The sequence below is a fragment of the Cololabis saira genome, chromosome 5 (genome assembly GCF_033807715.1).
Source record: "Cololabis saira isolate AMF1-May2022 chromosome 5, fColSai1.1, whole genome shotgun sequence".
Taxonomy (NCBI): Eukaryota; Metazoa; Chordata; class Actinopteri; order Beloniformes; family Belonidae; genus Cololabis; species Cololabis saira.
In genome coordinates, this window is record NC_084591.1 from 39,946,159 (window position 1) to 40,018,247 (window position 72,089).

The 72,089-nt window shown below is 41.0% G+C and overlaps 1 protein-coding gene across 1 annotated transcript; it reads left to right on the forward strand.

Moving 5' to 3' along the window:
* Window positions 1–15,477: 15,477 nt before the first annotated feature.
* Window positions 15,478–42,106, forward strand: si:dkey-234i14.6 (uncharacterized). Its single transcript, XM_061722031.1, has 6 exons — window positions 15,478–15,563; window positions 15,682–16,204; window positions 20,691–20,867; window positions 34,771–34,980; window positions 39,798–40,011; window positions 41,115–42,106. Exons 2-6 carry the CDS (start codon window positions 15,713–15,715, stop codon window positions 41,291–41,293), a joined length of 1,272 nt encoding a protein of 423 aa, XP_061578015.1. The 5' UTR covers window positions 15,478–15,563; window positions 15,682–15,712; the 3' UTR covers window positions 41,294–42,106.
* Window positions 42,107–72,089: the final 29,983 nt, after the last annotated feature.

Sequence of the window (72,089 nt, forward strand, 5' to 3'; positions counted from 1 at the left end):
TAGTGCAGAACCCTTTTCTTGAACCGCAGAATCATCCAGGACACACGTGCACAAGCACCACGACCAGCAGCAGCTTCCTTGTCCCCCTTGCAGCTTCTCTGTCTCTCCCTTTATAAGGCTGGCAGGGTGGAGAGACATTTCTGTGGTCTGCTACTGAAGACCTGTTCTGGCCACACTTGTGTCCCGTCAGCCTGAGTGGCTGCAGCTCCTCCACCTTGCCACAGTTTTCAGTCCTCAGCCACAAGGATTTATGTAAAGATCTCGTCACCAAACTCAGGTGTTGGTTTTATTAGCAGAACTTTTTCTCAGACGTTATTAGAAGAGCCTCAAGGTCAGAACATTGGTTAAAATGGCAAGGCTTATAATGAATGTTGTGCATTAACGTCACTCGGCAGGAGCAGATGAACAGTCATGTAGGATGTGAGGCAGTATTTGGTTTGAAGGTTGTTGTTTTCTTTGTGTTTTGCTTTTTTCCTTGGTGATAAAAGTAGTTGTCTGAAATTGAAATTACAAGGAGAAAAGTTATGAATGCAGAAGTTACTTCTGCATCACCGTACCAGTTCTGTCTCCATCAGCCAGAACAGGTCTTAAGTAGCAGACCACAGAAATGTCTCTTTATTTTAAATTTGCCCCAGTATTTTGAAATGAATATTTTTATTTTGTAGAAGCAGTGATTAGAAAAAGGAAGGAGACAGTTGAAATGAACACAGCATCAGAAGTAGATGGTACTTGACCCCGTCTTTTAAGTGATCAAATGAAATTGAAACATGACGTAAGGTTCCCAACCTTTCTAACTCATCATTTTTCACCCTCAAATACCACAGCATTCTTGGAACACACCCTTTTAAATCACTCACTTGTGTTTAGACTTATGTTTAGACTTATGTTTGACTGGTCCTGATTTTATCACACCTGTCTACAGGAAACATTGATTATGGCAAATAGTATAAATCACCTTTTTAAGAGAAGAAATTAAAATTAAGCTCAGTCCTCCATCTGAAGTCTAGGAAACATCTATTGAACTATTTGATCATAAAAGTCATTAAACTCAATAGTGTTTCTTATGGAAAAGGGAAAGACTTTGACAAGTAATTACTGTATGAAATAAAAGTAGTGATATGAGATCGGTTCTTCACTTCTTTTCCTTACTCATGGTGCTACTAATACACCCAGAATGTGGTTTGACACTGATTTTCCATTATCTGAGGCTCTGAAAGTCTCAGTTATCAGTTGAATCATTGTAATCATAAAAAATGCCAAAAGAAAATTGAGTTTAAAAACTCAAACGTTTTACAAAATAGCCTTCATTAGTTGTGTTGTCATGGCAATGAAGGGATGTGAGGAATAAGTCTGCCATCTTACAGTGTGTCTGTTACAGGTGTAAAGATTTATACTGAAAACAACACAACTTCCCTTCATAATGAAAGATTCATTCTTGTTTGCAGACATTTAGTGTATAAATACTAAAATAAGTTGATCAAGTGATCTGTTTAAAAAAAAAAAAAAATTGAGATGTATCAGCAACATTATAAAACCATAATTCATAAGTTACTTTAACGGCTGTATTGTGTATGAAATGTGGACAAGGGAAAAGTATGAAGGTAGATTAGTGTCTTTATTATTTGATTAAAAAAAATGTTTCTTCAATCAAAGAAAATATGTTCAATAATAAAAGCCTTCACACTGTTTTTGATTGAAAATATGTTTTTGATTGAATAATAAAGACACAATTCTACCTTCATAGGAAAGAAGCATTTTAGGTTTAAAATCCAATTTTTTCCAAAATTATATTTAAATTTTTTCTGGGACTAAACAAACTTTGGACTGTAAGTTGTGGTTTTATTTTTTAGTGCATAAATTGTTTTAGTACAATTTGGTGGACAGAAAATGGCTTCATATTCTTGAATGGCATTTGTGTTGTGATGTTTTCATCTGCTCTTATGTTCTGGTGCTCCTGTGACACATGCATTATTCCTCTGGAGTCGGGAGACGGGGGAGGGGGAGGGAGGGGATCATTCTGCAACGACCCAGCTTGCAGCTGAGAGCAGAGAGCGTGCATGGGGCAGATTGCTGCTGGTCAGGCTGTGTGCATGGACGCAAAACCCATTTCTGGCTCACAAGTAATCCCTGCAGCGTGAAGTTTTCCTTTGGGATTTGAAGTAGACTTGGATAACATGGAGGGTTGCTGGCACAACGAGCATTTCTTCAGGATTCAGAAGTACCTGCTGAGCAGAAGAAGCAGAGGTTGGAAGTCACAGTCCAGCTGGGAACCAAGGTAGCGTTTCTTGGTTTTAGGTTGTTCTACAAACGATATGATCTTTCAACAAAGATGCGTTTCAGAGGCATCGCTGTGCTTCCCACTGTTCTGTAGATTATGTCTGATGACTGTAGAGAGGAGAGAGACTCAACAATTTTCACATTTCATTATCTTGCATTGATTATACCTTTTTTGGTTGTTAGAATATGCTTCCACTCCTGCAGGAGTCTATCAGCATTGATGTTGACATGGACATCTGTCCCTGTGCAAGCTGTGTCTCCTCAGGCTCTTGGGTGAACAAAGTCGGTACGTTGTTCAGATTTTAATAATATTCTCATCATGATGCATTGACTTAAAGTACAGTGAATCACAGGGAGCATATATCTTTCATCAAAGAAAATCTGTATTTGTCAGTATGAGTTGGGCTCACATTTGTCGCTATAGCTACAAGTATCAGTTTGCTCCAAATCTTCTCATCACATAACACCACAAGGCCAAACTGAAGGCAGCTGCTCAGTTGAAATAACCTGTTACATAAACTGACCTCAAATCTGAAGAGAATCCTTTCGGTCACTGGAAATGAAAGGAATTTCCGTAAATAAATCCCGACCCAAAGTTATTACAGCATCACACTAAAACTGGTTTTAATGTAATCCTATTTTGATTCCAAAGGGTTTATTTTTTAAATGTGTTCTGGCACATGATGTTATAACACTGCACAGCTACATCACAATCTTGATTAGTTTGTGATGATAAAACAACAAATGTTATCCTTGTACAATTATAAAGGGTGTTATGTTATTATAATAGCCTCCACCGTGTGCTTCATAACAACCCCTGTGGCCTCCAGCTGGACCTCAACTGAGGACAATGAAACAAGCTATTGGGAAGAAAAGCTTAGAACTATTTCTGAGAGACCGTCAGTGTCCAGACTGTTAACAACGATTACATGTTCAGTGAATATCTGTGTCATGGGTGGAAACTTGGGACTTTCTTTTATCAGAATCAGAATCAGAATCAGAAAGGGGGTTTATTGCCAAGTTCTTAACACACACAAGGAATTTGTTGTGGTGATTGGTGCAATACAGTAAAAATAAAAATAAAAAATACAAATATAAAAGCAAACAAATATATGGAGATAAACTAAGAGATAGAATAAAGTAAAATGTATAACAGAAATAAACAGAAATGTACAATATGAGGATTAAAAAGTGCCCGATATGAATCTTTACAAAAAGTGACGTAGGATGACAGATGACAGGTAAAATGTATAAACAGAAATGAACAGTATAGGCAGAAATGTAGAATATGGGGTTTTTAAAGTGTCGGATGTGAGTCTGTACAAATGTTACGAATGTTATTACTGTTCTGCTGGGTGTACTTATAGGTCTCTCTGGATTTTCTCTTCTACTTTCCAACTACTTACTAAACACAGAAAAATAAACTTAATGAAACGTGTGTCTTAGATTATACTGTTCCCTGGCTTTGGCCAGCAGCTTTTCTTTCCTCCTAGCTGTTGCCCTCCCTGCTGTCCAATGACTCATCAACCTTTGTAAAACAGAAGAAAAGGTCAGCAGTGTCTTTGATTCGTTTTTTATTTAGTCTCTGTCAAGCTTGTCATTTCGTCTTCATCAGACAAGACAGTGGGCTTGATGATGGATGCTTTTAACGTCTAGACAATATTTCAAAGGTCTGAGAATGTTGAAGGGTTCTTTTAAATTACCTCTTCTATTTGATCTAAATGGATTAGACTTATTAAGCACATACCTCCCGATGTAGCCTTAATAGTCCCTGTACAAGCCTTTTTATTCTCTCTCAGTCTGCACGAATGTGTCCCAACTTGATCTGGTTGGCTTTCTCGTCCTCTGCACCAACAAGAAGCTGATGAGAAGCAGCAGTGCTGCATTCACTGCAGCAAAGCAACACATCTCTCAGAGAGATGTTGTGTTGCTAAGGGAAACAAAACCAATAGAGGTTGTTTAAAGGGATTATATTGATAGATGGATAAAGAGAAAATTGTAATGGCTGTAAATAAGACTGCTTTAAACACCACTTTATCTTTTTGTTTATAGTTTAAAGAGTAATACCTGCACCTGACTCCACACAATGATCGGCCATGTGAGATCATGGTGACGCCGGGTCATCCGGGGTGACTCCTGCTCTACTACAGGAATCATCTTGAAGGTTCTGGAGATCCTGTTTGGTGGTTTCTCTGGGACAATACACACTATTTAACATCTCCGCCGTGATGCCAGTGTTAACCGAAAGCCGCCAGAGTTTAAAGCACAACAACACAATGTAAGATGATACTACTTAACAGAGGTGGACAGAGTACTCGACCCCTGTACTTGAGTAAGAGTACAAATACTACTGGTCAAAATTTACTCCGTTACAAGTAAAAGTAGCTCAGTCAAAATATTACTCGAGTAAGAGTAGAAAAGTACTTGCTTTTAAAGGTACTTAAGTATCCAAAAGTAAATGCTTTTAAATTTACTTTAAGTAAAACTAAGAGTAAGAGTAAATTTCTTATTTTCCACATCAGTAAATTACTATATTTTTTAATTTTAATTTAATTTTAATTTAATTTAATTTTTTAATTTTGTCTTTGGTTTGTCTGTGCCCTCGTTTTTTACTCGGTCGAACTCAAACATTGAGTTGATATACGGCCAAGGATTTTGTGAAAGTCCCTGCTCCGAGTCCGGCTCATTATCAGACTCAGACGACTCAGCGGATTGTCTTTCTTCTCCTGACGCAGGCGTAGCCATTGTTGCGGCTATGTTTTGATTTGTTGCGGCTCTGTCTTGACAAACGCAGGCTACTTTGGCGGTATCGTTTTGAGGAGGCTTGACGTATTTCCGCTTTACGTACATCCCAGTGGAGAGCGTGCACTGTGATAGGTCTCCTCCTTTGACAAAAACAGCTTGTGTCCAATAGGATTTTAGGGAAGAAGAAAAAAGAGCAGACCTGAAAGTAACGAGTACTTTTCAGCCTTCCTAGAAATTTACTCGAGTAAAAGTAAAAATATTTGTCTTGGAAATGTATTCAAGTAAGAGTAATAAGTACAAAAGAAATCTAATACTCAAGTAAAGTACAAATCCTCTGGATATGTACTTAAGTACAGTACTCAAGTAAATTTACTCCGTTACTGTCCACCACTGCTACTTAATGCTAATACAGGAGAAATCAGGCAAAATGGGTATTGGCGTAACATACATCAAGTAGCATGCAAAGACAAATGTGTAGAAATCTGCATTATAGTCATTAAGAAGACATGTGCACACATGATCACAAAGCATTTTGTCACAAACTGAGTCACATGCCATCAGTACTGTTTGTGTAAAGACTTAAGGATATTGCAGTGAAAGTGTCTTTATTTGCCTCATATACAGCAGATCATTTAAGCAAACAATAAAACAGGCTTTCATCAAGCAGCTGGACAGACTGAGTCGTGTAAACAAGCAGATTTAATTTGAATGCTGCTTCTCATCAGCGTCAGTGTTGGCACCTGTTTCATTTTAGTCATTGAATTTGATAAGGGCATCTGCTCTTCTGATGGAGGCAGGTGATACCAGTGGTAAAGCTTAAGATTAATTATACCCCCCTGGACAGACTCGTAAGCTAGTTCCATCTTATTTAATATGAATGAATATATTGGTGCATCACCTACAGTGTGTTTCACATGGTGGCTGTGGTTACTTCCCATTAAATGAGCAGATGGTTCCTTGAAATATGACTCATGCATGTCGCCAAGATTAAAAATGATGGAACGCTTCCACTGGGTAATCATTTGTGAAAATGTACTAATGTGTTTTTACTTCTATTATATCAACATATGGTAAAAGACCAGACAGGATGAAATTAGCCAGGGGTTGTAGATGTTTTGTGCAGACAGTCCAGCATCAAACGCCTCCATCCTGCTGGTCAACTGAGGTGAAGATATTACAAATCATCCAGTGCAGGTTGTCAGACATTAACCAGTGCTGCTGACTGTGTCAGGGTGGCTCATGTGGATCATGCTCTTTATATTAGATCACATTTAATGATAGACTTAATTTGGTGGAGGAAATAAACAGGTTGAGGTGAAAGGCCTCCAGGCTAATATCTGACTAATATGTGAGCAGAGGCTCAGGCTGTCCTGTTGTTTTATGTCACCATAACCATTCATCTCACGTCCTCGTTGGTGGCAGTGTGGCTGCCTTTTATTGGCCACTGTTGTGTCTGGCTCTTCCTGTAGTGATTGAATTTTCCTCCCAGGATGCGACCTGGTCCTTCCTACTGTCCCCACTACTGCCTGCTGTTCGGCTCCCTCACTATTGTCCTTGGCTGCATGAAATCCTGGTTGATCTGCTTTGGCTGCTTTTTGTCACTCAACATAGTATTGATCAGTTCTATCTTGAAGGAAAATTGTTAGTAACGGCAGTTGAACCTCTGATTAAAAATCTCACCTCGAGTCACATCACCTGCAGACTGTGATTGTGGCTTCTGTGTTTTCACACACACATCAAGAACGATATTTACAGAGTGATTTATTTTCAATGGCCACATGATGGTGCAATGTATAACAATCACATTATTTGGACTTCATGTTCAGTCCAAAATAATTCACTGTAATCACCCCTTTTCCCTACCTGAGATTTGTGCACACAGCTCAGACTTTGGTCTGTTTAGTTTTGGACTGGGGCCGAACTGAGAGCACAGAAATCAAATAATGAAATCTGGTTCCCACCTGAAAATCTTTGGCATCTTTAGCAGAGTAGAACAGGGCAGCACGGTGGCTTAGTGGTTAGCACTGTTGCCTCACAGCAAGAAGGTCCCCAGTTCGACTCCCAGGCCCTGGTGACCTGTCCAGGGTGTAACCCCTGCCTTTCACCTGAAAACAGCTGGGATAGGCTCCAGCAGACCCCCGTGACCCTGGCCTGCAAAGGATAAAGCAGATAATGGGATGGATCTTTAGAACCACGATGTGGCTCTCCCGTTTCTCGCTTCTGACTCCAAGTTGGTTGCTCTCCATGACACCCTGCAAACTCCTTTGTGAGTTCTGGCCTTTGTGCCCTAATTAAGCTTGATAATAATTTGAGCTTGTACCTCATATGTTAATTTTTTACAAACTATTTGAGAGTTCATAGTTGCAAATCACAATTTGTGACCCTGTGAAATACAAAAGTGAGCTTTGTATTTCAAGTTTTGTCTTTTTTTTTTTTTTTTTTACAAAATTTTTACCAATGCCAAATTCTTTCAACATTCATTGTACTCTGCAATACATGTAATTCTCATTCTGACTTATATGGAGGATATCTCACAGAATTGAAAAAACAAAGAGTGAAATTTATTTTCTGAATAACTATAAAGCAGGACCGTTCATGGAGCTTTTGTCGCTATATGGATGACCATTAAAACACTGTTTCTTGGTAACAGTTGACTGTATAAGTATGGATCAAAGTTGTGTTGAACAGTGAGAAAAACAGGCCTGTCATTCAACAACTGCAGACAGTGGAGATGATTCAAAGCATAGAGATGTTAAGGGTACTCATTCTTTTCCATTTTTCTTGCTTCAGCAGAAATAAAATGTTACACCTTACCTGTGATGATTAAAGGCTATGGATTAAATAAGGCAATATAACTTATTTTAAGAACATGACCTTGACTTTGCCATAGCATAAACACGTTTAAGCTTGTGTGTAACTTTATGGCAACAAATCATGAATACAGCACTACTAATTACTCTCCTAAGCGTTTTTTCTCGATTATAGATTGTAATTATGATTAAGGTCAAACTAACTTTATTAATTTACCAAAAATAATAATAATTATAATCCATTTCCAAAAAACAAAGAAAAAAACAAAATGGTATGCTGAGTATAATGTAAATGGAAAAAATAATTTTGTCATTTGCATTTATACATCTGATGCTCACGTATTGCAAGGGTCTGTGGGGAACGTCTGGCTGAGCCTCTGTCAGGGACTCTGTCTCATGCCTCTGCCAAAGCTTTGCTTTGTTTAGTGTGCATCGTATGGTACTTGTTGAAACAATTACACCAGACTGCTCCAGGTTGGTCTTCAGATCTTTAGATGTTTGACGTGATGTTTTTTCCACCATTCGCACCAACTTTCGAAGACTTCCGTCATCGATTTTTCTCTCCCCCTCTTCTCCTGAAATACCACTACCTATTATACAAACTGTCCAAAGTGTGTGGGTGTGTGTACAGTGTCTATATATATGTATATAAAACATAAATGAAAATATCAAAGTAAAATAAAAGCTACATGTGTAAAAAGATTTTGACCTTTTAAAAACTACATGCTACCTAACCACAAGAGACTTCGTCCAAATGGCCTCCTCAAGACTTTGCTCACAGATGAGAAGAACCTTGTCAGGGCGCTAGGGTGCTTTTTTTAACACGTGCTCTTTAAAAGCATTAACGATGATTGTGTCAGGCCATTCATTCTCCAAATCCACAGCCATCCCTATGATAACATTTGGACCGCTTCCAGCTGTGCAAAGTTTTTTTGTAGATGATCTTATGGAAGTTCCTGAATTTTACTAGAGGAAAGTTAAAATCTTGCTTTTTCATCTCTTCCCACAGTTTTTTGTATAGCTTGTCTATTACATCACTATAGTCTTCTGGGGAACATTTTATGTTTGTTTTTTGAAAGAGATGTGAAAACAGTTGGGTAAGCAGTATATCAAGAAACAATTTGTAGCTTTCTTCCTTTTCCTTTTGTTTGACGTCATGTTTGGGATCAGACTTTAACACATCCTCTGAAGTAGTTTTCAGAGTCTCTCTGACCTCACAGATGGTAAACTCTGACACTTGGTCCTGTGATGCTAACTTATTGATGGGAGGAACCTCCAGTACCGGGCTGTTATCCACCAAGTCCTCCACAGGGTTAGACTCTGCAGTTCTGTCCTGAAGAGCTGTCTCATCCTCAATAATGCTTTTTAATGTGTGCCGTTGACATTTTTGAAGTTTTTGAACTTTCTGATGTCTAAGAAACCTGTGGTACATGTTTCTCTCATGTGCCAAGTTTTTTTTGAACATATTGACAATTATCTTGACTAATAATGGCTGCTGTATGTCTAGGCATGCTAGTGACACAACACCTGCAAGGCCTGTACCATTACAAATCTCCTTGTAAATAATTTTGTCAAAATTTACAAACTTTGCACTGGCAATGGTCAAATAAATGTCTTCAACTTCAAACCAGATTGCCTGATACAACGGCTCCGTGAGAAAAATCAAACCTTTGTTGCGAACATGTCATGTTGGCTTTTAGAACTATTCGGAAAATCAGATCTTCCGCCAGTTTTTTCACCAAAGCTTTGCAACGGTTTTCTGACAGTTGGTCGTAAGAATGATTAGGTGCATTATTGTCCAGGCCACCTGACAGTCTTGCCGGGCCCCGGACAAAATAACCTGCGCCCGGATCTCTCCTTCTCCCTCTTCCTCTCCTCTCCCTCTGCTCTTCAGGTTTTTATACAAGCTAATGGACGTTAACATTAGAGATAGCCAGTTAGGTTAAGTTACAAGGTTGGTAAACTGTTTCTTACCTTGCTCTACCCTGACTTCCAGCTTCACCGTCACCCCCTTTTTAAAATATTGGTGTAGAGAATCTCTGAGGCCTCTATTTTCTTTTTTAATATTTTTTTATCCCTGATTTTTTACCCATTTCATCACCCAGTGCTCATACCTAAGTAACAGTCCTGGGCATTGCTCTCCTCTGCCAACCCAGGGAGGGCCCTACACTGAGCTCAGGTCTCCTTATCCTGAGGAGTGACGGACCGCTTCTTTTCACCAGACAGGGTGGGGATTCTCTGACCGGACGTAGCGCGTGGAAGGATCACGTTATTCCGGCCAGATCCTCACCACCCCATCTGGCGCCCCGGTTGGCCAGAGGGGGCATGTATAGCCCAGGACTGTTGCATGTTTTTGTGAGGGTAACTCACATTAGCTACCCAAGGGAACACGGGGAGAACATGCAAACTCCACACAGAAAGGACCTTTCGCCAACCCCACCCAGGGTGTGGGAACTGAAGTCACTTAAGCGCCCACAGCATCGAACCCAGGACCTTCTAGCTGTGAGACGGCTGCACTACCTGCTGCGCCACCGTGCCCCCCGCCTCGGACTTGTGCTGACCAGACATTTTGACCATTCTAATGGTTGAATTAAATGATAACATCAAATTTAATCAGCGGCCAAACCATTTTTGTGTTGGGGGTTCTTGACCACAAGGACAATTAGGAAGAAAACAAATAACAAGCTTTTATGTAACTCAAATACTACATATTCTTTCCACAAATAGGCATATTTTGAAACATTTTGAAAAAATGATTCCATACTTTAATAAGAAAAACAAAATGTTTTTTTTTTTTCAGTTCTGGCACGTGTCTGTGTTTCAGTTTCTGTCTAGACGTCCCTGGTTCCCATCTGCCCTGATTGTCTGCACCTGTGTCTCGTCAACCCTTCTGTGTTTATCTGGTCTTGTCTTTTCCTTGCTCCCTGCTGGTCCGTACTGTTTCCACCCTCTGTGTGTCCTGTAAAGGTTTTTGGATTTTTGCTCTTTGTGTTTTTGGAGGAATAAAACATGTTTTTTTGGAACTCCTGCGTCTCTCCTGCGTTTGGGTCTTCCTCTACCCACTCGTGACAGAACGGACCAGCCAGCATGGACCTAGCAGGAGAGACTTTTGCTTTGTGGGAGTTCTTTTACCAGGAGGCGTAAAAGACAAGGCCCTGTTGGCAGGAGCATGATTCACCCTTCCTGGGGAACGCGGCTGGCTCTAGGTGGGCTCTAGGTGGGCCCAAGAGCCTTCAGGCTCAGTTCAGGCAAAGATGGGTTCAGGGTGTCAGGGTATTACTGTCAGAGAAATGGGGTGAGCTGGGTGAGTTAAGCTCAACTTGCCAATAGTCCACAAAGTTGAGTAGAATCAGCCTTGTTGACTACTAGCCAAAAATTACAAAGTCATTAGTAGTCAGAAATCTTCAGGATAGCTGCAAACATAAAAGAATGCTATTAGAGATAGTTTAATCACATATACTAAACTTTTCTGATATATAAAAAGATCTTTCTTAAGCACTCCAAAGATTTTTAGTGTAATGTTCTTGCTTTGGTAAGCACAGCCTCACTAAATAAGGAAAGAGGAAGTATTACACTTGAAATATTACACATGAAAATTGAGCGTACAGTAGTATTTTGATGCTAGCTGTCAGATTAAGTTTTTTGCAGTGTAAACCACTAATTTTCCCTTCTGAGATCAATTGTGTTCTATAATTGCTGAGATTTTCACTGGACAGCTGAATGAGACTATATTTAGTCAGCAAAGCTTGCTTGGTCATTATATAAAAAATGGATGTCTGCAAGGACGGTAATGGATTCGCATCACAGCATGCTTCAGTAAATGTTTTATTGGCTGCTTTGCTGCCTGAAAATTCATGAGTAATATATTAATAAGATGAAAGTAGATTATTAAGAAATCAGTATCCAGCTTTACAGTATGACCTTATTACACTGAGTAACCATGGTGATCTAATCTGCTCTGTGAGGTGATAGCGTGTTCCTGTTGCCCACGTCACTACAGTTTCAGTCTGCTGGCTCTAAACGCGTCATTATTTGGAACATCTTGTCAGGTTGGCACTACAAGGATACTTAAAACATGCTGGATTTTCTGGCTTTCAGGAGCTAATCTGGAATCTAAACCACAGCAGAGCCAAGAATTTCCTTTAACCAGCTGCAGGAGAGTTGCATTGAACATAAGTGCACAACCTTGTAGAAGTCAGTACGTTTATCCATTCCCAGAGGCATTAACCAACACATCCTTGTGTTAGAGTGAGCTAAATATTTTGGCATTTGTCCAGTCTAATCTGATGCGTCACCTTCAGGAGGGATGTTTGCCAAGGCTTTGAAATAATGGTCCAATAGAAAGTGTTTGCAGTTCACTGTAAAGTAGGAAGAGAATTCTGTGTTGTTTCATACCCCAGGGGTGTTGTGAATTGTATAACAGTGGGGAAGTTGTACACGACAGTTGCTAAGACATTTGTATAAATGGAAACAGAATTAAATTTTGACTGTCTATATAAATGTTTAAAACAAATTCCCTACTTGACAACCTATGATATTGCTACATACTGACCTTTGACGGCGTAAACCAAAAACCTGTGTATCAGAATATCTGTGTTTCTGGTGAATTTTGTCATGTATCAAATTATTTTCCCTTAATGTTATAACATTGTTACAGTATAGGGGAGAAAAGAACAGCTGACTAGATGGTCTCGTCAGAAGAGACTAACAAAGAGAGTTTGTGTCCATTATATGCAGCCACATTACTGGCTATAAGATGTGGGAAACCTGCAGTAAAAGAAACAACCTCTTTTTGTTTAAATGTAACACTCGTCATGCGTCAGAGATACCCTCGGTGCAATTAGTGCATTCAAAACCCCAGTAACTGTGGAAGGATTATTTACCACATTTCCTGTGTAGATGCATATATTTGCATGCTAATGTGAAAATCAAAGCAAAACTGTTTTTGTTAGTATTATTCTGTGAAACATATGTGGCTGAAAGTACATCAAGGTGACTTAAGCAAGTGTATAGGAAGTACTTCACCAAATACACATTTAGATAAGTATATGTCTCTTATGTCTTATCTCTTACATTGCATTCAGTTAAAGGCAATTGTTTAGTTCAATAAAGGGAACATTAGCATATTAAGTTACATTGCAGGTCATCATTTAATTTCCAGGCCATCACTTTAATTTCATTGGAAATATTTAGGGTTTTATTTTATAAAGCTGTAATCCGAGCTTCATTTGTTTTCTCGTCAACTGGCTCCTGGAACCTGAGTAAAGGTGGAAACCAAGATGCTGGAGGTATAATGTGTCACACCAGCGTGTCTCTCCTCCTCCCCCTGTGCATGTTTGTCCATTGCCTTTCTCCCTTCAGTTTATATTTGGATCATTGGCATTGTAAATTCATTTAAATATATACAAGCACTGCCTTTTCTGTCATTTTTCTTAAAAACAGATTCAAATATACCACAGTAAAGCTTTTCTTATTTTCACAGTGACTTGAATAATCTATTCTCAATACTATCCTCAAGTGTAGACTTTATAAGCAGAGCTTAAAGGTCAGCGCATTAGTTAAAATGAGTGTAATGAATGTGGTGCACTGAGGTCACTCAGCAGGAGCAGATCGAAGCAAAATGATGCAGAAAGTGAGACCAAATTCCATTCATTTGAAAATGAACCATTATTTTCTCTCAAAATGTATTCATTGCTTACATTATCCTCAGTAAGGTTTGTGTGAAGAGATCTGAAGGGGTCTTCTTGAATAGTCTTTTGCCTGTGGGGGGAAAATAATCTAAAATAACAGGAGAAAAGTAATGGTTAAAGAAAATCCTTCTGCCACATAATTTTAGTAGAGAAATGCAACCTCACACACACAACAGTGTATAAATATTTCAATTGAGACTACATTTATTTAAGAAAACTTAAGCTAAAAAGAAATAAAACAATGGGCAGCCTCTTACCCAGCATTCCATTCACTTCCATTAGATTGAAGAGGGAAAATTACAGCCAGGTGCTGTTAATCATTAGTCCTTGATGAATTGATCTTCAGCAGGTAAGCAGGTCAAACAAGCCTTTTTGACAGTTTGCAGATCTGGAGCATTCAGCTGTGTAAGAGGCAAAGACATAAGCAGTGATCTAAGAAGTAATTTGTTGCTAGATCTCATTTTGGTAAAGAATATCCAACCATTTCAAATAATTTGAAGTTCACCATTACACAGTTAGTAAAACTGTTCTAAGTGGAAAGCATTTAAATTAGTTACCAGTCTTCCCTAGCAAAGTCAACCCAGATTAGACCATGCCATGCTCAGAAAAATGCAACAACAAACAAAGCTGAAGCACCACATTTCAGACCCAACAGGCCTTGCTGAGTTTGGAAAATATCCAAGTTCATTACAACACAATTAGAAAAACAAGTTTGCTCGGAAGAGTTGCCAAGAGAAAGCTGCATAAAGGGACATAGAAACATGACTGAGGTTCACAAAACTGCATCTGGAAAAAAACAAACAAACATTCATTTGTTAAATGCCCAGTGATATGTTTGGAGAAAACACAGCATTTCAGCAGACACACATCATACCTACTTTGGGGTAAACTTAAATTTTTCCTTAACAGAGTGAGACTTATTAATTTGGACTGGAAACAGCCCTTTCAAGCGCCTACACATGCACCCCCCACGACCCCACCTCACCATTGGCTTTACTTTTGTAAAATAAATATTGGCAAGCTGAAAAATACATGTTACTGCAAAATATATGGATTTGTACATTTTAAAAATATATTTTAAATAAGAGGTAATAATATTGTTTGTTCAGGACTGCGTGTCAAACCCTGAGTTTCTAAATGTAGTTGTGATAGAGGAGACAGATGGAACTCTGGCCTTTTAGCACCAGCAGATAAATGTCCTCTGGTGAAAACAATTGTGTTCATTGGATTTTAGAAACGAGCTCAAAGGACGTTTGTTTCCAAATGTTATTAAAAAATAGGCAAATGACTGATTCATAATCATTTTATGTATTATACAGTGTATACGTGTTAAACTATTCGTTTTTTTATTCACTGTCCCTAGACCAGTGGTTCCCAAACTGTGTGCCGCGGCACACTGGTGTGCCTTGAGGCAAGTCCAAGTGTGCCGTGGGATTTTGTGACAACCATAGCCTACTGCCATATAGTATACAACTAGACAAAAATAATAATTTTAATTTACTATATACTACTTTGAATGCACTCATTCCATAATACAGAGGCAAACTCTTTATCTAAAAACTATTTTAAAAAATCCTCCTGAAATGGGTGTGTTTGATGAAGCCCAATTTGATAAAGTTTAAATATTTTTGTGAAGTATTTTGTTAATAAATATTTCATGAGTAGAATAGTTGTCTTTGTCATATCTTATTTGGCATTAGTAAATAATAAACAGATGATATTAGTGATAACACGTGTTATAAGGCTATTTTGCACAATAGGTGTGCCTTGAAATTTTTATTTGTCCGTTGGTGTGCCTTGGGCACAGAAAGTTTGGGAACCACTGCCCTAGACCATATCTTAAGGCTGATTTATGATTCCGCGTTACACCAACGCAGCGCCTACGCCGTACGCTACGGCGTAGGCGCTGCGTCGATTTAACGCAGAACCATAATTCAGGCTTTATTCCCTTCCAGAGGGAGGGAAGGAGGGAGCCAGTCTTTCTGCAACGACTCAACTCGCAGCTGGGAGCAGAGAGGACGCGTGTGGCAAGTCGCTGCAGGTCAGGCATGTGTGCACGGATGCAAAGCCTCTTTTTTTTTTAAAATAAAATGTGTCAATGATGAGAGAACGATTGGATAAATAACGACGACGGATCCGGCTGCCCCTGCCACCGGCAGGTGCGCACTTCCTAACCCTCGCACCGCAGCGATGGAAGCGCTGCAGCCGGGCGGAGCTGGAGCTAGAGTTGGAGGGATGCAGGAAGACGCGGAGGAAAAGTATCCCGCTCTCGCCTACGACACCGCTGTCAGCACGCTGGTGGCCGTGGCCCTGTACGTGCTGGTGAAGGTGAGCCTGGACGGCTTCAGGCAGTGGCGGGCCAGCATGTCGGTGCTGGTGGTGGGCTCGGGTCCGGCGGGGCTGGCGGCCGCGCTGGTCGCTGTCCGCTCGGGGAAGGTGCTGAAGCTGACGCTGCTGGACGAGAGGAGCCGAGCCGCGCTGCTCTGCCGGCCCCAGCAGATCAGCCTGGACCCCCGCAGCGTCAGGTTCCTGCTGGGACTCGGAGTGGACTTTGATAACATGGAGGGCTGCTGGCACAACGAGCATTTCTTCACCAGGATCGGCGTCTTTCAGGAGTACCTGCTGAGCATACTCGAGCAGAAGAAACACAGGGTGGACGTCCAAGTGCGGCTGGGGACCAAGGTGAGTCCTGGGTTAAAAGTTATGTAACCCTTGTCACGAAGTAGCAACAGAGCACAGGTAAATAATGATCAATTTAAATAACTGGACCAGTATCAGAAGACACGAAGTTTTTAAGAGTCAGTATGTTGAACAGGGGCGAAAATCCCGTTTCATAGTTGGGGGGGACAATAAACAGTAACATTTTAGAGAATAAATCCAGTGGGGGACAAGGAATAAAAGTTTTAGCCTTCCTTTAATACAGCATTTTGACATTTTCATCTCTATCTCGCAAACAGGCAGAAGACCTTTCTTAGAGTAATACAAAACAATGGTATTAGGTGGAAGGTGGCAATAATACTGCACATCTGACATAATACACTGCAAAAACCCAAAATCTTAACAAGAATATTTGTCTTATTTCTAGTTAAAATGTCTCATTTTTAGTTAAAAAAAATCTCATTACACTTAAAACAAGACTCTTCACTGGAAAAAAACAACAATTTTCACCTGTTTCAAGTAGATTTTCACTTAAAATAAGTAGAAAAATCTGCCAGTGGAACAAGATTGTTTTGCTTATAAGATAAATCTTGTCGCACTGGCAGATTTTTCTACTTATTTCAAGTTAAAATGTACTTGAAACAGGTGAAAATTGTCAAATAACAAGTTATTTTTCTGGTGATGACTCTTGTTTTAAGTGTAATGAGATTTTACTGTTTATTATTATTTTCGATTTCGGTTTCGGCCACAAATTTTCATTTTGGTGCATCACTACTAAATACTACTGCATTGTTCCAAAATTATTAATTCTGTGTCAAATTATTCTAGGGGGGGACAGCTTTACTAATGGGGGGGACTTGTCCCCCCTGTCCCCCCCGGGATTTTCGCCCCTGATGTTGAACATCAATAATGACAGACAACAATGTTTTTTGTGGCCACTTATTATTTCAGGTTGACAGGACAGTAAACAATACAATAACTTGTTAGAAAAACAATGTATGGAAAATAACAACAAAAATAAACCAAAAATAAAGCAAAATTAAACCCTTGTACCCAAAGTGAATCCTCCTGGCATTGGGGCCCTTCTCTGATCGGGGTCAGTGTATTCTGTGTCTACCTTTTTGTCCTACCACACGCTCTGTGAGGAAGGGGGGGGGGTCAAGAATTCTTCAGAGTTCAGCATCAATAGGTTGGTCTGGCTCGCCACCCAGTTCACACTGGGAATTTCCTGATCTTGGGATCTGAAGTCTTGGACCCGGTCTGGCAGGAACGGCTCCAGTTGATGGATTCTTATGGTATCAGCCAACAAAAAAACAAAAAGAAAACTGACCTATGGACAGGCCAGATATGATCTTATTACATTCATACGCTGTCTGCATAAATGTTAAATTTTCTAATTCCCTATGACTTATTACCAATCAATTACACTGTTATATTAAATCATATATCAAATCATGTTCTCAAAAAGGTTTAGTTGTACAAAAAAAAAAAAAAAAAATCTTCAGGTTCAAGTGTTACAGTTGTGAAACTATGCGTTCAAAGTGCTTCTTATAATAAAGGGCTTCTTATAATCATGTTGAATTACTCAACATCAATTCAACATTAATAACTAATTTCAAAATCCTCAAATGAGAAAAGTGCAAAGTTACATTAGCCACTATAATCATTGTTGCAAATTCTCAGAAGAAGAAAAAAAATTAAGGCATTTCAGTATTTATTTACAGCCTATAATTTTGGACAGCTAGACATTTAAAATGATCTTGGTAGCAGACTTTGGCAAAATATGCAAGAAATCCAATGTTATGCCACTTCAGTTTCCTCGTTCTCACAGCTCAATACAAAGGCACCACTGTTCTGTAAATAATATGCACGACTTTATAGAAAGAAGAGAGAGACCCACGCTACATTATCTGGTATTGATTGTACCTTTTTGGCAGTCAGAACATGATCCTCCCACGGTGACGGTGGCCAGAGAAAAGACAGGGGTCTGTGCTTCCACTCCAACAGGAATCTATCAGCAGTAATGCTGACATAGACTTCTGTCCCCATGCAAGCTTTGTCTCCTCGGGCTCTTGAGTGAGTCTGGACAAAGTCAATGCTATTGCTCGGATTTTCATGACACTCTCATCATGATCCATTAACTGGAAGTACAGTACCCTGAATCACAGGGAACATGCTTTTCTCACCAAAGAAAATTGTAAATGTCAGTAGGTTGGAGGTTTTTAGCCTCGTATTTGTTAAAAGGTTACATGAATCAGTTTGTTCAGTCTCACTCTAAAGACACTCCTCTATGAAGCTTCCAAATCTTCTCATCACATAACACAACAAGGCCAAACTGAAAGCAGCTGTTCAGTTGAAACAACCTGTTACATAAACTGACCTCAAATCTGAAGAGAATCCCTTCTACAGTTTTTAGGTCATTGGAAAGTAAAAGACAGAATTACAGTAAATAAATCCCCACCCAAACATATTACAGCATCAAACTAAAACTGGTTTTAATGTAATCCTATTTTGATTTCAAAGGATTTATTTTTCCTCACAGAATTACTCATTTGAGGATCCCCGTGCCAAATGCTACAATGTGTTTTGGCACATGATGTTATAACTCTGCACAGCTACATCACAATCTTGATTAGTTTGTGATGATAAAACAACACATGTTATCCTTGTACAATTATAAAGGGTGTTATGTTATTATAATAGCCTCCACCGTGTGCTTCATAACAACCCCTGTGGCCTCCAGCTGGACCTCAACTGAGGACAATGAAACAAGCTATTGGGAAGAAAAGCTTAGAACTATTTCTGAGAGACCGTCAGTGTCCAGACTGTTAACAACGATTAAATGTTCAGTGAATATCTGTGTCATGGGTGGAAACTTGGGACTTTGTTTTATTACTGTTCTGCTGGGTTTCATTATAGTTTTAAAGGTCTCTCTTCTACGTTCTTACTAAACTTAACTTAAACTTAAAATTAACTTAATGAAACGTGTGTCTTAGATTATACTGTTCCCTGGCTTTGGCCAGCAGCTTTTCTTTCCTCCTAGCTGTTGTCCTCCCTGCTGTCCAATGACTCATCAACCTTTGTAAAACAGAAGAAAAGGTCAGCAGTGTCTTTGATTACAGCAAAGTTCTGTTTTATTTCGTCTGAGTCAAGTTTGTTATGTTGTTTCTATTAAACATATTAAACACAGTTATAGGATCTGGCAGCCTTTCCTGAACTTTGTGGAGGGTATGGATGATGATAATATAATGTAGGAGTCTTCATTCATATTCATTTGTGTTGGCCCTGTGTCTGATGGTTATCTGGCAATATGTTATTTAATTTCTTTTTTTTTTTGTCTGGTTTTTGGGGGTTATTTTTCTTGTTTTTGTTTCTCTTTTCTGTTTGACTGTACAGTCCTGTTTTAATGATAAAAAACTAATAAAAAGACTTTGATAAAAAAAAAAAATATTAAACACAGGACTTAATACTTACTTGATACTTTCACACTCCAAGCCTGGCAATAGGCAATATCAGGCAATATCAGAGGTCTGATAATGCAAATGATTCTTCAAAATTACCCAGTCTATGTTATCTACATGGATAAGAGCCATATCTCTTGATATAACCCATACTAATCCCTGTACAAGCCTTTTGTTCCCTCTCCCAGCCTGCCAGGCTGTCTCCCAACTTGATCTGGTTGGCTTTCTTCTGCACAGGCAAGAAGCTGATGAGAAGCAACAGCGTTGCATTCAACGCAGCAAAGTAATAAATCTCTCCGAGAGATGTTGAGTTGTGAAGACAGACAAAACCAGTAGAAGTTATATATAGGTTATACTGGTATATTAGATTACACTCCACCCACTGTAGACTAATATGTGGTTGGAGAAGTAACATCATATCTGCTGGGCCAGTACAGCAAACAGCAAAATTAAACTAAATCGGGTAAGTGTAACTATTTATTTTTGAGATGGAAATATCATCAGTTGTATTTTAATCAAGATATTTAAACTCCACCTGGAGAGCTTGTGCAATATTTTGCATAGTTAATAAAAAGAAAATGAGTCAATCATTACCTCAGTATGTTAATAGTTCACCGTCTTCTTTTGTTCTCCCACCCATACCATATATTATCTCGTTTCAGCTTCTAATACATGACTATTTGCTATTTTACACATCTTAACATGAAAGTGTCAACTACCAGGAAAAAGAGACATCTTTTTTTTTTTAACTCTGGAAAAATTATGAGACAAGTAGAAAATGACAAGAAAACTATTTAAAAAGTTGACCATTGCAGTTTCAGCAACTGGCAAATTGTTTAACTAGCTTTCATTTGTTAGCATAAATAGATATGGTAGTGCTTAATAAGAAACATTTTTAATTAACTAATTAAATTAACCTGTTTAATTAAACTACATTTTAAAGAATATGCCAGTGGATCCTCAACTCGAATAAAGTGAGAAATGTATACATTTTCCAAACTAGCTGTGAACTAAATTCTTTTAAACTCTACTTTCTCTTTTTGGTTTAGTTTACAGAGGAATACCTGCATCGGATTCCACACAGCGACTGGCCACGTGTGATTGTGGTGGCTGATGGGTCATGTGGTGACTCCTGCTCTGTTTTGGGAATCAGCTCCGACTATACTGTGGAGTCCTGCCACGCCTACGGCGCTAACGCCACCATAGAGAGATTAGACCAGAGACAGGTCAGGAAACACACGCACTGTTTCTATATGTGTTTGTCCATCGGGGGTTAAAGGGGACTTGAGCACTTCATTTCATTTATTTATTTATTCAAACAAGTTAAAACAAAAACAAAATAATCAGAATACATAAAATGTATATACCAAAAAAACAAAACAAAGAACAACAAAGAAAACCATAAGCAAAACAAAGCAAATTAAAGAGACAAATCTATATGTAAATAAATATTTCCTGTTTGAAAGGGTGTAGGATGAAGTTTCAAAAAACTTTTCTAGTCCTACCCCTTCTAATGTTCTGTTTTTACCATTTCTTCATTTCACACAACTTCAAAAAGAAAAGCATAAAAGAAAAGAAAAAGTGGTTCAGCTGAGCAAGGCACTTTGGTCACTGGCTGTCAGTTCATGTGTCCATTTTCGTTTTGTATCCATACAGAGTAGTGTTTTTAAAGAATTGTTTAAACTTACTTAGTGATTTGCATGATTTCATTTCATCTTTACAGTTGTTCCACAATTTGACTCCCTTCACTGATACACAATGGGTTTTGATGTTTGTTCGTACATGTTGTTATTTAAAATTACATATTCCCCTGGGATTATGTTTATTTTCTTTTATTTGAAACAACTTCTGGATGTCTTGTGGCAACTGATGATGATTTGCTTTGTGCATGATTTGTAAAGTTTTGAAGTCGACCAGATCCTTAAATTTGAGTGTTCTCAGTTTGATGAAGAGTGGGTTTGTTGATTCTCTAAAGGCCGCATTATTTACAATCTTATTGCTCTTTTTTGAAGTTTGAATATTGTATCCGTGTTTGTAAAGGGGACTTGAGCACTTATGTGGGTAGGGGTGGTATTACCTGGGGGGGTCATGATTTGGGTAAAAGGCTTCTCCTGTCTGAATTCAAGTGGTGTTCTCTTGGCAGAATTCTGTGCTAGTTACATTCGGTTCATGATGAACAAAAGATTACCCCTAAGTGCAATTGGCATCAGGATACCCTAGCCCACGGGTTGTATGCTCTGGACACTCAGGTGAAGAGAAGAGCTGAATTGTCATCTGATCCCCACTTGGTGGTGAGTGTGATCACATGCCAGGGAAAGTTACCATAGAGATCTGAAGGTTGGCTGGGAGCGTCTGGCAGGAGAACCTGTGAGAAAGATCTTCAGATCTCACTTCTGACAGAATTTCAGCTGCCTCCAGGGGGGCAGGGGGCCGCCGTGTGAATGGGCCATGTTCTGCGCCTCCATTGTAGAGGTGGCGTTTGGTAGTCATGGCTGCAAGGTGGTCAGGACCTGCCACAACAGCAATTCTTAAACAGCCCGTGAGTAATGTTTTAAAGCTGAAGAAGAAGTCCTGTTGAGCTTGGTTGCTTTGTTGGGTTCCAGAGACAGCTGACAGGTACCAGTGGGCCTAGCGTACTCCGCCCTCGGTTTGGGATGGGCTTGCCCATTACGTGAGCTGCAGTTGATGAGGATGTCAAAAACCTTCACAGTGGCGAGACTCCAGGACAGATGCACTCCACCCTGAGTTCCTTAAGGCTCTTGCTGTTGTGGGGACTGTCCTGGTTGACACACATCAGCAACATTGCATGGACACTAGGGCCAATGTCTCTGGACTAGAACACTGAGATTGTGGCCCACTAGTTAGGAGGAGTGTTACGGCTCCCTCTATTAAGCCCAGCTAATTCTTGTTTTCCTTCATGACACCCTGATTGCCGCTGCTTGGAGGGGATTGGCCCAGGTTCACATACCTTCATCTCTGCCTTCCCCATTGTAGCCCATCCAATCACCGTTCCACATCCATAGACCCAAGACATAAAAGACACACTCAGCCTTCATTTGGGAGGCAACTGTTCACACAAATTGCCTCAAACGTGTGACTTGATTGAGTGAGTTTTGACTGTGTGGGTAATTGTATTAATTGTTAGATGTATTAGACAGTACTTAGTTTATAGCTTTGTTGTTTTATTAACGTCTATTTTATGTGGCGTGGCCTTTTAGGTTAGTATTGATAGTCTTTAGCCCGGAGTTTGGATATGATTTTGTTTTGGTAAATAGTAAATGCCTTTTTGTAACTGAACATCTTTTGGAAGTTCCATTTGTGCTTAGTTCATGTTGCTGCTCCCCTTTTTTCTATTAAGAAGACCAGTCACTTCAGGTCCCTGGCTTTTTTATTTCCAGATGGGGACTTCTTTTTTTAAAAGATTTTTTTTGCAGCTCTGGTGGCTTTTATTCAAGGTGTAGACAGGAAGGGGATAGAGGGAGAGAATGGGGACGACATGCAGCAAACGGGCCCGTAGGCCGGGAATCAAACCTGCGACTGCTGCAGGAGGACTGGAGCCTCAGTACAGGGGCCGCTTGCTTTAACAACTGTGCCACCCAGCAGCCCTAGATAGAGACTTTTTGATGTTTTTTTGTGTTGATTAGCATCTCGACCCCCAACTCTGTTCATCTACCTTACCCACTGTGTGCTTTTTTTAACTTTACAATGAACTCCTGTGTTTCACATTTTACATCTTGTCACAATTCCTTTTGTTGCGACTCCCTGCCCCTGATCGAGCTGGGTCGTAACAAGGACCAGGCAGTTTGTTCCAATAACCAAAGGGTGGAATGCTCTTTCTGGGTTGGATGTGAGGCGGTTCCCCAGGAGTGAGCACAGGAAATGCAAGCGGGGATAAAGGTGGATCAGTGTGACGACTGCAATAATGTTGACTGTAACAGTCTGTGTGGTGAAGAAAAAGCTGACTCAGAAGAAAAGGCTCTCTGATTATCAGATGATCAATAATCCTACCCCCATGTACAGTCACAAACTGTGGGTAGTTATCATAAAAATGATGCTGAAATGAATTCCCTCTGCACGGTTATGGACTCTCCATTACAATAAAAGTTCAGTCTTCCATGAGGTTCTTGGAGTGGAGTCGCTGCTCTTTCATGTCAAGAGGAGTCGTCTGAGGTGGTTTACATGTCTGGTTAGGATGCCTCCTTGACGCTTCCCTGGGGAGGTTGTTCAGGCATATGCAGTACCAGGACATGCAGAAGAAATTAAATCTTTCTGCTGACTTGGGAATGCCTCCGTTTCCTCCCATAGGAGCTGGGGGAGCTGGCTAGGGAGAGGGCTCAGCTTCTCTAGGCTGCTACCCCCACAACCTGAATTCAGATGAGCAAAAACTAATGTGTGGGTGAATGGATTCTTAAGGAAAGTGCATATTAATGAACATCTCTGTGTTATAGCCTGGGTTATATCAGGTTATAGCCTAAGTGTTACTAGATTAACAAACTGTACAAAAAGATCATTTAAAGCTTGCAGAGGAAAAACCAGACGCCTCGGAAACATTTTAAAAATTAGGCAAGTAGCATGCAAAGTGAGACATTTGCGGGAAAACAACTGATATAAAGCTGCCGATGTGTGCTGGCAGTCAAAGGACAACAGATTTTACTTAATAGGATGACAGAATTAAACCCAGATACACACCAGACTACAAAGCATTTTGCCACATGCAAACTGAGTTACATATCACCAGGATTCTGTTTGACGGATGCTGAACTTATACTGTATCTTATACTGTAATCTTAGCAAACAGCTATGCAGGTTCTCTAAAAACAGCTGAATACAATCATCATTATTGATCCTTTTATCTGTTTCAATCAAGAGACTGAACTTGCTAATAACAGCTGGTATTCTGATGGAGGCAGACAACCACAACGTTAAACCTTTGATCAATTATGCCGCCTGGACAGACTCATAACCCACTCCTAGCTCGTTGAATATGAATTAATAAATCAGAACATCAGTTGCAGTGTTTTTAACATGGTTACTTTTCATTAAGGAGACGGATAGTTCCCTGATATGACTTAGTCATGTCTCCAACAGATTCTCAAATGACTCAATAAGCTTATAATTATGCAACACTTTCTAAGTAATAACTTGTGAAAATGCTCTAACATTGATTTAACTCTTTTCCCCCTCAAATGTGTTTATATTAGCTGCAGAATAGGATATGATACAACACTATAACAAATGAAATAAATAGAAGTATGGATCAGTCAAATCAGCATCCAGCAACACACCCAAATACCAACAAATGTTTTTTACAGCAGTTGTGTACTCCTGATCCTGTGCACATTGCCAGACATTAACCAATGTTGTTAATTGTGTGACTCATACAGGCTGACTCATGTGAATGACAATTTGCTCTTTATATCAGATCATATTTAATATTAGATTATGTACACTGAAACGGAGAGGATTCATTTGGTGGAGGAAATAAACAGGTTGAGGTGAAAGGCCTCCAGGCTAATATCTGACTAATATGTGAGCAGAGGCTCAGGCTGTCCTGTAGTTTTATGTCACCATAACCATTCATCTCACGTCCTCTTTGGTGGCTGTGTGGCTGCCTTTTATTGGCCACTGTTGTGTCTGGCTCTTCCTGTAGTGATTGAATTTTCCTCCCAGGATGTGACCTGGTCCTTCCTACTGTCCCCACTACTGCCTGCTGTTCTGCTCCCTCACTATTGTCCTTGGCTGCATGAAATACTGTTTGATCTCGCTTGTCTGCCTTCTGTCCTTAAACATAATATTGATCAATTTGTCTTGAAGGAGAATTGTTAGTCACTGCAGCTGAACCTTTTTTTTTTTTTTTTTTTGAATGAAGTTTATTCAGTCATTGCAAGTGTCGCAGCGTCGAGTAACGGGCTGTACCAATACAAAGTTAAATCACATTGCCTGACAACGCCACCTCGGGAATTTCACCCAAAGAATTATTTAATATCTCTAGTCAAGACACACAAGTTCGTTTACTCAAGGCAAGAGACGTGAAATCCAGATACTTTATAAAAATAGGTTTTATTGCACAATGTTTTAAAAGAATACTAAAAAACCAGTCATGAAAATAAAGAGCAAAATAAATAAGGGGCAGGAGCTGTAGCGTACTGGTGCAGAGGGGTACTAGTGAAGGGAGTGGGAGTCTACAAAAATGAAAGATATTAACGTAAAAATAATTAAACACTCAACCACACGTGGCAAGCACACAGCACACAAAAGGGAAGGACTCCACCCAAATCACCAACACCACCACCGGCCTACAGCAACTGCAAAACAAACAAATTGTTACAAAAATAGTCATATAATAAACACGCAAAATAAGACAAAAGGGCAGGTAACTACTACACTTAAAACACTGCCCGAAATGAAATAAACAAGGTTAAACAAACACTGGTCCCAAAGACTGTTAAACTAAATTAATTAAAAGAAAATGGCACTGTATCGCCACATTTATTATCGGGGTCAAGCCGGGTACTGGGCGAGACTTCAGGGGACCCCAGCAGAGCAGACAAGCACCGCAGTGAGGACAAGGCAGAAGAGCAAGCAAGCAAGCAAGCAAGTGGGAGCGCAAGCAAGCAAGCAAGCAAGCAAGCAAACTGCAGCAAACAGCAGCAGGAGACGAAACAGCAGCGGTGGCTTTAATCAGCTGGTGGTTCTGACGTCACACCACCGGGGACTCCGTCAGCTGATGAGCCTTCCTACTATAAACAAAACTAAATTAGTATCCCAAGCTAAAAGTAAGTAAACTTAGAAGGCAGCAAAAGTAATAGCATACCTTCTAGTAGGTTCACACAGGCATAGAGTGAGGGAGAGAGGAAACCCGCACGGTCACCAGCATTTGTCCGTGACCACACTAGTGTTCAGCCAGCGTGGATAACAACCATAGTAGAGAGAGAGACCTACACAGGAGATGCTAAATCACGCAAACAGGAGCACGGCATTTAGTCGCCGCTCTGCAAGGAAATACAAATGATTTTAACATACCAAGAGAGCAAGACTACCAACTAGAGTGAAGCAGCAGCAGCAGCATTACCTGAGAGGCAAGAACATCCGGGGCAGAAATGACGCAATGGGGGAAGTGCAAGACACAGGGAAAGCTGCCACTTATATACACAGCTGGACCAATTATGGTTGGCTACCAGCTGTGTTGATTAAGGGCAGCTCCCTCGTTCTGCTACATTCTACCCCCCCTTTCTGCATCGTCGTCCCGACGATGAACAAACCGAGAGCAGACTAGCTCCAAGGTCTAAAGATGGCCTGAACTAAGTTGGACACCAAAGCAGAAGGAGCAGCGGCTCCCACTTCTCCGACTGAACGTGGGAGGTGGTGAACATTAGGGTGACACCCAGCGGTTGACCGTGCCGTCCGGCGTGGCGCCTCCTGGCCAGGACTGGCACGACCGGCTCGGGAAACAACCCCAGAGGTGGATGCTCCACTAAGTGGAGCCAGAGATGAGGATTCTCCTGCAGAGGAGGTCACTGTCACGCCACCCTCAGAAGAAACTGGGTCAGTTGGTCTGGTGGGGGGTGGGGCAGAAGAACCCACAAAGGGCTGTTGCCCAAGAACTACCAGATCATACTCGAAGGAGCAGCTATCCTCAGAAGGGGGCCCTTCCGAGGACGAAGGAGCAGGAGAGGCATAACCAGGCAAGTCCATGCCAACCACGGCCTTCAGCATGGTGCGGTGAACCCGTTTGACCTTAGTTAGGTCCTCCACTGGCGCAATGGTATACACAGAGCCACCTTCCGCCGGTGCCCTCAACACCTCATACCTTACTGAACTCCACCGGTCCCGGGTCTTGTGTGGCCCCCTAGCAGTGAAGTCACGCAGGAACACCACTTGACCCTCCCTCAGTGGCAGGTCTTTGACACGTTGGTCATGGTAGTGCTTCCTTCGGTCTGCTGCATACTGTAAGCGCTCCCTTGCGCCTTCAAATGCCATCTGCAGCCGAGCCTGGTGCTCCTGGACCCACTCGTGAACCGTGCCGCCAACAGGTCTCTCAACTCTACCCAACAGGAAGTCTACGGGCAACCTGGGTTCCTGGCCAAACATCAGGAAGAAGGGAGACTCTCCAGTAGCCTGATGGGGAGTTGTGTTGTAACAGTACAATACCTGAGGCAGGCACGAGTTCCAGTCTCTCTTCCGAGACACCGGCAATGTGCGTAGCAGGTTATGGAGGGTGCGGTTAAACCGCTCACACTGTCCATTCCCAGCTGGATGGTAAGGGGTGGTACGCGTTTTCACAACACCGTACAGACTGCAAACTTGCTGGATAAGCAAGCTCTCAAAGTTACGGCCTTGGTCAGAATGTAAGCGAGCAGGAACTCCAAACTTATAAAACCACTCTGACACAAGGATCTTAGCCACTGTGGGGGCACGCTGGTCTCTGCTAGGGACAGCTATTGTGTACTTACTAAAGACATCTGTCATCACCAAGACGTTTTCCACACCATTTTGTGCAGGCTCTAGAGTGGTGTAGTCAATGGCCAGGATTTCGTTGGGGCGTGATGCTAAAAGATGTCCCATGTAGCTGTGAGCTGTTGGGTGAACATCCTTAGCAACCTGGCATCTCTCGCACTTTTGGCACCATTTGGCCACGTCAGAGGACATGCCAGACCAGTAGCACCGAGACCGGAGGAGCGCCAGTGTCCGCTCTACTCCCTGATGCCCATGCTCCTGGTGGACCTTGGTCAACACCTCACTTACCATTGCACCCGGCAACAACAGCTGAAGCACAGCTTCAGCACCGTCCGACCGTAACACCTGGCGGTAAAGGATACCATCCTTCTCAACCAACCGGTCCCACTGCCGCAACAGAGCCAATGCAGGCCGGGATACCTGGGCTCGCTCCTCCTGTCGAGGGCGCTGCTTCTGCCTCCAAAATGCCAGCACAGTCTGGATGACAGGGTCAGCCTGTTGAAGGGCACACATCTCAGGGGGGGTATGTTGTGGTAAGGCTACAATAGCAGCTGTACTTACGTCAAACTTCAACCCTAAAGCTTGCTGCAAGGACTGGGGCATAGCAGTGCCAGGAAGCATTGCTTCCACAGTCTGGGGACCAGGGGGGTGCTGACGAGAGAGAGCATCAGCATTTTGGTTACACCTCCCTGACCGGTACCTGATGTCAAAGTCAAACGATGCAAGCTGGGCAGCCCATCGCTGCTCAGTAGCACCCAGTTTGGCCGAGGACAAGTGGCTTAGGGGATTGTTGTCTGTATAGACAACACATTTGTGACCCAGCAAGTACTCCCTGAATTTTTCGGTCATGGCCCAGCTTAAGGGCCAAGAACTCGAGTTTCATGGAACTGTAGTTCTGCATGTTCCTCTCAGTGGGCCTCAAACCTCGACTGGCGTAAGCGATTGGTCTTACTTTACCTGCCTGCTCTTGGGAAAGCACCGCACCTAGACCACCATGGCTCGCGTCGACCTCCAGAATGAAAGGGAGGGAGAAGTCGGCGTAAGCCAGCACAGGGGCAGTGGTGAGCTTGGTTTTCAATGCTTGGAAACTCTGTTGGCACTCGTCCGTCCAGCACCTGATAACCCCACGCTCAGACTTCCTACCAGCCTGAGTGCGACCAAATTCAGCCACTGCTTTGTGCAGAGGGGCCGCCAGTTTTGCGAAACCCTCCACAAAACGCCGGTAGTAACTGGCAAAGCCCAGGAATGACCGCAACTCAGAGACTGTGGTGGGAACTGCCCAATTGGCTACAACTTCTATCTTACTTGGGTCAGTGGAGACACCCTGACCAGAAATCACATGACCCAAGTAATTTACTTCCCGCTGGAAGAAGGAGCACTTGCTGAGCTTGGCCTTAAGGCCCTCAGCCTGAAGTCGGTCAAGCACCACCTTCAGCCTGTCCAGATGTTGTTCCACCGACGATGAGAAAACCACAATGTCGTCAAGATACAATAGCAGTGACTGGCACTGCTGGTCACCAAAGATGCGCTGCATTAACCTCTGAAAGGTACTGGGGGCGTTGCAAAGGCCAAATGGCATTCTGTTCCATTCAAACAGGCCAAACGGTGTACAGAAGGCCGTCTTTGAGCGGTCTGCCTCTGTAACTGGCACCTGATTGTAACCACTGGCCAAATCTAGTGTAGAGAACCAGCAGGCACCAGACAAAGCATCAAGGGACTCATCAATGCGTGGTAGAGGAAAGGCATCTTTTCTGGTCTTACTGTTAAGTTGCCTGTAGTCAACACACATGCGCAGACTACCATCCTTTTTCCTCACCAGCACGATGGGGGATGCATAGGGACTGCTGCTCTCTCTTATTACCTGTGATGACAGCAGCTGGTTGATGTGCTCCTTAACAGCCTCATACTCTGAGGGTGGAACACGCCTATAGCGTTGCCTGACAGGAACATCATCAACCACAGGAATGTCATGAGAGATCAGGTTGGTACAACCCAGATCTCCATCATGAGCTGCAAAAACACTGGAGTACTGCCTTAACAGAGACCTCACCTGACCCTGTTGCTCAACTGAAAGAGCCGACAGGTCCAGGCCCTCAAGCTGCTGCGGTACCGTGGGTGAAACTGTCTGGGAAGACATGGTAGCTGTCTCTGTTTGCACCTCAGTGACTCCAGATGGGAGGCTGACCACGTTAACTGTGTCCAATGTGCCAACCACAGTGCGGGGATACAACACGATGTCCATAAACCCTACATTAACCACCGGTATGTATGCTGTGCCCCTGATAACCTTAACCAAGGCAGGGGAGGCAAGCAACCCCGCAGGCAAACCAGAGTCCAGGGGCTCAAACAACACTGTGGAACCTGAAAACTGTGCGGAACAAGTGGCTGCCACAATCTTCATGACGCCACCAGGGATCCGCCAAGCCTTCTTACCCCTGACCTTCACCTTCCCTGAACTGTCCTCTGGGGCTGCAATAGTAGCACGATGGCACCGCTGCAGTGCCTGCACAACAGGCCCCGGAGCCTTAAAGACACAGGGCTGGGAGAACAAAGCCACACCATGCTGCCCAAAGAGCTCATGGTAGCATTTGCGGATCACATTCATCCCCAACACACCAGGCACTTGCGCAGGCACACCACCAGGGGGGTCCCTTACAACCAACACTCCACAACGGGGCATGACCTTACCACAAAGTTGTACCTCAAGCTCCAAGTAGCCGATATATGGGATTGCCAAGCCATTAGCAGCTCTGAGCTGCAGCCAGTGACATGATCGGAGGCGCTCCGGACCCCAAGGCTCAAAATGCTGGCGGAAAAAGCTCTCGGAAACAGTGGACACCATGGAACCAGTGTCCACTAAGCTGGGGACCTTCACCCCACCCATGTCCACATCTAAATGGGGACAAGAAGAAATCAGCTCAGTAACATCTAAGCTACTCGAGACATCTTGTGAGCCAGTAGCAGCCCCACCCAAACTGTGACTCTGCAGTTCAGTGGGCACTAGTTTTCCGACACCGAAGCAGAACGAGGTCGCCTACCAGCATGGGTTGGGGGTTGCGAAGGAAATTGCGAGCGAAGAGGAGCACGCACTCCATCACAATCCCTTGCAATGTGACCAGGCTGATTGCAGCGCCGGCATATTATGGGGCCAGTACGAGGTGGACGACTGCGCTGCTGGAAATTCTGCAGCTGAGCAATACTTTCAGTTAATTGACTGAGCTGCTCTTGCTGACGCTGTAGCATCTTTCTCATCTCACCCATCTCAAACACTGGGGGTGAAGAGACAGCACACTGGGGGCCACCTTGAACACCATACTGGACACCAAACACTGAGGGGACTGAATAACTGCGGCCCCTTGCACCGCCAGGTAAACCCTCCCGCTCCCACCGGATTGCCTCTGCCCTGATTTCAAGCAAGGTGTAGTCAGGTTGCCTACGCACTAACTGCTTCAACTCACGCCGCAGGGAACCATCCAACACATATTCAACAAACTGATCTCTCAGAAGAACTTCAGCATTTGGCATGCGAATGGGTGCACGCTGCTTCACCTTCTCCATGAGGCCCATCAAAGCGAGGGAGAACTCCTGAAGAGTCTCTCCCTCCTGCTGCCTCCTGGAGAAGAAAGCCTCCTGCAGAGCGACATAAGACTCTGAGCACCCGTAAAGCTCCTGTAAAATGGCAAATATTCTGTCAGGGTTCTCTCTCTCTGTACCAGGGCGATACTTTATCTCCTCTCTCGCTTCACCCTCCAGGTGGTCAAACAGGAAAAACGCCTGGTCAATCCGGGACAAATGCCGGGCCCTCATACACGCCTGTACTTCCTCCACCCACTCACTCAACCTCATACCTGTTCTACCTCTGAAGGTAGGACACTTTCTATCTCGGGGTACAAACACTAATCTCTCTGCTACAGGGGCATTAGGAATAGAAGAGGCAGACGGTAAAACACTGGGGCCAACCTGTTCCTGTCTCAAACACTCATTATCAGCCCGTAACTGGGCAATCAAATCTCTAAGGTCCTGTAATTCTTCCTCCATAGCTGCAACACAACTCACTACACTAAAGTAGTGACTTACAAGTGTACAACCAAACTACAAAAGCCTAATCTGTTACACAAACCTTCACCAGAACTAAGATCCACCGGGAACCACTGCTGTTTCGTCTCCTTATGCTGCCCAAGGTGCCTACAAGACAGACAATGTTTAATGCATAAACACAACAAAAACAACGACAGACAATGAAAACACAGTAAGTAAAAGGAGTACACGTCTTTGCCGTAGAGTAAATCCTGCCAACGACGCCAAGTGTCGCAGCGTCGAGTAACGGGCTGTACCAATACAAAGTTAAATCACATTGCCTGACAACGCCACCTCGGGAATTTCACCCAAAGAATTATTTAATATCTCTAGTCAAGACACACAAGTTCGTTTACTCAAGGCAAGAGACGTGAAATCCAGATACTTTATAAAAATAGGTTTTATTGCACAATGTTTTAAAAGAATACTAAAAAACCAGTCATGAAAATAAAGAGCAAAATAAATAAGGGGCAGGAGCTGTAGCGTACTGGTGCAGAGGGGTACTAGTGAAGGGAGTGGGAGTCTACAAAAATGAAAGATATTAACGTAAAAATAATTAAACACTCAACCACACGTGGCAAGCACACAGCACACAAAAGGGAAGGACTCCACCCAAATCACCAACACCACCACCGGCCTACAGCAACTGCAAAACAAACAAATTGTTACAAAAATAGTCATATAATAAACACGCAAAATAAGACAAAAGGGCAGGTAACTACTACACTTAAAACACTGCCCGAAATGAAATAAACAAGGTTAAACAAACACTGGTCCCAAAGACTGTTAAACTAAATTAATTAAAAGAAAATGGCACTGTATCGCCACATTTATTATCGGGGTCAAGCCGGGTACTGGGCGAGACTTCAGGGGACCCCAGCAGAGCAGACAAGCACCGCAGTGAGGACAAGGCAGAAGAGCAAGCAAGCAAGCAAGCAAGTGGGAGCGCAAGCAAGCAAGCAAGCAAGCAAGCAAACTGCAGCAAACAGCAGCAGGAGACGAAACAGCAGCGGTGGCTTTAATCAGCTGGTGGTTCTGACGTCACACCACCGGGGACTCCGTCAGCTGATGAGCCTTCCTACTATAAACAAAACTAAATTAGTATCCCAAGCTAAAAGTAAGTAAACTTAGAAGGCAGCAAAAGTAATAGCATACCTTCTAGTAGGTTCACACAGGCATAGAGTGAGGGAGAGAGGAAACCCGCACGGTCACCAGCATTTGTCCGTGACCACACTAGTGTTCAGCCAGCGTGGATAACAACCATAGTAGAGAGAGAGACCTACACAGGAGATGCTAAATCACGCAAACAGGAGCACGGCATTTAGTCGCCGCTCTGCAAGGAAATACAAATGATTTTAACATACCAAGAGAGCAAGACTACCAACTAGAGTGAAGCAGCAGCAGCAGCATTACCTGAGAGGCAAGAACATCCGGGGCAGAAATGACGCAATGGGGGAAGTGCAAGACACAGGGAAAGCTGCCACTTATATACACAGCTGGACCAATTATGGTTGGCTACCAGCTGTGTTGATTAAGGGCAGCTCCCTCGTTCTGCTACACAACACAAAACAACACCAAACAAAACATTGTACACAGCATTAACATTTCATACAAAACCAAAAAAACGTGTTGAACAATAACTGAAAAAGCATAGGCTGAAGCAAAATGCTTATAAAAGCCTATCCTATAGTACCAACTTTCTATTTTTGGCTACCGACCTCCAGAAAACCAAAAAGAGAATAGAAAAGCAAAGAAACAACAAAAGGCAAAGACACAATAGAAAAGCAAAGAAACATTAACAGCTAGTCAATTGCACTTATAAGCTTCAAAAAATAGCTTTACAAACCATTTTCTTAAATACAACAAAAGAATGACATGTTTTTAAATTTATGTTGGCATCATTCCAGAATTTAACTCCAGTGATGGAGACACATCTCCTTTTCATACCTTTTTTAGCTATTTGTACTGTGAAATACAGACACCTCTGAGATTGTAACGAGTCTCCTGAATTGGAAAGAACCTCTGTATTGAGTCAGGGAGCATTTTTGATTTTGCTTTATACATAATTTGCATGATTTTAAAATAAAACAAATCATAAAATTTAATAACATGAGAATTTAGAAAAAGTGGATCTGTGTGAGCGTAGTAATCAGCCTTATTGATGATACGTATGGCTCGTTTTTGAAGATTTATTATTGAATTTAAGGTGGTTTTAAGGTGGATCCCCACAATTCCACACAGTAAGATAAATAGGGAACAATCAATGAGTAGTAAATCAAATGCAAGGCCTTGGAATTCAGTATATTTCTGGATTTATACAGGATTGCGAGTGATTTTGAAATTTTCCCTTTAATATATTCAATGTGTTGTTTCCATGTTAACTTTTGGTCGATGAACCTCTCCTCTCGAGTGTTATCACTTGCAGACAATGATGGTGTCTTTTCTTCTCAAACGGCACATTTGCATATATATTTTCAATGTCCCCCTGATGTTATAATGTATGACATTAATCACATTCTTATGACTTGTATGTTTTGTTGTGTCTGAAATAATTCTGTACAGTAGCACATTTGTTCTTACCTTTCCTGACTTTAGGTGCCGACACCGGAGATCCGTGCACACAGCCTCTACTTTGACCTGTCTGCTTATGGAGTGGAGGCCCTGAGGGAGCACAGAACTCCAACAGCCAAGTCCGGCTTCCACCTGAAGATCTACGGCACCCTCAGAAACCGCTACATGGCCCTCGTCTGCCCTGCCTCTGACACCAAGATGGTTCGCTTCCTCAGGCACACTGCAAACTCCTCCGTAAGAGTCTTGTTCCCTGTAACACATTTTATTGGCTCAAATTAGAGGCAATACGATTTTGGGCTAGTAAATCAGTGCTCACAAATGACTCTAGGATTTGCAGTCGTAAATCAAGCTTTGTCCCTCTGTGAAGCACAGTGGAAAGAGAAAGTATGTTTACTTTTTGGAATTTATTGGTTTCTCAAATCAAATTTCCATAAAATGGGATTTGATATTTATCTAATAGACAAACACAATGTGTTTTAGCTGACATCACAAATAATTACAATTTCTTGTGTCTTTATTGAACACAACTGTTATACTTTCCAAGTTCTGTAAGAATAAGTAGGTGGACTTATCCTAATTATTCCAATAAAAGCCAAGTGGAGTCTTCCATTTGGATGCCTTGAATCTCGTGAAGTAGATGAGTTTAGATGTGTGGTTTAGAGCTGCTTTGATTGACAAAAGACGCTGAAACATTTCACGCTGCTGTTCGCCAGAAATATCTGCTGATGTGAAGCAAGAAAGGATATCTTTTAAGATACATGTTTAAGATATATTGTGTTTAAAAAAATTGCATAACATTTACAAAAAGACAGATAAACTTTTTCTCCGTGTCCGACAGTAAAGTTGAAGAAATATTTTCTGTTTTAGACCAGTTTGGATAGCTGTATTTTTTTTTTTTTATAATCGAAGGTTTGCATAACCCAAGTTATGCCTGAGACAGCTTTCTTTTATTATTATTATTATTATTATTATTATTATTATTATTATTATTATTATTATTATTATTATTATTATTATTATTATTATTATTATTATTATTATTATTATTATTATTATTATTATTATTTTTATTGTAAGGTTTTTTTGAGAATGCCATATGTTGATGTTTTGGGGTTTGGCTCAGGCATCGTCTGAGTTAACTAAAGGCACAGCTGGTGATGTATTTTAAGGCACACCTTCAACAATTACGGGAAAATTAAAAGGAAAGAGTCATCAGGATTGTAACTGAACCTTCACATGTCTGGTTCATCTTTTGGTGCAGTTTCCAGATGCCTAGAAGTCCCATGTTCGTCTTTTCAGACAGTCGTGTACAAGTGTGAACACCATGGGAGCAGGCAGCGGTCACACCGCTCAGATGGCAGAGGGCCAAAGAGCAAGAGAGAGTCACTCCCTCAAAACCACAATAAAAAAGCCAGATTAGAGTTTGCAGCTGCAAACGGGGATAAAGACTGTAATTCTTGGAGGTGTGCCCTGTGGTCTGGTGTGACTTGAAAAGATGTGTTTGGTCATAATGATTACTGTTATGTTTGGAGGGAGAAGGGATGAGATTGCAGACCTCAGAACACCATTGCAACTTTAAAGCATGTGGGTGGCAGTATCATGCTGTGGGCTGCTTTGCTGCTGGAGGGATTGGTCCATCAATCCACTTCACTAAATAGATGGTCATGAGGAAAGAAGTGGAGATATTTAAAATAACAACATCTTAACACATCACCTCTCTCTCTCTCTCATTATTCTGACATATAATCCCATTAGAGGAATATTAACTGACCTTACAAAGGAACATTGTTGTTAGCTTGACAGATTTAAAGGGGAGTGTCTTTTTCAAAAAGTATTCAGACCTTTAAGCACAACTGTTTGTACAAACCAGAATACTTGGTTCAAAGGCCTCTCACACAATGCATGACTGAATTTACAACTGCAAGGTCTGATCATGTCTTAACACCTAAGAATGATCTGAAAATGGTCCAATCAGGGAGCAGATGGTTTCTTGTTCAGCAGGTGCTCAACTCTGCTGCAGGTCCTGAAAGTGAAGTTGATTTTGAAGATTGAAAAAGTACTTTTGTGCCTGAGGTGGAGCATAGCTAACGACCTGACGATTTTTATGGAACAAAAATTAACATCAATCCCCTAAGCTTATAAAAAGTGTTCAGGTACTAACCTCCTATTCTCACAAAGTTTTACGACTTTCTTTGTATTTCTGAGCTCCTCTTTATTTTGAGGACCTGCAGGGGAGTTTTTAGGAAGTGAAACAAAAAGAAAACCTTATATTTTCCCTTTTTTTCCATGCAAGTATAAATCTTTTCCCTGTCTACACAACTTCTTTTCCTGACGCACACAAACTTGAATTTCTCAGGCAGATAACAAAGATTGATGATCAAGTGCTGACTCTGGAATCAATCGGGAACTGTCAGTTTACTTTAAAAACCTCATTGACTCTAATCTGAGCCCAGAGGTGCCAGGACATTGCTTCGTGGCATCTGTGGCTGCAGGACCAGTTTTGAAGACTATTGCACAGGATTTCTGTTTATTTAGAGGACAAACTGATAATAATCTCTCCAGCCCCTGAAGAGACATGCTTTGCTGATCGTATTCTTCACTTCTCACTGAGTGAATGGACTTTGATGCACTATCGTGTGTGTCCATTTGCATCCGTGCGTGGGTGTGTGTTTGTGTTGAGCGCGCGCATAAGTGCATGTGTGTTTATGTCTGTTGACACGCTGAAGTGCTGATGAGCCAAAGCGAGCATAAGACAACGATATGGCAAGGGAAGGAGGCCTCTGACGTCTGTAAGAGTGTTTGTGTACTCCTGCAAAAACGTTATCTCCTGTTAAACATCAGGGACTAAATGGGTGAGAGGATTTTTTTTCTTTTTCTCCCTTTTTAACTTCTATGCTTAAAATCAGACTGAGAAAGCTGGTCCAACTACTTAAACATTGACCTCTTTGCTGAAACTCTGTGTTCGTGTCAGATGACACTCTAGTCCTGTGTTATCTGCAGCGTGTTGCGCGGCTGCAGATCACTCAGGTACAAAGCAGGAGCGTTCAGAGCGCTCGTTGCTATGTGGGTGGCCGCTCAAATGCACGGTTACTTGGTAACAGTTGACTGTGTAAGTGTGGGTCAAAGACGAGCGTCCAGTCAGAAAGCCGAGAACGCAAGAAATGAGGCTTGTGAGTCAGTAACTGCACTTGATTCAAAGGCGAACAGACATTTTTCACTTCTCATGCTCCAACAGAGATATCTATTTATGTCTCACCTGTGAAAATGTTGTTTTAAAAGCGCGATGTTGACTTTTTAACTGCTCTGTCTGGTTGATTGAACTATAGATCGTGTCTACAAAGTTAATGATATGGCCTATTAAGAAAGTCACTTTACAAACTCAGTATATTAAACCTTATATTTATTTAAACATTGATTTGAGGCAAACATTGAGCAGTTTGCTCGAGTCCTCTCAGGTGTGAGAACGGACCTTGTTTAAGCTTTCATGTGTATACAGCACGTTGCCGTGGATGCAGCGACCACGAATCCCTCCACTCTTCTCTTCTGTTCATTGGTCTTACCATATTTAAGTTACTGTGCAGAGGTTTACTTCATCATATTATCATATCACACCGGTCATGAAATCACTACACTGGCTTCCAGTGAGTCAAAGGATAGAGTTTAAAATCCTACTGCTGGTCTACAAAGCACTAAATGGTTTTGGACCAAAATCCATGCCTGATCTATTAGTTCATATGAAGCTCCCAGACCCCTGAGGTTCATCTGGATCTGGTTTGTTGTGATTCCCAAGAACCAGAACCAAGCAAGGTGAGGCAGCGTTCAGTTATTCTGCTCCTCACCGGTGGAACAAACTTCCTGTAGACCTGAGGTCTGCTCCAACTGTAGATCCTTTAAATCAGGATAAAAACATTACTGTTTACTGAAGCGTACTCCTAAATTAAATACTTACCTGCTGTACTCTACTGCCATTACTTTTAACAGCTTTTGCTTTTTATTATTTTACTTCTTTTCTTATCATTTTATTTATTATTTTACTTCCTTTTCTCATAATTTTATTTACTGTACAATTATGTCTTGCTGCTTTTAATGTGGATTTAAAGCACCTTGAATCACCTTGTGTTGAATTGTGCTATATAAATAAACTTGCCTTGCCTTAATCATAATACTGGTTACAGAGACCAACAAAATACTTTTTTTTTTAATGAAGAGCATTTAAATTAATTGGTTTGGCTCATTCTCACACACCACAGTTTATGTACAACAACACTATGGTTTTCAGAACATGCTGTCTTTAATATAGATGGCTTTGTAGCTTGTCCTCAGTTTCATACAACCATAAAACATTTGGTTTCCTGTCTCTGAAGAGATGCTGTGGGACAGATTAATTATAGTGTGTCCAGGTTTAAGGCAGCAGAATTCTCCAGCATTGTCTGAACTACAAGGTAGTCTAAAAAGTGGCACAAAAGTACGATTTTTATGGATACAGTAGATAGATTAATAATAACTGTGGAAGTGTAAATGCATATAAGTGTGAGTGTCTTATTTGTGCATTTGCATATATGTTCTACATATTCATATTATAGTCATCTGAAAACATGAAAAAATACTAACAGGAAGTGAGACATGAGCTCTAACTGTTGGAGAAGGGTTAAATGACCTCTGGTTAAACTTACTGCTCTTTGGATTATGCCTGGATGGACACACAGGAACATCATGTTTTCTTTACTTTCAAAGCACTGCATTCAAAGCACTGCATTATGTTGTATCTTGTATCTTATCTTTGTTTATTTCCAGCAACAGAAATAGCATTTAGCAAATTTTCAGTTTTTTTTTTCTCCATGGACACACTGTTCTTTGAATTCCTATGGGAAGACTTTTCATTCATCGTGTTAAATTCTCTGCACTCGCGGTCCGAAAAGGATTTATGAGGATTTTATTCATTTTCCTTCTGAGACTTGAGGAAATTAAAGACATATGCAGTAATCCTGAATGAATCTTGTGCACAGGTTGATGTATTTATGAAAACATAACTTCAAACATTGATCGTGCAGATCATGAAGAACATCTTCCACCAGTCCTTCAACGCCTACAAGACGGACATAGAGCCCCGTCTCAACGACGTGACCCTCCACCACATGCAGTGCAGCCGGCGGCTCTTTGAGATTCAGCTGTCGCACAGACGCGTCAGCGCCGCCTACATCGAGGGGGACAATGTGGCGGTCATTGTGGAGGGTGAGGCGGCACGCGTCCTCAACTTTGACACAGGTACATGTTAATATGGCAGTCGAGAGCGAAAATGTAACAGTATATTCAATATCTTTTCTAGTAAGTCAGCTTTTTTTGACTTCATAGCATAAAATCAATGGCTCAGAGAAAAGAGGATGCTTAGAGCCAATGAACCTGCTAGAAAGAGCAACAAGGGAGGAAAGACAGATGTGAGGAGAGGATCGTTTTTCAGGCCGTATGCATCTGCGTGTTATTGGGAGCGTGAATCATTTCTGCACTTAGTGATTTTCCTGCCGACACTTATTTGGTTTTGTCTCCATGCTGTTCATTGCTTCTTGTTCTAATTATAAAACTGTTATTTTAATTCAGACTATCTATAATCTCCTAAAAGCCACAGTGGAGCATTTATTTTTTTATTTATTTTATTTTATTAGTTTGCACACAATAAAATTAACACTTGCAATCAAAATAGTAAAACAAATGTGACAGGAGAGGTCAAAAAGCCAACAGGCTTATGCAACGGACCTCCCCTCAATTTAGGAAGTAAAACAGTAATTACAAAAAAATCAAAAAACAAAAACAACAAGACGAAGACTATAAACAAAAACAAAGAAGGTTTGACTACATAGTTACAGATCATCAACACACAAAAAAAAAAAAAAACAAGGAAAACTTGACATTTTTTTAATGTGAATTAAATGAGATGATACATTTCTTTTAAAAATCTCTAGAGAAGCAGAGCTTTTGATAATGTGAGATTTGGATTTCAATATCTGTACACCGCGATATCTGAGGGAAAACTGGCCGTGTTTAGTTTTATAAAAAGGAAAATGAAAATGATTAACCTGTCTAGTATTATATGAATGTATTTGAGAATTATAAGTGAAAAAATTACTAAATGATAGTGGTAAAGAAAAAGGCAAAAACATATGTTTGTATAAAAACACACATATCTGATGAATATTTATGTCATATACTGAAAGATATGACATAAATATCTTTCAGTATATGACAGTATATGATTCTTTGAAAATACTTCCTATAGGCTATATCTCATGTACCGGGCATTGGTAGGATACATTTTATTATTTATAATCTTGTACTTATCCATCTTCTTTAATCCTCTCCTGTCTCCCCTCCAGGTTTCGGGGTTAATCTGGGTATACGTGGCCTGGAGTCAGTGGGGACTTTCATTTACCGGACGGCCACAGCTGTGGACCAGAACGATATCCTGGAGGCGCTGTCAGCTAAGATGCAGCACTCCAGGCAGGTGGCGGAGACCTTCAAGCAGACAGGTGTCAGTGAGTCCATGTATGAATAAAGGAAGGAAGGGGACAAACTGGAGACTGCATAGTGCCACCTGGTGGACACTTGCCGCTTGTTCATCGAGTGTGAACAAAGTCTGATGCAGAAACAGACTGATAGTTTCATACCAGACTGAGCCCAGTGGCCATGATCAGATGAAAAAGTAACTGTACTGTAAACATGTGATGTACAAAGGGTGGATCTATGCTTAATGATGGGAGAAGGGACATAAACTGCAGTCATTTGAAAATGTTCAGCCTTTCAAAACCAAAAAACAGACATGCCTACGTAATCAGATTACAGACGTATATGCTGTACGCTACTAATGTAGTAGGAAGGTGCTGAACTCAGAGAGTGTTTGGAGTATGTGGAAACTATATGATCATGAATAACATCCATCTGTATTTTTCCTCCTGTGATTAAGAAAGCAGCTGCTTGCTTTTGGAGCTATTGCTGATTGTGCAGTGCAACATGCCACAAGTGTTGCTAGAGAGAAGTAGACTGTGCCAATGAATCTTAATCTGAATCTTGTTTTGCCAACGATTTAACAAAGAACCCGCATTGAAAATCAGACAAAATCCGGCGGCACCTGTCCCAAAGGGTTTTGTCTGAAAGAAAGACATACATTGTGATAAAGTGCTTAAGTATTTGCTACATCAGACGATTTTCTTGTGCTATTTTGTTAACTATTACTTCAAAAGGTGCACTGTGACCATATTATGGGGTTTTTTTTGTTGTTTTTTTTACATCTTGGTCCTGGTGATGTGAAAAGTTTGAGTCTAACTTTGAGGATGTGCCAATTAAAATGATGACACATTTGACTCTGCAAGAGTGACGTGGGTGTTGTTTATATAATAATAATAATAATAATAATAATAATAATAATAATAATAATAATAATAATAATAATAATAATAATGATGATGATAATAATAATATTACATTTTATATAGCACTTTTCCCAGATGTACTTTGAACTTTTCTCCATCAAAAATTCTCTATTATTATTTTAAAAGACAAGATACAGAAATATAGGCATACATTTAAGAAGAGAGCAATTAAATTCAATTCAATTTCATTTATATAGCGTCTAATACAACAAAAGTTGTCTCTAGACGCTTTCCAGAGATCCAGAACATGAACATAAACCCCCGAGCAATTATTACATAAACAATGGCAGGTAAAAACTCCCCTAGTGGGAGAAAAACCTTAAACCAAACAGTGGCAAGAAAAAACTCCCCTTTAGGAGGGAAGAAACCTTGAGCAGGACCAGGCTCATAAGGGGGGGACCCTCCTGCCGAAGGCCAGACTGGTGGGTCAGGGACGGCAACAGCACAGCAGGCAGGTGGAAGCAGCAACGGGATGACCGGGGGTGGGGACCGCAGGCCAGCACACAGCTCCCGAAGCTCCGGCCCAATCATCAAGTCCCAGGTTGGGGTGCAGGGTCGGGGAAAGGTTGAAAAAGGGGCAGGACCAGGGAGAGGAGTCTTGACGGACAAATCTCTCCCCCGCCTGCCCGGGCCGTTACCCTGCCCCCCTCACTCCCACGCTGCCGGTTCCGGTGTTGTGCATTCAGAGATGCTCTTCGACACCGGCAGATGATGCTGCACCATGTACAAAAGAGAAAAAAGAGAAGAAAAGGGGGGGCCAGAACAAGCAAAAGGAAATGTAGAATTTCAACATGCCACAGAGGAATTCGACCTGAAATGATCACCGTAATTAGATAAGCACACATAATATAAATTTAGATGTAAGACTCAGCTTTTAAAGGTCAAATAATACATTTAGATTTATTCTCTATAGCCTATCGAAAAATGTATCAGATGTACAGATATAATGTGAGAGCCTCTTGTTTATTTGTCACATTTTATTTTCATTAATTAAGATAAAGAAGGCATCACTGCCTACAACAGACTAACATGTCTTCCAGTGCCAGTTTAATTAAACATGTGAAAAATAACACTCTACCAAGCTGTTGTGTGACATTTCAAAGGTGAACGGTACCCTGCAATGCTACATATACACGCGAGGCGCCACTGCCCTCTTGCGGTGGCGCATGTCTATTACAGCCAGTGATTCAACGCTGTTTAAGAGTTTGGCTTTGAATTGTGAATTTGTAGATGTACAGTGAAAAATATTATATATATATATATATATATATATATATATATATATATATATATATATATATATATATATATATATATATATATATATATTGTTTAAAAGACAGTATTTCTCATTTTCAGGATTAAAATAATATATTAGGAATACAATGTGTTAAGCAAAATACGTAAGTATCTTAGTTTGGTATTTATCACCATTTGTGGTAATAATTGCATCATAGATAAGCAGTGGTACACAAAATCTGTAATATTTTATGAACATTTTGTATAACATGTTTGAATATTTGCAAGTAACAGCCTCTAAATTAAGTTAAAGCACATTAACAAGCCAATTATAGTTTTTCTTTCTTGTTTCTTGCTCAAGTCGCTTCCTGTGTGTGAACAGATACAACATGGCATCTGTCAAAGTGCCATTGACAGTCGGTCTGCCCTGTTATCCAGAGTGATTACACAAAAAACACTTTGGAAAATGAGAAATGTAATGTGTAATAATGATTTTGATGTTAAAAGGTAGGATCTCATGGCTTCCAGTTTTCTGGATGTTATGAACATCTTGGGAGGAAAAAAACATTATGTGGGCTCTAGGGTAAACCAGATTTTGACAATTAAATATCAAAGACCACTATGTTCTTTGCTTCAACCCATAATTCTTTCACTATCTCCACCATTTATAATCTCAAATGTCCAAAATGAAGAAAATGATGAAACAATGATGAAACAACATTTTATATCTAAATCTTCGCTATGACACCATAATGTCCTTTAAAAACACTTCTCTGGTCATTAGACTGCCATAAATCCCAAACACAAGGAAAGATTGTGTCTTTATTTCACATTTTGTTGATCAGTGAGTTGGTGACATTAATCTTCAGTACCCACATAATAAATTCATCCATAGTCTTCAAAACAAATATATCAATGTACACGGACACTTGCATGAACTGCAGCTTGACCATTGGATGGAGGCATTCACCTGCAAGGTGTTTATTCTATTTTCACTGTATTCTGTATTCTTATGAGATATGAATGATGCTACAATATCAATTAACTCTTAACCCTCTGATGCACAACATAAGGACACCCCTTTTAATGCACAACATGGGTCAAAAATGACCCGCATTCATATCCCATGTTATCTCATGCAGGCTGAGTTTTTCTTTCCTGTATCTTTTTAGATCAATGTATTTTAGTATCCAATAATCCACATATTCTTTAGATATCTTGTTTTTGAGTACCATGCATCATTATTTATGTTTCCAGCCTTATTTTTTGAATATACTTCATTTTTGTATTACTATATCAAGTTTACACAGATGGATGACCCGTTTATCCAAGTGTGATTTAAAGATAAATGAAGGCATATAATAACAATATTTTTCTTCAAATAACTATTTTAGTTGTGATTTGGACCAAACATTCATAAAAGTAACTTTTGTGTAACTTTTGAAACATGTTTCTCACTTTGGAACACACAAACACATCTGACAATAGATAACTAAAAATAAAATGATGCGTTGACCAAAGTAAAATAAAATAGAACTGATAGTGGTCTGTTCCCTGACGCAATGCCCTGGTCCTCTTGTCATCAAGATGTATGAAGTGATAAGATATCTTCATATCTCCTGAGCCCCATAGTGGGCTTTTACATTGGATTTTGTTGCAGATCTAGAAACAGCTCCCGCAAGGCCACAAAATTCAGACTCAAAATCACTTCCAATAGCATCCTCATCTGGTTCTTCATCCAACATTCTCAGAACCATTTCAGCTGTAAATCTGCAAGCAGTACTCTGGATAAAGTAAATCAAAAGCACAATACTTTCAGTAATGTATATAAACTCAATTCAGTTATCTTTCTGTGTCATCAAGTCATCAAATATTTTCTTAGGTAAAGCAACTTAGTTACTAGAGGCAGTTGTGCTGAGCAGGTGGTGATTAGCAGATGTCCGCAGTCATTATATTCCTAATTTCAAACATGGTCAAAGGTTCCTACCAGGTACACATGCAGGTGCATCTGCAGGTGCACATGTAGGTGCACATGCAGGTGCAGGTGCATGTGTGCGAAGTTGATGTAGGAATACAAAAGTTGTGAATGTTCACAAAGTAAGAAAAGAAACATAAAAATGATAACTAGTGCTGAATAGAAACCTGTTATTTACTGTATACATGGGATAGTGGATGATAAAATACATGTATTTCAAAGGCAGAGCAAAGCAACACTCAGCCATACATGAAATAACACAGAAAATGAATGTGGGTCATTTTTGACCCATGTTGTGCATTAGAAGTGTAGTGATACAAAAAACGTTTTTATTCAAAAAGTAAGACAACAAATAATAAAATAAGGATGTTATCTGATAAAAAACAAGTTAATTGAGGAATACCTGGAAGACCAAAAGATAAAACTAATCAATTACAAAGATAAAGAACATAAAATCTCTGTCGGGTCACTTTTGACCCATGTTGTGCATCAGAGGGTTTGTGAACTCTTGTCCTTATGCAATTTTACCAAATAGTTACAATAATATCTCAATGAGCTTATTATGAACCTTTTTATCTGATACTAAAGGGTGTCAGAACAATGAACATCAACAGAGCTGCAACTGAACAAATAATTACGTGGTAGAAGACTCTTCCATTGTTTTGTATTAATTATATTTTCACCACATAAACATATTTCCATGTGCAAACAGCACCCTGCTGCTAAAGTGATGAAAGAAGTGGAAGCTTCTGAGCTCCATATTGAGACTTCTTGCTTCAAATCAGTATTTTTTGTTTGTTTTTAAATTAACCATTGATTTTTACGTCTTTAATTAAGTAAACCGGGTAACATGAAGGTTTTTTTTTCCACTCTAGAAGAAATTAAATACATCTGAAACGATCAAACATGAAGACTGCTGGGGCAAAAGTAGACAGTTCCTTCTGCAAAGATAATAAAAAAAAAGGTAGATGTGAATGAATTCTACTATTATTTCCACCTTTCTTTATTTTTACCAAAAAAATAAAATAAAAAACCCACAAGGATGAATGCACGCTCTTTCAGGTGCCTGTGATGCTTCAAAAAGCCATCAGCGTGTAAAAGTGGCTGAACCTGCTACAGCTGTGAATACGGATGCTCAAAAAAACAACGGATTACTGTCTCAAAAGGTAATCTCGTTACTTTCATGTCTAGACTTGTTTTTAAATGCACAAGACAATGTTTAAGTCCTAATGGAATGCAAGTTTTGATGTAGAGAAGATGGACTTTATATGTGATGGATCAAATAAGCAGGAACTCTCGATGAGTATTTTAGAAGACGATTCCCAAACAAGGCCAACATTTTGCAATACACTAAACACTGATAAGTTTTGATCAGTAGTCAATAGAGCTGAAGGAGGGTGACCTGGTGAGATCTATTCAGCTGCCCTGTCCCAACCTGCTCCGTCCACTAACCAAACAGACAGCTTAGCACCTTGCCTCACAGAGCCCCTTTGCTCAGTCTAATTAAAAATCTTCATCCGCTGGCTGTGCCCTCCGTGGTCAATAGTCTGGACCTCTGAACTGGCCCCCGATGTAGTGCAGGGCCTTTCATTAGATTAAACACAATAATGAGAAAATCTTTTATCTTTGCATATAATTAAAAGCTGGGATGAAGGACAACCTAATCAATGATGTGGAATGACAAGTTCGTAAATGAATTAGACCTGCCAATGGGGGCTTGGCTGCGATCAATGACAAATGTTAAGCAGGTACTAGATGTGGGTCTGTATTAGTCCGAACCAAAATGTTTCATGCAAAGGGCAAACGGAAGAATGCGGCTATTAAAAGACAATATATTTGCATGTAACAATGAGGAGGATTTAACATGTTTTTTTTGTACCAGACAGAGCTGGGACGTTTCCTTTTAATAGCATCACATTGACATAAGAGGGCAGTGTTGCCCTTTGAAAGGGCCCTCAGGTTCCCCGAGAGTCCGCCAGACTGCAGAACCAGGAAAAGAAAATGGATAAAACCAAACTCTACAAATGACAATATTAGTATTTTTTGAAGAAATAAACAAGTAACAGTGAGGTTTATCATTTGGATTATCTGTTACTGTGAATTCTGCTGGTCAAAAGCGAAATTATTTCCCTTATTTCAGCTTTGCACAAAAAAAAAAGAAGAAAAAAAGACAATATGAGTGATTATAGTTTTTGTCTGTGAGAATAGTTGTCATAATTTCTATCGTACTATTCTCATCGTAGAAGGGTCTTGAAGTGGGTGTGGGACGAGATAAAAGACGCAAGCATTTTTCCCCCTGCAGCTCTGCTGGTTGTGTGCATGTGGATTTGAGGAGATGGGAAACAATGTGAGCACAAGCTGATATTGACAAGCGCTCACTGGCTGTCTGACACACAGACAGGAAGTCACTGTCACATGACTGAGATATTGGCACCTTGTCCGATTGCACACAGGGCCTCTTATGTTTGCTGCCAGCGCAAATACGGGCCGAGTCATTCACACGTGCGTGCACTCCCACACGCGCACGCACACAGAAGAGGCAGACAGGAACAAAGTCAAGAAGAAAATATGAAGTTATTTGTCGTCCGCTCTCTGAAAAAGAAACCATTATCGATGAATCTAAAAACCTGTATTCTTGCAGGTGCATTAATGACCAGAGCTTAAATATGACGGCTGGATTTCCACTTGACCTCATCGTCTGCTGAGCTGTTATCAGTTCCCATATCTGGTTGCTTCCTATCTGTCCCATCACATTCACAGCCAATTTCCCTAAACTGTCAAAGCCAATAATTGGGCCTCTTTGTCAGGAAGGAAATCAAGCCCCCTGTTTTCACTAAAATACACATCCCTCACCCCCTCCCTTAATCCTTCCCCTTCCCCCTTTCTGCTCTTTCCCCATTTCTCAACTTCCCCATCATCCTGTTCCCACAATGCAGTGGGAATCAGCTCTCCACGCGCAAAACGACCACCTCTCCCACCTCTCCCACCTCTCCCACCTCGTCTTCATCCCCGTCCCAGTAGGTCTGTTCAGCGGAGTGCACGCTGTGTGACAGCGGTAGCCTTGGGGGCCAGGTTTGCTGTTGACAGGGACGAGGGTCTCTGATTTGAGGAGAGCCGTCACGCCGGCGAGTGCAGCTGCCTCCTCGAGTGACACCACCCTGTTGGAGTGGAAGATGTGGACACGTGTGTCTGTGTGTGTTTTGGCAAGGTTGACGGAGCGACTGGCCGCCTGCAGTGTTCAGGATGCGGAGGGGAAAAGTTTCCCTGATGAGGTGACAGGCCCCTCGGGTTGAACACCTAACTGGGCTCCGGGTTTAAAACGTGCAGAAAAGATGAAGGCGAGACAGAAGAAAGAATAAAACAAAGGCCATGAAGGTCTGGGGGAAAACAGAAGAAGGTAACGGCATGCAGCTTTAATGTTTCATGCTTTTGTGCAGCATGTCTGTGGGACTGTGTCTCCAGAGTCGAGGCTGTGTAGATCACCATTCCACCTTATCTAATTTCATTAATGTGATCCCCTGTCCATCCCCTGACGGCTTAATAGCCATTATTTGTGGGTCCCTTCAAATAAAGGCTCAGCAGTAAATTGCAGTCTGTGGAAATCGAGATATAAACGCCACCCTGCATTACTGTATAATATCTTTCCCTTTAATTAACTGAAAGCCATGCTGACATTTATTGGATTGCAAGTTACTTGTTAATGGCAATAAATTGCGTGGGGGAAAAAAAAAGAAAAAAAAATCATTGCTTATTTTACATCAATAATTTGTGGACCTTTTGCTAATGATTATTCATTACTCGCCTTTGGGGACTGCTGTGTTTGGTAGGCTAAAGTGAATGAAGAATGTAAAGATTTAAGTGGACAGCATCTACTTAGCGATATGGCTTTAGGTGCCGTGCCTTAAATGTCTTGCTCTGTTGCATCTGGTTTTTGGGGAAGAATGTTTCAAGTGAAATGTATTGTCTGCAATCATTCCAGTAGACTGAAATAGTTCGAGGGGAACGCGCGTTAGCCCATTCCAGTGCTTGCATAATGACGTCTATACAGTCATGTCTTTTTTCTGAACCTACTTCGTCCTATTGAGTTGTGGAGTTTGGGGGAAGTCAGAGCAAGGACAATTAAGTGATTTGCTTCAAAGATACTTAAAAACATTTTAAAATACTGAGCGCAATATTGTACCAAACTGTCAAGTTAGAGCCGGGAAGCTGTTTGAAATCAGAGCTGGATTATTAATGCGACCAACCCTGCTCCAAACGTCCTGCAGTGCATCAGCCTCAGGCAAGATCACTGGCCTCTTTCTGTGTTTATCAAATCTGGCAAGTAATCTTTTGCATCATCACAGTCATTCTGTCTGCATGCTAGATTTTTGCAGAACGTTGCTGGACAGTTAAAATCACAAGGAATAATGAGAAAAATTTTGTGAAAAATCAAGCTGAAACACAGAATCACAGATGTCAGTTGCCTGCACTTACAATAGGATCTGGGGTCACAGTTGTTACTGGAGCGATACACAAGTGGACCTCATTCATAAAGTCTTTTTAAATCTGTGCGTGGATCTGCACATAACTTTGGATGCATAAATGCCACATTAAACTAGCATTTGAGTGGCGAACCATTATAAACTGGCTGCGTGCTCCGTCTGCTCATTATTTAGCATAAATCCCCACCAGAAACCACCGTATAGGAAGGTGTGAAAGTCGATCATCATCCTACAGGTTTGGACATGTTAAAAGAGAGAGCAAGAGGGACCTTGTTTCTCTACAAGGATAAAACCCTGCTGCATGTTTGGAGAGCGCTGGAGCGTCAGGAGTCAATCTGATGGAGGCAGACGCACACCCCCACCCGTCAACAGCTGACTACAGAGGTAACCTCACACTTGTGGCGTTATCCTTACGCACCGGGGCACCCAGAGGATGTATTGCTTTTAACACACATTGTAATAAATGTTGGTCATGAATTAAATTTATAGTGCATTCATTTCCTTTATTTGAGGTTATTTAAAGTTTCTTGGCCCACAAATGTTGTACTCTTTCTGTAGCTTCAAAAAACATCAATCTGCAGCCAAAATCAGCCTGTTCACATCATGCTTTTTTCTTTTTTTTTTTTAACTGAGATGTAATTCCTGCTTCAGCTGGCCTGTGCTCCTTCACTTGCTGCATCTGAAATATGCAAAATGTCCTTCAGTTTAAATAAACCTGTTATATTTCAAATTTATATTCTAGTTTTAAAATACTTGCCTTAAAGGTGTCTGCTTATTGTAAAAATACTGTGACTGTGAATACTGTGAAAAGACTGTGTAGCACATTACGGTTGTGAACACTGGTGATGACAAGCAAATGTATGTGCACAACTCATTTACACAAGGGCTGCATGTGGACGGAGGTAGGGGTACATTTAGCTTCTACCATCGAAAATTTCAGATCAACCAACATTTTTGTGGATGCCATTTGTAAATGCATACATTCGTTCAGCTGTCGGTTTAATGAATGAGGCCCAGTGTGTTGTTGGGCCTTTACTGGCAGCCCCACCACGTGTAGGCTACATGTCTGTTTGTCTATGCAAACCAGCAAATGTTTCTTGCTTCAATACTATATGCGGGTGGTACGTGTGATACCGTAGGTCTCCACTTCAGGACAGAATGCAGACCCGTTGCAGATGGTACTTGTACCTGTGACATGTGACGACTTGTTACGTCAGGTTGCCGCGCTTGTTCAACACAACAGCACACAGATTGAACCCATAACTGGAGCAGAGCTCCCTGACTGTGTATCGAGGACACGCACAATCGACATGCCAAACAAACACAGGATGTGCACGGCGGCCATGACGTGTTCACGTCTGGTTATAAACACCACGGATTCATTCATGAGGAGCCAGCGTGGTGCCGTGGTAGTTAGAGGGCTCCACAGTCCACACCCACTCAGAAAAACAAAAAAGCCACTTGTCCCAACATCTCGGTGTGCAATATTGAACCTTTATTTTATTATTTAATGCACATGACTTGTTTAAATCATTCACGTTTGGTTGAGAAGGGAAGGCTAGTTTTTGTTATGTGAATGTACTATGCAGATAGTTCTTCAGTATATATTATTCTTTTTATGGGACTTTACCGATTTCTTTTGACGGATCAGCACGGTAGTGGTTTGCTATTCAACATTCAACAGATCTACTTCTCTCATAGAACACAATGATTTTAAGTTGTTTCTCCTCTTTTAATGAAACAAAGTTGTGTTTTGAAATAATACCTTTTTAAAGAGATGTGTTCCTTTGACTCAAAGTGAAGTAATAAACACTCAAGGCTGCAATTTGTCAAAAACAAAGTAATTACATAATTGTTAAAAAGAAAAAAATCTCCCAAAAGCAGTTTAACAGCAAATGTTTTGTTCCAATAAATGTCCAATTAAGACATTTTAGATACATGTAATTTTTTTTAAATATTTACAGAAACCTTATAGTTCACACAAGTTTAAGACAAAACTGCATTATCTGATGTTTGCTTACCAGCACTTATTTTAAAAAAAACACAACAACTTTCATTTGCAGTGATAAGACGAGTTTCCTTCGTAGCGTCACTCTGCGTGTGTCACTCAGTTGCTACCAGCTCACTATTTGGAGGAACATATTCCCTGTCGTGGCGGGCACCCGTCACCGGAGCTGGTGGCTCTCATCAGGCGCTGCCACTTACTTGGTACTGGCGTTGATCTGGCGTGGAAAGAACAGAGATCTGACAGCCCTGCCACAAAAATCAGACCCTTCAGAGGCTCAGAAAAGAGACTCACTCCCCCCGCCTCACTGTGTACACCGACGCACATGCATGTACACGCAAAGTCAAAAAGAGCAGTCGGTCAGAGTGTATGCACGCAGCTCGGGGCTGTCAGTGTGGATCTGTTTGATGAGGAGGCTTTACATTTAGGGAACAATCGGGGAGGAAGACACCGGCAAGCAGAGTGGGAGGGGGGGAGGCAGACAAAAACACAGCGTAAATGACTGAACATGAACTGAGAGCCCGCTTACGCTCAGCCCGATGACCCCTTTGACCCTGAGTGCTCTTCCTCTACGGTAACCTCTCCACGTTGCCGTCCCGCCCCTGGGTGTTTGCCCTGGTTATCCTTTCTTCTTCTTCATCATCTGCCGCTGATATGACCAAAGACAGGCTCTCAGAGAGACTTCAGTCTCCACCGATATCACGCGGCGTCTCTCACACACTTGTCTCAAATGCCTCTTACTCATCCCTTCTGATGCCTCCCATCAGCCTGCGAATGAGCTACTGTGACAGGGGGAGAGGGGGACACGGGCAGACAGAGGCGGAAGAGGGGAGGGAGTGAAAGAGGGCGAATGAGGGACCAGTTTATTTTGCAAGGCTGACAGAAAAAACTCCACAATGCTGAGTTTGAATTACGTTGACTAATATATACTGTGGCTTTTTAGGGGGGAAAACAACCTGCTTTGGTAAACTTGGAATGACTTTGGAATTATCGGGACTCTTCTCGTGTTGTGGTACATCCGAAGAAAAGCGCGTTTCAGCACTTCAGTTCATAACTGCCCTAAAGAGCAGTATACCAACCATCTGACATGACAGGTCGGTTTCAAAATGTTTGCAGTTCAAAACAACGTCTCTCTTTCGCTTCATCTTTGTTTTTTCTGCAAAACGTTAAGTTTGGGACATGGGTGCAGTACTTTGAAAAGTTGTTCTGCTCCATCAAAATGAATTATCAAGCAGACAAGGGGGAAAAAAAGCAGAGAGAAAATGCAGTGAAGCCACACAAACCGAAGGTAGCAAACCTCACTTTTTACGCAGTGAGTTATATCAATAGTTCATAATGCTTAAATACGGTCAAGTCTTGTGTGTGTGTTTGTTCGCGTGTGTTTAGTTTTTTTTTTTTTGCCTCCACAGTGTACCAGGATTTATTTTAAATTATTTTTTCATACTACCTGAAACTATTATTGAAATAATAAAAGACTGAGATGGCTGACAGAGTCGGCTCCTCAGACGTTTAACAGTTTGAGAGGGTGTGAGCTAAACTATGATGTTCCTAATCCTCACCAGCAGCTTTGATAACTAAAGTGAGGCGTAAAAGTATTATGAAATGATGTCTAAAAAGCAGAAGAAGTGTACTTTCTGGGTGCATGTCATGTGTGTTTAACTGAAAAATAAAATTAAATGTAAGTCTCAGAGACCATATAAGACTTTTGACATGATTCATTTCAAGACAGGTTAGTTGTAATTTGACATCTAGGGCTACACTACAAAACTTTTGCCTTTTCTGCTGCTGGAAACAAAAACAAAAATCTTCTTTGAAGCGACAAAAAATATAGATTTACTCATTAAAAACATAAAATTGAATTCACTGATTGTAGGAAATCTGTTCGTCCAATGTCGCTACTGCATTTGATGCCTAAGTCTATCCATCCATCCATCCATTATCTATACCCGCTTTATCCTTTGCAGGGTCACGGGGGTCTGCTGGAGCCTATCCCAGCTATTTTCAGGTGAGAGGCAGGGATTACACCCTGGACGGGTCACCAGTCCATCGCAGTGTCCGACAAGTTTGAGAGACATTTAGAAACTTAACACAATTTATGAATGTAACATTTTTATTTGACCAATAAAGACGAAGCTTAAACTCAATCACAATCACTTTACGTGGACTCGCCGTCTTCTGGCAGACAGAGCTCTTAAACCAGCTTTCTTTACATGGATCTGCAGTTAATCCAGAGTTACCCACACTCCGTGTACATAATATTATCTCAACATCCCCCTGCACAAAGGGAATAAATCTCATCAGCCATCTGGACAGTGCATTTACAAAATGATCAATTTCACTCAAAGCAAATTAGAGGAGAGCTTGAAGTATTTAACCAACAGATCACTGGCCTGTATTACCTCTGACCGGTGTGTGACGCGTCACGGGAGTGTAATCTCTTTAGAATCACTGGAGCATTCGATTAGCCAGATTAAATGACACAGCCAAGAAACAAGTTGTTAATAAAGAGAGGTGAAGCTGCATAGGCGTGCTCTGTCTTCTTAGGCATCACTGCAATTCTCTGCTTTTCCTCTTCTGTCTTTTCTGTGTCTTTTGTCTACTGTCTGGAAGCTTTTCTGCATTTGGTGTGACCATAACTGCATGGGTGGGTTTGAATTTACTGGCTCAAGGCGATAGATGTGGAACCTAAAACACAGTTTGCAGAAACTTATGACAAACAACACACAGGTATTTTAATATCTGTGAAAGGTTTCCCTCAGTATGCCCTTATTAAAATGTTAAAACCGTTTTTCCATATGAACTAAATTTCCATACTTTAGGTGATTTTATATAATGTACAGTTTTTGTAACGTGTTTGTTGTGCTGAGGAATCGTAAAACGACTGCAGTGAGGCACGCAGTTCCCTTCCTCACGGTAGGGGGCCGTCAGGATCCCAGTGACTCTTCTTGCGACCCCTCGGCTGCAGAATAAGCGACAGAAAGCTACAATCTACAGTTAATAAGTCAAGTGCAGACGTCCGTTTATTGTTTCCACTTGTCTGACCTTTCTTTCAAAATGTAGGACTTCATTTATAAGTAAATAAAATGTATTTTAAATAAATGTGCCTTTTTCTGTGCCACAGTTTGTATGTGTAAAGAAAGCTGATATGAGATTTCAAACATACTTCTGAATCTGATTGCGATGAAGCCAGTGCCTCACCAGCCATGGACCCAGCCCCCGAATCTCGCACTCAGAAGGCACGCCGATTTTTCCCAGTGTCCAGCCGCGGTACTGCAACAGAAAATCCCATGTGGCCAGAAAGCTTTTTTCCCATAGACCGCAATAGTAAAAGAGAAGCCTCTAAAACTGTTCACAGGACACCTCCAGCTGTAATCACCGGCAATTACTAATCTTTGTATTCTATATTTTTAAGTCAGGGACTTTATATCCGTCAAAAATGTTTTATAACGGCCAGAAAAGTCAAAGAAAAGTCTCTTTCTGGGCGTGACGTCACGGCTGACGTCACAGCCGTGTCCGTGCATTCCACGGATGTTTTATATTAATATATATTATGTAATTATATTATATTAATACATTAATAATATATGTAATACTATACATATAATAATATACATTCATTCATATATTATATTAATACATATTATATTAATATTCGCGTCATTGCCCCGGGGCATGATGGGAGGCCCCAGAGCATCATGGGAGGTGACTCAACTGCGCATGCTCTATGGGCCGCATAAAGCGGAAGTAAACCCGGAAGTCAGAGATTTTTTCGGCGTATGCGCTGAGTGAGCAAAATGCATTGAAATGAATGGGCGGCCATTTTTGATATCCCATCCAGTTCTATAATACATCCATGCATGGACCTCACTGCACGTCCCTGTTCAATACACAGACACGTGCACATTTATATTCTAAATAATTCTTTGTTTTGTTCACAGTTATAGTAGATAGCCCTGAAAGGGCAAATCCCTACATGTAAAACCACTGTACATTTACACGGACAGTTCAGTTCCACTACAGCCACAAGTGGACTTTGCCGTTTAATTACACTCCTTTCTTTGGACCAGTGTAAATGCACGGGAAGGCAATCAGTTTACACACACAAGTATGTCACACTTCTCTTGGTGATCTATGATACCACAGATCAAAACAATTACAAACAACTGTCTGAGTTGGAGGCAGCACGGTAGTGGTTAGCACTGTTGCCTCACAGCAAGAAGGTTCAACTCCCTGGCCCGGGCAGAGGTCTTTCTGTGTGGAGTTTGCATGTTCTCCCCATGCTTGCGTGGGGTACTCCAGCTTCCTCCCCCAGTCCAAAAACATGCATTTGAGGTTAATTGATGCTTCTAAATTGCCTGTAGGTGTGAGTGTGTCTGGTTGTCTGTTTATCTATGTGGCCCTGCGATGGACTGGCAACCTGTCCAGGGTGAATCCCTGCCTCTCGCCTGTAATGAGCTGGGTTAAGCTTCAGCAGACCCCCGTGACCCTGCAAAGGATAAAGCGGGTAGAGAAAATGGATGGATGGGTGTCTGAGTTGGACAGACTCACAGCTCTGTTCAGTTCATGCTTCCTGCTTTGGCTTTTGTTTTTGGGTCACGGTTAGCCCTAACAGAGGGTCTCACAAGAGATTTTAACCATGTACAAGTAGAGATTAATGTTTATTTGTGATCAGCCATCCTTCTTTCTGAAGGATAACGTCAGAAAGGACAAGCCACAGCAAGGAACATTTATAATTTCTCTCTCACATGGATTTGAAACATAAACCCTTATTTCCATTTATCGAACCAAATAGGCAGCACTTGGAAGCACTCTGCCTCCCAAAAGGTCCTGGTAGGATGGGACAAAACCATAGAACAGCTTGACTACAGACGCTTTCATCAGAGTGAGAAGAATAAATCACAGTTAGTGATTGCATCCATCTATTTAATACATTCTACAGTATTAATGATTCTACACAGCAAACTAAGACAATCATAGACACAACATACCAGGCAAAATCATCTGTCCATTATCTATACAGCGTCTTTCTATTCAGGGTCATCGTGGTCAGCTGGAGCCTGTCCAAGCTCTCTTTGGGTGAAAAGCAGGTGCATCTTTGACAAGTTGCTGGTCCGTTGCATAACCATATACAGTACACACAAACTCACACTCACTCCTATGGGTATTTTAGAATCACCAATTAACCCAAAACAAAGAGAAAACCCACATAAACTCAGAGAGAAGATGCAAACTCCACTTGGAAAGAACCCATCAACAGTTCTGGCCACCAAGCCACCATGCTGGTGGTGATTTGAGTCTCTTATGGGTCCAAAACATAATTATTGAAAAAACAACTACACACGTAGCCACAAAGACATGTACACACACACGTACGCATACACATATACACACACACACACACACACACACGCATGATCATATACATACACGCATACACACACATAGACATACACCGGCTTGTTCACCTGCATGCTGGCTCTTTAGTTTTTGGGGTTAGGTAGCGGTAGCGATAGCTTAGCTCAGACTGCGATCAGATCTCAAGATTTGGGTCGATAGCTGTTCGTGTTTTGGTCGTTTTGGTCGATTTCCAGTGCTTGACGTGTGTCTCCGTGTGTTCCTGCTTCCTGGATTGGCAGTGGATGTCGTCACCCCCCCCCCACCCCAAAAAAAAAAAAAAAAAAAATCACTGGGTTTGTATGTGTATGCATATGTATGCGTATATATATATGTATATATATTAAATATAGTAATAATGCACATATATATACCTTTGGTTTCTACCTTCATGGTATCAATCATTAATATGTGTGCAGACAAGGTTAAAAAAACAAAAAAACAACCTGTCCAAATTATGGATGAAGCAGATTCTGCTTCAGATTGCACTCTTTGTTAAAATCCATCATTTGCTCTTCATTAAAATGGCTTTCAGTCTTCTCCCTGCTTTAACATCGACCTCAGCCTTGTAAAATGTAACATCCCAGTCCTCCTCTGCACCCATCACAGCCTGACCAGACCAACAGGTCACCATGGAAATGGATGCTTCAGTCACAGCCTTGTCTCAGCATTCTGTCACTGATGCAAAACTTGGTACATGTGTTTATTAGTCCCGCGGGCTCTCCCCTCCAGAACCAAACTACAGCGTTGTGTTTGTGAGTTGCTAACTGTCAATCTGTTACTGGAGGAGAGACAACTCTGGGGCTGAACAGCCATTTGTGAGCTGGACAGATTATTTTTATTTGATTATAAAGCATCACAGTCAACCTTGTTGTTTTTAAATGTGCTGTATAAATGAATTAGACCTTTTAGTTTGGTCCATTAAATCTGTCATGCATCTAAGCTGCCAAGAGATTAAAATCCAACAAGCGACATGAACACTCTTCTTTAATAGGTTCACGTTTACATTAACCTATCAATCATCACTGCAAAATGAAAAACCAGCTGCTCCGCTCTGACAAAACAGTTGATCTTCTCGATGCAGAGCACCTTCTGTCACTCACCTGGATTTATTGCTGCCACTTCCTGACAAATGTAAACCCAGGTAAAACAAGAACAGAAACAAACCAGGTTCTGAAAATGGCAATCATGACGGCTACCCCCTCTCTTTGGAGTTCTCACTTAGCGTGGGTTGAGTACGCACACAGCACTCTGGAAAACTAATTTAATGGCCTTGTTTGTGCTCTTTAGGGTATGAGCCTCACTTTTTATGGCCCAAGACGGGTTGAAATTCCTCTTTTCAGGACTACAGTTTAGATTAAACTACAAGTTTGGATTCAAGGTAGGACCGTACCCCCGTGGTCCATCATGAGGATGCAAAACCAACCTGATTGACTCAACAGCTAGTATGTTACAGTACAAAGAAAACATGTATCGAAACAATTAAGATGTTTTTCCCCATCTTTCTAAATAACTCTGATGCTTTGCAACCTGATAGATTATAAAGATCATAGATTATAGAGCATCAGGTTGTAAAGACTTCATAAAGCACTCTTCAGATCTTCAGATGAAGTATAAGTCTATCACCATCATGAGCAAAATTCAACCGAGATTGTTACGGCATAACTTTAACGAACTCTTTATGAAAATGAAATGAAAACAGGAGGTGCAAGAGTATGACTTTATAGTGCCATCCATGCACTTTCACTCATCCATGGTCAGGTTGCAGGAACAAGCAGAGAGGCCCAGACCTCCCAGCTCTTCTGGGGGAATACCAAGGCATTCCCAGGCCAGTCAAGAGATATAATCTATCCTGCGTGTCCGGGGTCTGCTTCAGGGCCTCCTTCAGGTTGCTTAAAACACCTCTCAAGGGAAGCGTTCAGTGGGCATCCTCACCAGCGGCTCAAACCACCTCAGCTCTGATGCGGTGAGTCTACTCGCATCTGTTCACCTGTCAATCTCCTGTTTGATAGTTCCCTCCCACGGAGGTGCTGATTCTCATCCTTTTGTTCTGCTTTATAATAACACTTGAATACTTGAATATGAAAAAGCGGATGTCATTGTGGTGCCATTCTTTTCCACACTTTTCTAAGAAAGAAATGCACATTGATGATCCAATTATTATTTTTTTTTTACAAAAAAGAAGCACTTAAATACAGAAAGCCGTTCATGATCATTTTTGTTTATGTTCTCAACTTGACAGAATATTACAACGGAATATTAGGGCCAAACAAAAAAACAAAAAAAGGAAATTACGAGAATAAAGTCATAATGTAATGAGAATAAAGTCGTAAAATCACGAGAATAAAGTCATAATATTATGAGAATAAAGTCGTAAAATTACGAGAATAAAGTCATAATATTACGAGAATAAAGTCGTAAAATTACGAGAATAAAGTCATAATATTACAAGAATAAAGTCGTAATATATTATAAATATATAAATATAACTTCACAAGATGCTCAATATTCCTCATTTTAACACAGGGAGAAGAAGCTCTTCCTGTTAGAGTTCTCATAAATTATATTCTCATAATATTAGGACTTTATTCTCGTAATGTTACGAAGTTTATTATCGTAATTTTACGACTTTATTCTCGTAATATTACGACTTTATTCTCATAATATTACGACTTTATTCTATTACGACTTTATTCTCGCAACATTACGACTTTATTCTTGTAATTTTACTACTTTATTCTCATTATATTATGACTTTATTCTCGTAATTTCCAATTTTTTTTGTCTTAGTTTGGCCCTAATACTCCGTCATAGAATATGTCCATTATGTGCACAGCTGTCATTTTTATTGATATAAAACATTTTAAACATTTAAATTATAATTTGGAGGATTTGTTTTAACCAACATTATTTCAGTATGTTTTCATATGTGTTAAACTTTGAGACAGTTATTATTCCTGCATCTTCATTTTTAAATACTCCATTGTTAGGCCATGCAGGACAACACCACAGGTTTTTTTCATCCCTTTTTTTTTTTCCTTGGCTTTTCTTTTTTTTTTTTTACAACAACAGTGGTAAATACTCAAGCCCCTTGTTTATCTTGAAGTCACCCACTGGCCCTACTCAGTGGAGTTCCCTCAAGATCTCCATTAACAATAGAGTAAAACAGGTGCTAAACTTCCCACCTCTCATTAATTATTGGTCTTTAATTTCACAGTTGTAGATGTGGCTGTAACACACACACACGTCCTCGCGCACACACACACTGACAGTTTGAGCCATAAACCCCTTTCTGCCAGTGCCTGATGCATAGCACCCTGTTGACACACACTAACAGTGATATATACCAGTGGATGAATCTCTAATTAAGCTTTGGCAGGGACTCCACAGTTACTTAGTGCCACACTTCATTATGTGCGCACACCCCTGCTCCGAAGCTGCAGCCTATCGTTGATTTAAGGTAACACAGAAAATCTCCTAGCTGCATTGCATGCGTTTCCGCTCTGGAAACACTTTTCTTGTCTGTTGTTCATGTAACTTTGGGTTTTGATGAGGAATCTGGAGCGTATTCAACCATTTAAATGTGTGCATACACTCCAGCATGCTGCTAAAAACCGTGTGACACGGCGCCAGATGAAACATTAAGTCATCTGTAATTTTTTATGACATTCAGGAAGACGTGGTCTGTTGAAACTGCAGACCGAGCAAATTGTCATATTTTAGAGGAAAAACACACCATCCAATAAGGAGCAATCAAAAAAAAAGAAGAAGAAGACAAAGGCGTCAGTGTCTCGTGGAATATCAACAGGACAGCGTTATGAAACGGCTCCTGCTCTGAGCGCCGCAGCCAATCAGCGAGCTGCATTGTGTCTGATCACTACATGCAGCATGACAGGGAGAGGTCCTGACCTTTGATGATTGCTAAGGTGACAGATGTCATGTCAAGTTTGTAATGGCTTTGTTTTAATGACGGAGCGAGTCACTGCTTGTAAGTACACAAGGCCACTGGTGAACATGTGCTGGATTGCTGTCACACTGTTTTCATTTCTTCTATGATGCAATATACTGTAACAACGTCTGATCTGTCCATCATTCAAAATGCAACGTCTTGTCGGCCAACAAACAAGCATAACAGAAGTACCAGGAAAAACGTGTAACCACTGCACATTTGGGTAGTTCATAAAGAAATAAACTCATCTAATAGTAGTGATCTCTTAATAATCATAAAACCATTCTGAGACAAAAATGAAGTGAAGCAACTTCACTTCAATGCCAAAACTTTTGCATCCTGCAGTATCTTGTACTCTGTAATCTCAACCAATTAATGTGTATGCTCATGCAAGTGCTCTCAATTCCCTCTTTTTCTTTCTTGCTCCCGGCTTTAATCTTGCCCAATAACCGCCTTTTTTTTACATCATTGTTTGACCACCTACATGTGTCTACAATACATTAAAAAAAATGAAACAAAGACGGCAAATGAATCGCAGGGGGTGTGAAATTCTTTAAGAAGTGTTAAACGCTGAGTCGTGTTAAATTACAACCAAAGAAAGAGACTCTCCACAGAATTAGTGCTTAATTAGGTCTTAATTAGCATAATTATGCATGCTAACAGTGTCTCGACAGAATCACAGTTGTCAGGAGGGTTGAACCATCTGTAACAGCAGAGGATTAATACATCATCTTTTATATCCAACAACGCTTTACCTCTTCTATCTCCAAGTGCTTTTCATTAATCAATTTTGCTTTTATTGGACAGGAAATTTGGCATTTTTCATTATGTGCCATTATACCATTCCCTTTGCTACTATAACGGTCCTAATTAGGCCTCAAGTGTGTCCTCAAACACAAACACTTGAATAGAAATACACATAGGTATCTTCACACACAAACACACGCGCACAATTACTGCAACTGCTAGTGCTGTTTTACGATTGTGCTCAACAAGAGTGACTTGGACAGGTTCTGGTGCAGGTAGAAGTGGGTCGTGGTGCAGGACGCATGTAAAGACAGGAAGGACTGACAATGAGAAGAGAAGGGACACGCTGAGCAGAAAGAAGAGGAGGTTGGTAATCAATGGAAAGTCTTGAACTTACGAGACCCTTTTCGTGCTTGGTAATCAGCTAAGGGTATCTGTGTAACCTCTTTGAACTAAAGAGGGATGAGAACAGAGGCGAAAAGCAAGGAGAAAAAAGAAAAGAGGACAAACTTGACGTCCACAGCATTCCTGTGTATTACTTACGGGAATGAACAGTTAACTCGCAGTCATGTTACTTCATGTCCTTATTATTTTCCCAAAAGTGTCTGCAGAAAAAAAAGTATAAATATATATATATATATATATATATAAACTATGACACCATCATCACCTGCTTGGAGCTTTTAACCATACCATGACGGTAATTTCCATTACTGTTTTAATGCACATTTTGAACCATCAATCTAGACATTCAAAAGCTGAATGGGAGATTTCCTTTTTCATCTGATGCATATTTTGGTTACTTTCTCTGAAATTTTTTTCACAGACCAAATAACAAATGATCAATTAAGTTTTGTTGCATCACAACAAAATTATTTTAATCACCTGTAAAAGCGACAGCACCATCCCATGATTGTGATTGAGCAAATTGAAGTTGTGTCCGTCGTGTTTGTCAAACTCTTTTTCCACCAGTGAACTGGCATCGTCTGCCCCGGGGGACACGCAGGTCTTAAGGAAAGTGGTTATATGTTTTAATTGATTATTTTCAATGTTTTGCTGACCGTTACTGGGTTTTCTACGACCAAACCTTCCTTCCTCACAGTTATTTGTTATACCCTTTTTTATTGCAGCCATCTGTATACTAGCGTATACTATCACCTGACAACACTACACGGCCTAATTTATATGCTTCGTCCCAGTTTATGAAAATATGCTCCATTGACTTTTACTTCATGGCCAAAATTACACGTTTACTTAAAATTTGCTTTACGGTTTTATGGAGACACAGCTGCTTTTCCAATAGCTATGGAGAAACAAAAGGTGTTATTATAAAAAAAAAGCACACTACTATAAATCCCAGTTATGAAAAAATAAATTAACATTGAAGTCATAATTCTTTTTTCACAGTTTTTCACCATATCATTTGGTTTTCATCAGTGGATAGTAAATGCAGGTAAACAGATCATGATAGTTTATCGAGTTGGGATTTCAAGAATAACTTTTATTCTTATTCTTTAATCACTTGCAAAGTAGGAAGAAAAATTATTCTGAAGGAAATGTATCACAAAACTTTTGAACTGCCGACCGATTCATTAACATGCAAATTGACTTGCCAGTAATTCTGATGTCTTTCCTTGTTGTATTTCCACCTCTCTCCTTTTTCCTATGCTTAAAATCAATGCCTTGATGGATAACAAGCATGGCACATCTCACCTTCCTCTTTAGGGAAGGGTGACAGAATCACTCCCAGTGCTGCCATTCTCATCTCGCGGCCCTCCAACACACACCGACACATATCGAGGTGTGGATGGTGCTGTGGTCAGGACACACAACATAGCTGCAATCTATAAGAGCCCTGAGCCTTAGGCGACCTTGAGACACTCTACTCGCTCTGGCCTTGCCAATAGCATAAGTGGAAGAGTGTTTATACGTATGTATGTATATTCGTGTAAAGCATATTTAATTTAAACACATGTGAAATAACCCTCCCTTAAACTCACTGATGTAAGACTTGTCTGTTTGATGTACATGCTAATTCTCTTCATATGGTATTTAAAGTGGGAGTCAAACACTTGAACAAGGTCTCCAACACCCCCCACCCCCACCTTCTCCCCCCCCTCCCCTTTCCGTTCCTCTCCCAGGCCCACGGGGACATTAGCATTATCGATGAGCTCACCCCGTCACCTCAGACACAGGCTCTTAAAAGAGAATAATTTCATGCAAATGAGATATTGATGAGCTAATGATTAATTGGCTGCCTGACTGTGTTAATATGCAATAGCTGTCGTGTAATATGCATTTCTAATGACTCTGTCTCGGTGTGTTCAAACAAATGGGCGACTTTGATCATTGGGGTACTCAGAGGCTTTCCAGCATGTTAGCTCGGGGATAAAACTTTGCCTGAGGGGTTTGTGCAAACTACCATGGGAATGCAAGCACAGAAAAAGAGGAAGTTTCTCTTTAAACGTGTAGGATCTTTTTTTTACGACTTAGAATCAAGCTGGAAATAATTTTTTTTAGCTATAAAGTTATTTGATATCAGTGCAATATTGCTTAATATATCTCCAGGAAACCCAAAAGCTGCACACGGGAAACCAAAAGTTCTTGACTTTCACTCAAGCTTTCTCCTGACAGCAAATCAAAGTACTCAACTCTTGTCCTTCCAAGGGATGATGGTGTTACAAACACACATGGCACTTTAGCTTCCCTGAACAACTGTGAGTGGTTGTTTGGTTGGATCGACGTGGGTCCACGTCATCCTCTTTGGGCAGTCCGTATGTGTGAGTATATAACACAGTGAGTTAAAAAAACAGATTCAGGCCCCGTTTACACGAAGCAAAAACGGTGGTGTTTTCATGCGTTTTGGCCGTTCGTTTACACGAAAACGCAGCTCAAAGCCCCCAAAAACGATCATTTCTGAAAACTCCGGCCAAAGTGGAGACTTTCAAAAACTCTGTTTTCACGTTTGCGTCTAAACAGAGGGAAACGGAGGAAAACAGAGGAAAACGGAGATTTAAGCTTCAGAACATCACAATTATGCACCAGAAACTCACCAGCGTCATGAGTGCGACCTGTGTTTACAATTAGTTTGGCCACCGTCAATATTTTCTTGTATTTTACCTGTTTTATATTCTAAAGTCCGTTCCGTCTTGGAAGTAAAGCCTGAATTATGGTCCCGCGTTAAATCGACGCAGAGCCTACGGCGTAGGGTACGCGGCGATGTGCGCCGTACGGTGTGCGTCGCCGCGTACCCTACGGCGTAGGCTCTGCGTTGGTGTAACGCGGAACCATAAATCAGCCTTAACTGGAAGTTACACGTGTCATTTGTTGATGTTTTTTCCAGGATTCTGATTGGCTGGCATGACGTTAACAGCGTTTTCATGCGGGTCCGTGTAAACGAGGATATTTTTGAAAACGTAGAGGGGAAAATAATATAATATGAGTACAACATTAAACTGGGAAGCTGACATTATCCCTCCTACAGTAAGTGACATGCATGTAACGCACTAACATTAGATCGACATGCATCTACAGCAGACTCTTTTAACTCCGTCAAGATTTAAGAGTTTCTACCCTTGATTCTAACTTTCATTATATATTTTAACTTTTCTCTGCACAGTCCTTGATTTCAACCTTTTGTCAATTATGTGGACACACTGAGATGGCTGAAACTGCTGGTCAAGTGCCACTAAAGATGAAAAAGGAATGGGAAAACTGTCCATTGAACTAGTCTAACGAGTTCATGCATTGATCTTTAGTAGGCTGGATTATTGTAACAGCATCTTTACAGGTTACCTAAAATTGTAGCTCATCCAGAACTCTGCTCCTCCAGTCCTCACTAAGAACAAAAAAGTGGACCACATCAGCCCAACTCTGAGGTCTAAACACCAGTTGCCTGTCCAAGGATAGAGGAAAGACCTTAAAATTCTCCTCTGGTTCTCCTCTGATTCACCCCGTGATTGCATAAGCCATCACAAACTGGGTTGATACGTGCGATTGGCCCGTGCTGGTTGCTGTATCTCTGCATGTCACCTATATAAAGTTTGCAGATACGTTTATTTGACCTGATTTTACACAGTCTGGCTAATGTCTTTAACCATTAAAGTTTTATGTTTGTTAGTGAGATATTTAGTTTCGCTGATGGGAAATAAAACCGCAGTGAAAAAGGCCCAGGGTGAGGCAGACAGTACTCTGCCTCACCTGAAGGGGGCGAACGTGAGTCAACGCCGTTCGCTCACGTAGGAAGGAGGACTTTTACAACAAAGTAACGGAGGCTTTTGTGGCGAAGGACAGGCGCGTGGACTTCATTTACAAATAAAAGTAAGACCACAAACACTTTCAATCTTATAAAAAAAAGATTAGACTAAGAAAAATACAATAGAATATTTAAAAACTAAATTTTGGCCTTAAATAGGCCTAAAATATTCTTAGTTTTTCTTTTCATGCTTTTTGTTGAGCAATCTGTATTAAATTGATTAAAGTATCAGAATTAAACGTTTTAAAAACAACTGAATATTTCACTAAAGGTCAAAATTTAAATATGTGGTTTTGTACACCAGCCTGTATGAATTATAGAATTGTCACGGCCAACACATGGAGGGTGTAAATGCACGTTTTTTCTTACCTTTACGTATCTGTAATATGTGTACCGTGTGTGCGCGCGTATGTGTGTGTCCGTGTGTTTTTTTGTGAAGAATGTTGATGAGATATGAAATAACCAGTAGCCAATTGAATAAGCTACCCTTTTTGGTTTATATATTTGTAAATCTGACACTAAAGGAGTCAGTGCCTCACCAACCATGAACCTCACCGCACGTCACTGCCTTGTAGTTGCAGAGGAGGGCTGGAGTCTGGAGGACCCAGGTTCAAGCCCCTGGATTGCAACCGAGGTCAACCACTTTGGGCCCCTGAGCAAGGCCCTTAACCCTTACTGCTCCCAGGGCGCCGTGCAAAATGGTAGACCACTGCTAGTAGTTCAACTAGAAAATGGGTTAAATGCAGAGTAAGAATTTCCCCATTGTGGGATTAATAAGGGAAAATTATTATTATTATTTCACTAAAGCTCCAAATCTGTTACTTTAGCTTAAAGGTATTGTGACATCATTTTTAACATGCTTTTAACACTATTAAAAGTCTTGGCCAACATCCCTCAAATGTGTCTAAAAGAGTGTAACAAGAAAAACTTCACTCTTAGTACTCTTTTCCTGGCTTTTTATTACAGTGTTTTTTTGCGCCGTGAAAAATGCTTCCTTTCCCCCTTTCCTGTCAATCATTGCTCCGCTCCTCCTCCAAACCTCCTCCTCCTCCAGCCATACGCTCACAGCGGCGTCGGAGCGACAGGCGAAGCATGCACGGAAGAGCAGCAGGGAGAACCACAGCAAACAATCATAAAAATAAAGGCATGCAAGCAGCACTGTCCCCTTATCTTAAGTCCAGTCAGTGGCCGCGGGTCTTCTTAGCAGTTTTCCTCCGGTGATTAGAACAAAAGACGCTCTAAACAGCTCCGTGTTAAGCCTCATTTATGGTTCCGCGTTAAATCGACGCAGAGCCTACGCCGTAGGGTTCAGCGTATTGGGCGCGTCGCAGCGTAACCCTACGCCGTAGGCTCTGCGTCGGTGTAACGCGGAACCATAAATCAGCCTTTATGGTGCGCTGGAGAGGAGCGGAGGCAGGGAGCTGGGTGGAGGGGGCGGTGATTTAGCGGGCCGTTACGTAACGGCCCGCCACCAAACCAGATGCGCCGTTTTTGCACAGTTATGCGGAAAATCCCAGAAAGCACACAATACACTGAATGTTAAAAGTTCGTTGTTTTTTGGGTGTAATTGATGTCAAGACACCCAACAAAACACAAAAAATCAAGAAAAATTTGTTTTTCATGTCACAATCCCTTTAAGTTCAAAACTTGATCATATTTTAACTACTGTTTTTTATCTATTGTTTTCTTTTTTGTTTATATTTTAAATTGTGCTTCTTATGTTCTGCTATGTGATGATGCTTTGTGTCTGTAAAGCATTTGGAATCACCTTGTTGGTGAATTGCGCTATACCAACAAACCGACCTTGCCTTGAATTGATTGCTACATCTTCATAGGGTTGCTTCTGAGTGATCTGCAGCAAATCTGTCTCTGTCTAACGGGGATATTCTCCAAGTGTCTCATAAAGCCAAAGCTTTAATAACCCCTGAGTTTACCTCTACATCTATACTATTAGCTTATACCAAATCGGTTAGAGCTTACTCTTTATGTGCACGTACATGTATGGCACTTAATCGGTCTCATCAGACTGGCTTTAGTTACCGTTAAATGCTCCCATAGATCTCTCCAATTGCCATTCAGACTCTCTGCCTGTTCCATCTCTGTGCTCTTTTGTTTGTCTGAGACAAACACAGAGGTAGTGTCACAGGTATCACCTGCATTACACTTAGCCAGAATTCAGGATTCAGTAAACAGGATTTGGTAATGTGGTTGACACGTAACCGTAGACAGATGCATCTAAAGACAGGACTGAAGAGGCGGTGCAGCAGGCAGAGGTGAGAGCTGTGGCCAGACATGTGAGCTGAGATAGGCCTGCTGACACCTGCAAAAGTGTGTCTGTGTGTGTCTCTGTGCATGTCTACAGAAGGGAAGTTGATGGCTGTCACTCAAACAACTAATCTGCCATCAGCTGACAGACAGGGACTGTGCTGTTGCCCCGTCCTGCTCATTTAATCCGGAATTGTCCAATGAAGCTTTCCACACTCTCACACACACAATTCAGAATTTTCAACCATGGAGTGTGTGTGTGTGTGTGTGTGTGTGTGTGTGTGTGTGTGTGTGTGTGTGTGTGTGTGTGTGTGTGTGTGTGTGTGTGTGTGTGTGTGTGTGTGTGTGTGTGTGTGTGTGTGTGCAGCTGCTAGAGTACATACATTTCTAACCTTCAGTGGTCACTGAAGACTTGATATGACTTTAGTTTGTTCTCTTCACCACTAGCAATGTCCACAGGACCCTGAAGTTAAAAAGATATACAAATATTTTATTTCGCAAATGTTTTTCTTTATACGGGAATATTATAAATTAAGTTCTTCCTAGTAAGTACTCCTGCAGTCTATCTGTAAAAACCCCCATCTTCCTTTCAGTTAACATAAACCTGCATCTTCCTTAAAGAGACGGTACCCAATTTCAGTTTAATGAACTACAAGCCTTAATGAATTAAAGTATGCAGTTATATTACTTATCTCAAACCAGACACAGATTGAATTTATTTAGAGCACTATAACATAGAAAAATGTATTTTGGCTCGTACAGAGTTTACAGGTAGGTCACGTGTGCCAATGATAATGTGTGTGTCATTTTGTTAAAACATAAATATTTGTGATTGTCATAAATCAAAATTCACACAATACATTTCTATTTTTTAGTAGTTGTTAGCAGGGGTTAATTTGTGCCGGATCCTGCCGGAACAAGATGCGCCACCTCTCGATTTTGGCCTCCCTGCGTTCCGGGACTTATTTGAGCAGATCCGGCACCTCTCGTATATATATAAAACAATAATAATATAAAAAAGTTTTTGTTTTAATGTATAAAAAATTATTATATGCATACATTCATTTACAGAACAAATTCCAAGAATTTCATGTTGTTTATAAAGATTTAACGTCATTTGAAAGAGTCGGAGATTTGTTGATGCTATGAAAAGATGGGCCAGCAAACCACGCCCCTGACCAAAAAAACTTTGGAAATTTGCTGGATCTGGGGAGCAAGCAGCGAGCAATGCAAACATGTCAAAAAGACAGCTGAATTTACTGTCTTTTTTCAAAAAGAAGGAAGAGTTGCATGATTCTTCAAAACGAATCAGAAAAGCAACAAGCGGCGATGAGGGAGCTGCAGCACAATCAATGTGGTCCTTGCGCCGCGGAGCACATACACATGAATGGATTTGTGTTGTGCGTGCGCCCCCCGCCCCCCGTCCGTTACCCTCTCGATGTTCCGGGACCTCTTCATGGACAAATTAAGCACTGGTTGTTAGTGATAAGGATATACAGTATCATTAACAGAACCCCAGAAACGTTGCAAAACCAGGAGATATAGCCACTATTAGTTGCATTTTAATTTGTTCATGAAGACAGTGACGCAGATCCTAAAAGGCTTAAACAGAAGGCAGCTGGACTACTTTTATTGGTTATTATAGATGTTTTACCCCTCTAGAAGTCTGACTGGTGCACAGTTTAAGGCTTATAAGCTGTTCGTCTGCCTCTCAACCAACTATTTCAAGTATAAGTAGACTTTACAGACAGACATAGCTGTGCTGTTGGTGTCATCCATTCTTACCAGTATCTACAATAGATGGACAGCAGAACAGTCAGCTGTTACACGGACAGCCAAGTCACTGGGTCAGATATTTAGACGACACTCGTGGCAACACCTAAACTCAAGCAGCACCAGCCTTTACCAAGCACAGTGGAGTGCACTCATCAAGCTCCCCAGAGAAGATATGACAAATAGCAAGCTGTGCTATGTGAATTGAGGAAACCAGAAGATTGAACACAGAGATATAATGGAAACCTATAGACAAACCTATCCTTTTTTTCCCCCCACTGGAAGACAAACGTTCGGGTTGAGGCTAAAACACAGGGAAAATAAAAGGGGCACTGACACATAGAGGAAGCACTTCAGACCTGCAGATATCCAAACTGGGCCGCCAAGAAATGAGGGAAACAAAACACCACAGAGCCAAACAGAGAGGTAAACAGAGAGGTTAATAAAAAGAGGCGTAAAAGTCTTGTCGTTCCACATGTGTGGAAAAACTTCGAAAGGAGCTGTCTCTTTCAAACACGAGGTCCTGGTAAATTTCAAACCTACGAACGTCCACAAACAGAAACTTGTTCACCCTGAAAATGAAACAACCAACAAGAAAAGGAGCAGTGTAATATATTGGCAATCCAGAGAAACTGCGCAAACCTTTTATCCACGTTTTAGACAGAGAAGACAGATGCTTGGAGAGAGGAGGAAAAGAAGCAGTGTGGTGGCAAAAATTGTTGTTCAAAAAGAATCTCAGGACACCTCAGCTGTCTTTCGGAAGTTTAATGAAAAGAGGAAGAACATTCAATTGAATGGAGCCACACAGAGCAACCGGTCACATGAACCGTCAGTCCGGAGTGAGCTGAAGAAGATTAGAGACAAGTTATTTTATACTTGGGAGCTGGAAAAGACAAAACATCACCCATCACCCTGGCAACCGTGCCAGGCTCTGTGTCAAAGGAACATGACCTCGGCATAGGAATGAAAACAGGCAACAGACAGTGTTATACCAAAATTTTCCATTACAGCAGTCTATGTCAAAGGGAAAAACTAACATTAAACAGAGAAGATATAAAGTGTTAAGTACAGACTTATGACAGTGTAGCTGAGAACGGAGGGATGTGGTTAGACAAACACATTTCTTGTACATGGAGAAAATGACCTCCGTTTGTCTCTGTCAACAATCCCACTTAAGAGGAATGACATTGTTTAGTCTTGTCAGAAGGTTAAAATAGCTATTCTTTTCTGACGTACAGTAGGCAGATTGCCCTCTGGGCAAACATTAATGGCCATTTTCCTGGAGAAGAATATTCTGATCTGACTCAACTGACAGACTTCATGTCATTTTAGTCCCTAATGAACGCTTATACCCTTACGGTCTAATAATAGACCTAGGGTTGATTTAACTCCACAATTTTCATTTAATACATGCTTAACCATTGTAAACTAAAATTAGCTTTTTATTTTGCCAAATATTTGCCTCTGATACTGCACACTATAACCATATAGTGTATCGTGTTCGTTTGGAGTGATATGGCTCATAAACAGCAGAAAGGAAGAAAAATGAAGTATTTGTCGGATAAGAGCAACAACAACTTCCCAAGTGTGATATATCCTCAGGTCAGACAGTGCTGTAATTTCCCCTCTTTACTACATTGGCTGTTTTATTGAATTTACTCAGAGATAAATAAATGGACTGCCACAAACCTGCTTAAGCCTGCCCCGAGGAGGATACTTAGCTGAAGTTTACACAGTGGGTTTTTTTTTCTTTTTTGTGTGACGTGATGTTGTCAGAGGAGAAAGAGTAATATTATATCTTATTAATAAGAAAAAGTAGAAAAGATGTAGATGTAGGTG

What these genes read in the sequence shown, in the direction of transcription:
- si:dkey-234i14.6 (XM_061722031.1), top strand. Translation starts at nt 15,713, where the DNA reads ATGGAAGCGCTGCAGCCGGGCGGAGCTGGAGCTAGAGTTGGAGGGATG. An exon ending in AAGTGCGGCTGGGGACCAAG is followed by an intron (nt 16,205 to 20,690) that starts GTGAGTCCTGGG and finishes TTTTTGGTTTAG; the next exon opens with TTTACAGAGGAATACCTGCA. An exon ending in AGAGATTAGACCAGAGACAG is followed by an intron (nt 20,868 to 34,770) that starts GTCAGGAAACAC and finishes TCCTGACTTTAG; the next exon opens with GTGCCGACACCGGAGATCCG.